The sequence below is a fragment of the Miniopterus schreibersii genome, assembly GCF_964146895.1.
Source record: "Miniopterus schreibersii genome assembly, chromosome: X".
NCBI classification, from domain to species: domain Eukaryota; kingdom Metazoa; phylum Chordata; class Mammalia; order Chiroptera; family Miniopteridae; genus Miniopterus; species Miniopterus schreibersii.
This window is the reverse complement of record NC_138104.1, coordinates 27,987,990-28,060,078: the sequence shown is the minus strand read 5'-3', so window position 1 is coordinate 28,060,078 and position 72,089 is coordinate 27,987,990. Positions and strand designations below refer to the sequence as shown.

General features: G+C 41.5%; 2 protein-coding genes and 1 pseudogene across 10 annotated transcripts; 2 read left to right on the top strand and 1 right to left on the bottom strand.

The window, feature by feature from the left end:
* Positions 1-35,216: 35,216 nt before the first annotated feature.
* Positions 35,217-36,896, bottom strand: LOC308551747 (tubulin alpha-1C chain pseudogene; annotated as a pseudogene). The gene is made up of 2 exons: positions 36,724-36,896; positions 35,217-36,306 (listed from the first exon to the last, which is right to left on the bottom strand). The product of its transcript is annotated as a tubulin alpha-1C chain pseudogene (transcript).
* A 10,836-nt stretch (positions 36,897-47,732) lies between these two features.
* TCEAL4 (transcription elongation factor A like 4) lies at positions 47,733-49,739 on the top strand. 3 transcript variants are annotated; one of them, XM_081126780.1, is made up of 3 exons: positions 47,743-47,832; positions 48,429-48,495; positions 48,852-49,739. In XM_081126780.1, exon 3 carries the CDS (start codon positions 48,874-48,876, stop codon positions 49,555-49,557), a length of 684 nt encoding a protein of 227 aa, XP_080982906.1. In that variant the 5' UTR covers positions 47,743-47,832; positions 48,429-48,495; positions 48,852-48,873; the 3' UTR covers positions 49,558-49,739. The 3 variants fall into 3 exon arrangements, with proteins under 3 accessions (XP_080982907.1, XP_080982906.1, XP_080982905.1); XM_081126779.1 differs by having other exon boundaries at positions 48,847-49,739; XM_081126781.1 differs by lacking the exon at positions 48,429-48,495 and having other exon boundaries at positions 47,733-47,832; positions 48,847-49,739.
* A 9,830-nt stretch (positions 49,740-59,569) lies between these two features.
* Positions 59,570-61,594, top strand: TCEAL3 (transcription elongation factor A like 3). Of its 6 annotated transcripts, none has more exons than XM_081126784.1 (3): positions 59,570-59,719; positions 60,270-60,336; positions 60,671-61,594. In XM_081126784.1, exon 3 carries the CDS (start codon positions 60,697-60,699, stop codon positions 61,333-61,335), a length of 639 nt encoding a protein of 212 aa, XP_080982910.1. In that variant the 5' UTR covers positions 59,570-59,719; positions 60,270-60,336; positions 60,671-60,696; the 3' UTR covers positions 61,336-61,594. The 6 variants fall into 6 exon arrangements, with proteins under 6 accessions (XP_080982910.1, XP_080982911.1, XP_080982908.1 ...); XM_081126785.1 differs by having other exon boundaries at positions 59,570-59,793; XM_081126782.1 differs by having other exon boundaries at positions 59,571-59,719; positions 60,675-61,594.
* The last annotated feature ends 10,495 nt before the right edge of the window (positions 61,595-72,089 follow it).

The window sequence follows — 72,089 nt, the reverse complement described above, 5'->3', positions numbered from 1 at the left end:
GTAATGGGAATATCAGGAAAAGAAAAAAAGGAACAGAAGAAATATTTGAAACGATGACTAAGAATTTCCCCATCTTAATGTCAGACAGCAGACCACAGATCCAGGAAGCTTAGACAACATCAAGCTGGTTATATGCCAAGAAAAAAATTACAGCTTGGCACATGGTTTTCAAACTACAAAATATCAAAGATAAAGAAAAAAACCTGAAAGAAGTCAGAGGAAAATAACGCCTTACCAATACAGGAGTAAAGATTAGAATTACATCTCATTTCTCTTCAGAAATAATGCAAGCCAGAATAGTATTGAAACAAAAAACAACGAAAGAACACTCCAAAATCTACAAATCTGTACCCTGCAAAATTATTCTTCAAAATTAAAGAAAAATAAAAATTGAAGACATTTGTTGTCAGTGGCTGTGCCATGCAAGAAATGTTAGACATTTTTTAGAGAGAAGGGAGATGATATATATCAGAAACCTGGATCTACATATAGAAAGAAAGAGCACTGAAGAAGGAATAAGAGAAAATAAAATAAAACTTTAATTTTTACTATTCTTAATTGATCTAACAGATAACAATCTGTTCAAAATTATAACAGCAACAATGCATTCAATTATATGTGCTTTTCATATAAATATATATGCTTACATATGCTTCTGTATAGGTGAAATGAATGACAGCAATGATATAAGGAATGGGGGGCAGAATTAGGATTATTTAATTATAAGGTACTTGTTATACCTGTGAAGCAATACAGAATTTTTGAAAGTGGAATTGGATTAGTTATAAATATAAATTGCAAACTCTAAGGAAGCCATTAAAAAGAAAAAAAAGAAGTATAATTAATATGCTAAGAAGAGAAAATGGAATTCTATAAAATCCTCAATTAAGCACAAATGGCAGGAAAAGAGTTGAAGACAAAAACAGAAATAGGAAACAATGGCAATAAATAGAAAACAATAACAAATATGGTAGCTATTTATCCCACTATGTCAACAATCACTTTAATATCAATGGTCTGATTACACTAATTAAAAGACAGACATGCCAGAGTGCATCAAAAAACAAGACCCAATATGTTGTTTTCAAGAAACCCACTTTAAATATGAAGATAAATGCAGATTAAAAGTGAAGGTATGGAGAAAGATAAACTATGCTCACAGTAATCAAAAGAAAGAGGGAGTAGGTATATTCATTTCAAACAGAGCGGACTTCAGCTTAAGGAAAATTCTCAGGGTTAAAGAGGGACATTCCATAATGATACAGGTGTCAATTCTCTAAGACGACACAATAACCCTTAATGTGTATGTGCCTAACAAAAGAGCATCAAATTACATGAGGCAAAAACTGATAGAACTACAAAGAGAAATAGATTAAACCACGAAGCTATAGATTGAATGTTTGCATTCATCCAAAATTCATATGTTGAAACTAATCCTAAATGTGATGGTATTTGAAGGGAAGGCCTTTGGGGGGTGATTAGATGATGAGGGTAGAGCCTCATGAATGGGATTAAGTACATTTATAAAATATTCCTCTATACCATCAGTCCTCAATGTATATGGAAGAAGGCAGGGTCCATCAATTGGCAACTGCTCAACTGTCTTGGAGATTAACCCATTGGAGATGCAACCCATCAGTGGGTTGTAACATCAGTTTAGGAGACTTCACCAGCATTTTTTAAAAGCAAACGAGAGTTTAAAGATGAATAGGCCGAAATATATATTGCGTCACAGGTATTATTTTTTGGTTTCAGCTATAAACATATGTATGTCTCTACTAATGTAAAATATATTTTTGTGAATTTTGGTCCAAAAAAAGACCTAAATAAAATACCTTACAATAGCTAGTAAAAGCCTCTGCAACAGACAATTTAACATTGTTACATAGGTATAAGACAATCTATTTATTAATTTTTTCAGTCTGTAGGGTAAATTTTATATATTTATTAGTCCATATACATGCCAGAAATTATAAATAAATAATGTTACATGAAATACTTATAAAATTCTGTAATTAAAAATATTCATGTAATTATTATTTTCCTACTAACTTTCCCATTCTTGGAGTTAAATATTTAAGTAGGAAACAAGAATAACCTTTTCTATGCTTTGGTTTTGATCATCATCAAAGCAAAACACTTTGCTTTACAACTGGAAAAAAATACTAATATTTTTATTGTACCTTCTTGGGAGAATGTAATAACTCTTACTCAATAGATTAATTTATAAATATTTACTAAAATTGTAAATCTGAAGATAATTCCATGGTTTTTTACACTTCAGTGTATATTAAATGGATAATTTGGTTATTCATAATAGAAGTGGTAATCAACATGTTTGCCAAACACAAGTCTTCTTCTAATGCGTATTGGTATCAAATATTTTTAAAAGTGTTTACCATGTGTTCATAAATAATGTTTCATAGATTCATTTCAGTAGAAGATAATTTGAAAACTATAAGTAAGTAAATACATGGCTGAATGAAATAAGCTAGATGAAAATAAAATACAACCTATATGATTTTATTTCCATAATATTATAGAAAACCAAAATTAATGCATTGACAGAAGATCAGTGGTTGCTTGCGGACAGGACATGATGAGGAAGAGGGTGTTTTGTGATTAGAGAATTGACAATGTGATGTCTTGGGAATATAATCATAATGATATTTAAGAATATCTGGTTATTATAAGAAACATGGCTGGGTATCATTATAATAGAACAAACAGATAGGTAATTATTATTTCATAAAATTCTAAATTCTTATAACTGACATTTTTAACTAATATTTGGAAAGTTTCAGGCTCTGTTCAACCCCCACCGCGGGCACCCACAACCTCAGCTGAGTCCCAAACACCTGTAGAAAGGGCCCAGATCTCAAACTGCCAGGTTTGTCTCTACTAAAAAGCCGTCATGGTAGCCATAGTGATGGTAGGCTTCTATGGCACCCGCGGGGCTCAGGCAGGTCCTAAAATTTCTAACCGCCTCCCATGTCGAAGCCATCAGTTGCAGAGTCCTGAAAAGCTGCATCCTCTTAGCCACCCAACACCAACGGTCTGGTTATCTGCATGCAGATCTCTGCTATTCAACATAAAAATCTGTGAATTTCCAGGACATGTTTGACATTTCCTTCATCCATCCATGCATCCATGCATCCATGCATTAGTTAACAGGCAGACAAAACTACACCATCCCTTCCACTGAAATTATACTTGCCAACTCAACAACCACCTTTTGTCAGACTTCTAGATCGGGAATGTTGAAATGATTTTTCAAAGGGAGACAAACAGGTATTTCTTCAAGAGAAAATGATTTCCTTACCCCAGGACAGGATTCAATTGCTTGGGTACAGACAAGGAATATATTGCAGTGCGATCAATTACAGTACAATTACAGTAGGCTAAATGCACATTGTAAAATGCCTTCCACAGCCCCAGCCGGTTGCTCAATGGCTAGAGCATACGCCAGTGGACTGAAGGGTCCCGGTTTCCATTCTGCTAAAGGGCACATACCTCGTTCGCAGGCTTGATCCTGAGCCCTGGTCCGGGTGCATGCCAGAAGCAACCAGGTGCATACCAGAGGCAACCAACCGATGTGGATCTCTCACGTGGGTGTTTCTCCTGTCTCTCCCCTTCCCTTCCACTCTCTCTGAAGAAATAAAGGAGATCAATGGAAAAAATATCCTCATGTGAGGATTACCACACACACAAATGCCTTCCACAGGCCAAGTCACATAATGGTAAGACTGTGCTTTAGATAATGAGCATTCAAATGAAGCCCATTTTTCTTTGACATAGCTCATACTTTTGCCTCACTGAAAAAGATTTTGCAAATATGTTTAGTGCATGTTAGAAATAAACTATATGGTCGCTTTGATAACCTTGGTTTTACCTGTTTTTCATTTCATTTAAAGGGATTACTAAGCATGCAATAAAATCACCTTAAATTATAATGTTGTTCCAAACTCTGCCATGATTAAATATGTTGTGTAAAAACATTGTCTACTGTACTATATTTAGATAGTATAATGGTGGTGATAGAAAACTGTTTCACGTTTTCATGAGTCTTAAGGCTGTGAACCGTGACACGGAAGATGCCTACTAAGAAGTGCTCCTGGCAGCTAACCAAACTCAAATGTGCAGCCATTTCTACACCAGGTGCCTCTAAGGCAAACTGCTTCAGGGAGAAGCCTGCACTAAATGGCTTGCTTCCAGCACTAAACTGCCTGCCTGCCTGCGCTGAGCTCCTGCCATCTGAGCCAGCCTTATAAAGGGGTTCCTGGAATTGTATTTCAACTAAAAGAATTGAGGTTTTCCCTTGACAATCCGAGCTGCATAGCTCTATCACCGTCAGTATTTTCAATGACCAATCAGAGTGGCTCTGTTCTGACCAATCAGGATGGTGCTTTTTAAACCAATCAAACTGTGAGGATTTGGAGTCCTCATTTGCGTGAGAACTGGCCAATCATGGCTCAGGGGCGGAGACTTCTGTCTATATAACTGAGCTCCCTGGCTTTTTGGAGAGCGCTGTTTGCCTTTCCACTGAAGACTTTTGGAAGCTGTAGGTGAACCACTGAGGCCGTCCCTCTGGCGTAGACTGCAGCGAAGCCACTGAAGCCATCCTCCTGGCGATGAGTGGGGCTAAGCAGCTGAAGCCGTCTCACTGGCGTGGAGTGCAGCCGAGCAGCAGAAGCCGTCTCACTGGCGTGGAGTGCAGCCGAGCCGCTGAAGTGTCACTGCCGTGGAGTGCGGCGGAGCCGCCAGCGGAGCCGCCAGCGGAGCCGCCAGCGGAGCCGCCAGCGGAGCCGCCAGCGGAGCCGCCAGCGGAGCCGCCAGCGGAGCCGCCAGCGGAGCCGCCAGCGGAGCCGCGGACCAGTCCTTCCTCAGCCCACGCCAACCTTATTTTGGTGCCTTCTCCGTCTGTTGGAAGCTCTGCTGCTGCTTAATTAAGCTCTCCCACTCTTGCTCTGTTTCCACAACCATGGTGTTCTCATAGTCGTGTTGTATCACATTTATGCTGTATGTACTGAATAAAGCTGCTTTCACTGCACCCCCAAACTGGGGACTGACTTTCCGCTAACGACCATTGGTTGACAAGTCAAAATTATTTTACTGCACATTAGTAATCTCCATGCTTGAGTTGCCATTGTGTTGGAAGAAGAGCTACACAATGTTGTCCAAAAGCATTGCCTAACTGTGGTGATTGCAGGTGGGGTGGCGGTTGAAGAGGGCATAGGGGGCATAGAGGAAATAAATGGTAAGAGAAAAAAAAAAAACACACTACAGGAGAAATTATAATTAAGTAAAAATATAAAAAATGTAAAACAAATTTAAAAAAGTTCTCCAGCGTGTACTATATTTACATAGTATAATGGTGACAGAAAACTGTTTAACATTTTCATGACTTTTAAGTTTCTGAACCCTGAGAAAGAAGATGCCTACTAAGAAGGGGTCCTGGCAGCAAACTAGGCTCAAATATAAAAGCAGAACCTAGCTGCCATTTTTACACAAAAATGCAAACCGCTTCAGGAGAAAGTCTGCACTAAACTGCTTTCCTGCACTGAGTTCCTGCTATCTGAGCCAGCCTTATAAAGGGGTTCCTGGAATTGTATTTCAACTAAAAGAATTGAGGTTTTCTTTTGACAATCTGAGCTGCATAGCTCTAGCAGTCAGTATTTCCAATGACCAATCAGAGTGGCTCTGTTCTCACCAATCAGGATAGTGCTTTTTAAACCAATCAAACTGTGATGATTTGGAGTCCTCATTTGCATGAGAACTGGCCAATCATGGCTCAGGGGCGGAGACTTCTGTCTATATAACTGAGCTCCCTGGCTTTTTGGGGGGCACCCTTTGCTTCCCCCCCCCCCCCCCCCCCCCCGGAAACTTTTGCGTGCTGTAGGTGAACCGCTGAAGCCGTTCCTCTGGCGTAGACTGCAGCGAAGCCACTGAAGTCGTTCCTCTGGTGTAGATTGCGGCAAAGCCACTGAAGCCGTCCCTCTGGCGTGGATGCAGCGGAGCAGTTGGAGCCGTCTCACTACCTTGGAGTGCGATGGAGCAGCTGAAGCCGTGTCACTGCCGTGGAGTGCGGCGGAGCCGCCAGCGGAGCCGCCAGCGGAGCCGCCAGCGGAGCCGCCAGCGGAGCCGCCAGCGGAGCCGCCAGCGGAGCCGCCAGCGGAGCCGCCAGCGGAGCCGCCAGCGGAGCCGCCAGCGGAGCCGCCAGCGGAGCCGCGGACCAGTCCTTCCTCAGCCCACGCCAACCTTATTTTGGTGCCTTCTCCGTCTGTTGGAAGCTCTGCTGCTGCTTAATTAAGCTCTCCCACTCTTGCTTTGTTTCCACAACCATGGTGTTCTCATAGTCGTGTTGTATCACATTTATGCTGTATGCACTGAATAAAGCTGCTTTCACTGCACCCCCAAACTAGGGATTGACTTACCGCTAATGATCGTTGGTTGACAAGTCAAAATTAATTTACTGCACATTAGTAATCTCCATGCCTGAGTTGCCATTGTGTTGGGAAAAAAAGAGCTACATAATATGTTGTCCAAAAGCATTGCCTTAACAGTGTGGTGATTGCAAGTGGGGTGGCGGTTGAAGAGGGCATAGGGGGCATAGAGGAAATAAATGGTAAGAGGAAAAAAATACCAATCATTGTACAGGAAAAGTTATAATTAAGTAAAAATACAAAAGTAAAAAAAAAAAAGTCCTCCAGCGTGTACTATATTTAGATAGTATAATGGTGACAGAAAACTGTGTCACATTTTCCTGACTTTTAAGTCTCTGAACCCTGAGAAAGAAGATGTCTACTAAGAAAGGCTCCTGGCAGCAAACTAGGCTCAAATATAAAAACAGAACCTAGCTGCCATTTTTACACAAAAATGCAAACCGCTTCAGGAGAAAGTCTGCACTAAACTGCTTTCCTGCACTGAGTTCGTGCCATCTGAGCCAGCCTTATAAAGGGGTTTCTGGAATTGTATTTTAACCAATAGAACTGGGGTTTTTCCCTGTACAATCCATGCTGCATTGCTTTATCCCTCAGCTATTTCAATGACAAATCAGAGTGGGTCTGTTCTGACCAATCAGGACAGTGCTTTTTGGGCCAATCAAACTGTGAGGATTTGGAGTCCTCATTTGCATGAGAACTGGCCAATCATATAGCTCAGGGGCAGGGACTTTTGTCAATATAGATGAGCTCTGCTGCGTTGGGGAGCATATTTTCCCTTTCCACTGAGCCTTTTCCCCTGCTGGAGCTGAAACACTGAAGCACTCTTCCTGGAGCAGAGTGGAGCTGCAGCAGGAGCACTAGCATTTAAGCAGGAGCTGTGGAGCTTCAGCTAGGGAGCTGGAACTGCCCCTCCTCACTCCAGGGTCACCTTGTTTTGAGGCCTTCTCACAGACATGCTGTTTCAAGCTAGGCTGCTTCATAATTAAGCTATCACACTATTGAGCTGGTCCAGAGGCATGCTGTTCTCATAGGCATTACATTTAGATAACAGATTAGTTTGTACTGAATAAAGTTTCTTTCTTTACTGCGCCCCCAAATCGGGGTTGAATTGGTGCCAAGGACCATGGGTTGGTGTCAAAATTATTTTATTGCACATTAGTAACCTTCGTGGTGGACTTCCCATTGAGAAAAAACAGCAACACAGTAAGTATACGTGAGTCTGTAATCATATAATAAATGTTTGAATAAATAAATGTCAACTGAAGGTCATTGGCACCAATTGAACAGCGACAGGAATGTCAAATTTGGGGTGAAGGGAGACTATTTAGAGCAAGCAGCTCAATTGTGATATAGTACAGCTTGGAGGCAGCCTTCAGGCAAAGAGGCGCACAGTCCAGTGTTACAGCTTAGACCCTCTCCAGCTAGACCAGGCTGCTCTGCTCAGTTCTGCTCCAGTCTGCTCTGCTTTTGCCAAGATGGCTTTGCTTGGGCCTGCCGAGACAAAATATCTCCACTCTGCTCTGGGGAGTATCTTTGGTGTTTTAACTGCAGCCGCAAAAATATAGTCTTAGGTGGGAAGGGAAAGTACGCTGTGCCAGCCAGAGGGAGCCGACTGTAGAGAAGTCCCTCCCCCTCATCCCTGATTGGTCTGTTCACATGCAAATAAGGACTCCAAATCTTCCTAGTTTGGTTGGTCCAATAAGGATTGTCCTGACCGGTTGGAAAGGAGCTGCTCCAATTGGTCAGTGAAAATGCTAATGGAGATATAGCTGCTCAGCTCTGATTAGATGTGGGAAGACTCAGTCCTATTAGTGGAAATACAATTCCAGGAGCTCTTTATGAGATTTGGCTCAGCCAGTAGGAACACAAGCAGTTTAGTGCTGGAGGCAAGCAGTTTAATGCAGGCTTCTCCCTGAAGCCTGGCTTTTGTGACAGGCCCCTCTTTAGCAATGACTGCTAGGCTCTGCTTTATTTTTCTTAAATTTTAAGCCCACTTAGCCACCAAGGGCCGCTCTTGGTAGGTATTTTGTTCTTGGGTTTGACATAAAAAAGTGGTGACTAGAGAAAAACTGCCTTTTTAAAATTATTCCAAATAATATATGTAGATACCCTGCTTCCATGAAATGAACCTAAATTCCAACTCACGCTTGAGAGCAGGGCCCAGTAAGACTCAGTTCTAAAGAATAGTGTAGATGAATGGAAAACAGTTACTCTACACCGAATAAACTGGGCAAACACCACCTTAACCTAGTGATGAAGTTCAACATGGTCAGTGACCCGTGTGATGGCACATGGGTATCATATCCTCCCAGATAGAACGTGACAAAAAGGGCACTTCAACTCTGCGGTATTCTTTCTCAAAACCCATACATCTAATCATGAGAAAAATAACAAACTACCTGACTCCCTCAAGACTGTCAGAGTCATGAAAACAACCTGACAGTTCCTTAAAGGTTAAACTGAAACTTAACATAGGACCCAGCAATTCTAGGTACACAGTGCAGAGAACTGAAAACACATGTCTAAATAGAAACTAGTATACAAATGTACATAGCATCAAAACTCATCATAACCAAATGGGACACCAATCAAATGCTCAGGAATTAATGAATAAACAAAATGTGTACATCATTTGGCAATTAAAAGAAATGAAATACTGCCACATGCTACAATAGGATGAACCTTGAAAGCATGGTGCTAGTGAAAGAAGCTAATATTCCAAAGACGAGATATTGTATGATTCTACTTATATGACATGTCCAGAAACAGGCCATCAGTATAGCCGTACCCAAGGAATGCCCCTCTTCCACCCAGATTTTCAGAAATCTCCGCTGGGGTGCTTGGGCCACAGACCCTCCCTCCCTCCCTCCTTCCCTCCTTCAGGCTTTGATGTTCAAGCTGCAGTTAAGGCTTCAGTCAGGAGGTGGCACCAAGGTACCGCCATTTTCAAATTCCTCTACAAAGTTTATTCCAGGAGCAAATTATAATACCCTCCCTTAAAATCCAGCCTACGAACCTACGCAGAGAATGATTCTAATTCTATCTGAAAATAAGGTAGGTGTAAAAGAATACTATAAAGACATATGATCTAGGACTTGCACCCGATGAAACACCAGGTAGCAGTAATGCGTCCTAGCAGTCCCTGACGTGGGGACTGGGGAGGGGAGGGATGACTGAGGGAGCATGGGGCAGAAGAGCAGGGTCTGGGCAGCTATGCCCATAGTGTCCTGGACGGGGATGACAGAAAGAGTGTGTGAAGGACTCGGCAGCCTGTACGGGGCGGGGTAATAATGGAGGGTGAAAGCCCTGCTCTCTGTAAGGACGGTCTTGTACATCAACAGACACTGATGAGAGAGGAGATAAATCAATGAATGCGAAGTAGATTTGGGGTCATTAGCAGAGGGAACTGCTTTAATATACATATGAATCTTTCAAAGAGAATTGACATCTTAGTAAACAAACCGTTTCATGATATTCTTACTCTTTTCAAATTGTACTCCTCTTCAGTTAAAAAGAAAAAATGATGTGATGCCACCTGGAGGCCAGGTCCAGGATTGCAGCTCAGAGAGTCTCAGACCAGGGGCCTGAGCAAGGGGGCGAGGGTGGGATGGAGGTTTGGAGGTTGGGAGCTTGACTTTGTGGGTACAGCCAGCGTTTCTTGATTTTCACTTTACTGGAGCAATCCTTCTGTATCCATCACTGTTCTAGGATAGAAAAGCACATTTTCTGGGATATCTAACCTTAAGAGTGGAAGTCCAGCACCGGTACAAAGTGAGGGTAAAGTTGCAACTGTGAATGTGTTTTTCAGCCAATAGAGGTAGAGGGAATGTAGAAACACAGACACACACACAGAGTCAGTTCAGTTTTTAAAAATCTACTTAATTTCCCCATGAAAATGAACAAAATGAATACTTTTCCAAAGTAATGAAAATATGTGTTCATTATCTTTGTTGATCTGTTCACAAATATTTTCTCTTTTCAAAGTTTTATCCAAGTTCCATTCTTCCTGAATACAAGATTGTAAACAATATACAAAAGCATATGTATAAACTAAAAATTTCCTGCATCTCTCTCTAGTGCTGCTTTTACCCCCTGACCCAAAGAGGTCTGTCTGTTGGATATGGAGATTGGGACATTCAGAGCCCTGGAAGCATAAAGACAAAATGGAAAAATGTTACAACAATTCCAGAGTGAGCTGCTCATCAGGAGACAACAAAAAGTGTTGCTTTGAGTTACACATACTCCTCTAATGTCAGTGCCCTGCTATGAGTATTGTTCATAATAATGGGTTATGTAAATAGCTGTTAGGATGGAAGGAGATGAAATATAAAGTACATTTTCTTTTTTAAAAAATATATCTTTATTGATTTCAGAGAGAGGAAGGAAGAGGGAGACAGAGAAAGAGAGGGAGAGAGAGAGAGAGAGAGAGAGAGAAACATCAATGATGAGAGGGTCATTGATCGGCTGCCTCCTGCACACCCCTGACTGGGGATCGAGCCCGCAACCCGGCATGTGCCCTGACCGGGAATCGAACCATGATCTCCTGGATCCCAGGTCGACACTCAACTGCTGAGCCACGCCTGGCCGGACTAAAGTACATTTTATTTTCTTTTTTTTTTTTTCTTTTTTAAAAATATATCTTTATTGATTTCAGAGAAAGGGAAGGAGAAGGAAAGAGAGAGATAGAAACATCAATGATGAGAGAGAATTATTGATCAAGCCCGCAACCCAGGCATGTGCCCTGACCGGGAATCGAACCCCAATCGCCTGGATCCTAGGTCGACGCTCAACCGCTGAGCCACGCTCGGCTGGGCAAAAGTACATTTTCTTAAAGCAGGTCCATACATATCAGTTCCCTTCCTCTTATCACCTGTCCCAGGGCAACACCTGAGCTTCTGTTCGAGCCCAATTTCCCCCTTCCAGGAGCAGCACATGGATGCTTCTTGACACAAGGGCAGCATTTCATCTCTGTCATCTTTGTCATCCAGAGGGGTTGTGGAGGGCCATCCCCTTGGGACCACAATACCAGGGAATGTGATCTGATAATTTCTCCTGTCATGGAAGCTCATCTTCCAAAAGAGAGGCTGCTCTGTGTCCTCTAGAAAGGGCAGGGATGGATTCCCGTTCCCATCCTGTCACTTATCTGGAGAGTGGCATAGGCTCTGTCAACCCAAAGTTCGTCATCTGTGAGGTGGGACTCAGGCTAACTTTGGGATAGAGCTGTCCTGAGGAGTAAATGAGAAAACCTGCCTGAGTATATGGCGTGTGGTGAGACTTCAAAGGACTTTAAGTGCTGGGACACAGCAGTGGAGACTGGCTGAGCCAGGGGGCCAAGGCAGACATTGTGAAAAGTCATTTCTCATTGTTTCTCCTATTGAGAAGCTAGAAGTCTTTTATGAAGGAAGAAAAATATCTTTCTGACATGCAATGAGTTCAAATTTTTGGAGACACAAGATGCTCTGCTTTCAGGGGTGACTCTGAAACTCTTAAGAGCTGCTCCACATCTGCCTCTAAGCAGACCCTAATCCAGTTCCCAGGTTGGGAAGACAATTCTCTGACTTACCTGGTGAGCTCAGTGAGAGATCACACCAGGCAGTGAAGTGTGGTGACCGCCTTACTGCTGCTCCTGGCAGGCTCCCTACATTAATATATTTGTAGGGAAATTCTGGACCTGTCCTGCTGCCATCAGTGCCGGGGTGCTCAGATCATGCATTATCCAGCCACATCACACCAGGATTTCAGCCATCTGCTACCTCCCTGAGTGGTAAAAATCCAAGAACTATTACCATCTCATTGATACACAATTATCCATTTTTTCATGTCCTCACCAATATATAAATGTATATTGAACTTGCAAAATCCATACTGTTCCACTGGAGGCATCCTATTAACCCTATTGTGCAAGTAAGAGAAAAATATGGGCAAATTCAAGAGTTAAATCTGATGAGATAGCTTCTGTATATAAACTTTTTTTCTATTTTTATTGATTTTTAGACAGAGAAAGAGAAACATCAATTGGCTGCCTCCTGCATGCCCTCTACCAAGAATCAAGCCTGAAACCCTGGCCTGTGCCCTGACTGGGAATCAAACTTGCAACCTTCTGGTACACAGGGTGATGCCCAACCAACTGAGCCACACCACCAGGGCTCCTGTATATGAACTTTAAAACTTGCTCAAGTTTCAAGAAATTGAAAAAGAAAAAAAATTTTTAACCCTCCTTAGTCCCATCACCTCCATTCAGCTACAAAATCAGTATTTCTGTCTTTCACCCTTTAAATCAAAGTTCCAGAAAGAGATTTCTACGTTTTCTGTTAACATTCTTTACTTCCCACTAACTCCTTATCTCACAGTACTGTAGCTTTTGTACCCATGACTGCAATGAACATAACCTCACCAAGGTCACAAGTCACCTTTTTGTCACTAGGTCTAGCTATTTTGTACAAATATATTAACATACTTAGTGTTATTAACGACTATCTAAAATATGCATCCTTGTGCAGACTGCTCCAGTCAATTAACAACAAATCTTTGACAGGCTCCCAGGCCCTGGAGCATGACATGCTGGGTACAAACCCAACCTGTCCTGCTCCATAGTGGTGCAGCCCTTAGGTCTCTGTCCCTCAGTTTATCATCTATAAAATTGGGATAAGCAGCAGTGTCTACCTCATAGAGATGAACTGAGCACTGGAATGACTCACACATAAAAAGCACTTAGTACATAACATGTTTTAGCCAATTTTTTATTTTTCTCTATCTTTATTGGTATTACTAGCCCTGCAGCCATGAAATAATAAGATTTAGACTGATGTTTATTCACAGTCAGTGCATTGAAGGGATGCTGTTGCTGCCCGGCCGGGCGTGGCTCAGTGGTTAAGTGTCGACCTAGGATCCAGGCAATCAGGGTTCGATTCCCGGTCAGGGCACATGCTTGGGTTGTGGGCTCGATCTCCAGTCAGGGGCTTGCAGGAGGCAGCTGATCAATGACTCTCTCATCATTGGTGTTTCTAACTCTCTCTCTCCCTCTCCTTTCCTCTCTCTGAAATCAATAAAGATATTTTTTTTTTTTAAAAAAAAGGGGGATGCTATTGCTGAGTGTGTTAGTTTCCTACAGTTGCCATAACAAATTACCATAAACTTTCATAGCTTGAAACAGAATTTTTTCCTCTCACATCTCTGGAGACTAGAAGTCCAAAATCAGGATATTGGTGAAAACATGCTTCAGCAGCACAACGCCAGTCTCTTCCTCCATCTTACAGGGTCTTCTTCTGTGTGTGTGTGTGTGTGTGTGTGTGTGTGTGTGTGTGAATCCCCTCTCCTTTCTCTAATGAGGACAAGTCACTGGTTTTAGGGCCCACCCTAAATCCAATAATATCTCAACATCACTTACATCTTCTAAGACCACATTTCCAAATTATGTCACATTCAGAGGTATAGGTGTTTGAGGCTTGGGCCTATCTTGTTGGGGACATAATTCAACCTACTACGGTGATATAAGCAGGTTAAAAAAACTGAAATGCGATCTTATCTTTTATACATAAGTATATGAATATATCTATACATGCATAAATATAAAAATTCCTGCCTAAGAAAACTTCTGGTAGAATATAATGCAGATGAAAACGTTAGCAGGACTTACCTTAGGGTGTCATGTTTGGGGTATTATCATCTCCTTATCTATGTTCTGTATTGTTGTTACCTATAATAAACAGCTATTGCTCTTGTAAATATACAAAATAATAAAATCACTGAGAAAGATACGCAATCTCCACTCCACCCACAGGAGAGCTGTTACTTTATTTTTTTATATATATTTTTTATTGTTGACAGTATTACAGATGTCCCCCAATTGCCCCCCTGCCTTTGTCCCCTGCTCCCAGCCTCTGCCCCACACCGGGCCGGGGCTCTAGATGGGGGCGGTGGGAGGGGGAGTGCGGGGCGGTAGGGGGCGCCTGGTCGCCACTCTGGGTGGGGAGGGGGTCCAGGAGGCTTAGGGTCCTGGAATGTGGCAGAAGGTCACTATGTGGCAGGAAGAAGCGAGGCTGGGGAGAGGGGGAGGGAGGCAGGGGTCCCTCTTTAACCTCGTCCTGAGCAGGATTTTGTAGATCCTCCAAAATCCAAAAGCTGTCACTTTAGACTGGGAGCACCCCTGAGGCACAGGGAGACAAGGTGTTGGGGAGCCTTATCTCTTCCACAGGACTCAGTAGAACAGGGCTCAGTTCCCCAAATTCCAACCACATTGCTTACTATCAATATTTTAAATTCCTGCCTATTTAACTGGGAAAAAAGATGTACCTCAGTTCGTTTTATTTTGCTGTGCCCTGACAAACAGTAAGGGTGAGGGTCTTACCAACTGAGAAGCAGTAAGGTAACTGGTTAGATGGGGAGCTCGGCAGCCACACAGAATCTGCTGGCATCTTAGTCTGGTGACAGGCTACCCTGCCCTCACTGTCTCAGTTGCCTGATGTTTCACGTTGGGCTACAAGAGCACATCCTCAGGCTATCATGAGGGTTAAATGACTAAGGGTATGTCAGCACCTACAACAGCCTGGGCATTGAGGAGTCAGCAGTTAATTCACCATTATTATCATAGCAGAATGGATCACTAGAGATTCTCATTGGATTGGATTAGATGCCTACTGAGTGCCGGGCACTGTCAGTGCAATTGGATTTTCATTATTATACAGACTTATATTGATTGGATTCACAGTGTGGTGCTTAACATAAAAAAGTAGTTTACAAAACTATAACTAGGATATCATGTCATTGCTATTGTCAAAAATGAATAGTTATATTAGCATAGTAGAATTTCTGGGGGGGAAATATATATATGATCAAATTATGACGGTGCTTCTCTGTGAGAGATAAATTTTTAAAGGTTTTCAATAATTTTTTTCCTTTTGTGCATTAGCCATTGGTTGTAGAAGGGAATAAAATAATAAGAATAAGTATATGTCTCCAGCCCTTCACACAGGAAAGTGGTTCAGGGTCAGAATGGGAAGCACCCCCAAGCTCAGAGAACTAGGTACAAAGATGTCCCAGAAGTAATTTATGAATCTACTCCGTGACAGTCCCAGTTGGACAGGTTCAGGGACATTACAGATGCGTAGGGGCAGGGCAAGCATGTCTCTCAAGTAAACCTTACATTCCACGGTCAGATGTCACCACATGCCGGGAATTAGTAAAGGTCACGCTATGAAAGCAGTTTCACAACATGCTTCTTTCTGATCTTTCCCAAGTAAAATGCACTGAACTGAAAGCAGGCTCATAGGTTTAACCACCCAGTTAGCCAAACAGTCAATGCTGCAGGGGAGGAAAAGGGGGAGGGTCTATAGGAGATTGTTCAGAGCTCAGCCCCCCAGGTTCCAGAGGGGAGAAAGCTCCAGTAGCTGGATTCAGGGGACATGTCCAGTGAGGAGGGGCTCATTCAACCAGGACAATAGGAGCAATCCATACATGGGAATGAAAACACCTTTGAGCGCCTTCCTTGTGCATTCAAACTAATAAAAGGAAAGGAAATATACACATGCCCTGCCACTGTAATACAAAATCAGCAAGTTTGAATTGGGAGCATTCCTAAACCAACCTAGAGATGTGGGTGTTAGTCTGCACATAGGAAAACTGCCTTCAGTCACTGTCTTCTTTCACCAGGATGGCCCAGATTAGGCTCCGGATGTACAGGCCTAGGGGAGTAACTGTGTGGATGAGACACAGAACATTAGGCCTCGCAAAGGGGAAGATGTTTCATGTTCAGGAGACACTGAGACATTGTGTAGGGCTAGCTGCTGCCTGGGAACTCTAAGACTTTGTACATAACAGATTTTAAAAGTCTCAAAATAAACTGATGAATAAAATAGATCCAGAGACATAGAAGCATGGAACAGACTGAGGAATCTGAGGGGGAGGCTGGGGTGGGGGAGTGGGTGGGTAGAGATTAATTGAAGAACTTATATGCATAAATGCATAACCCATGGACACAGACAATAGTGTGGGGAAGGCCTGGGTGTGGGGCAGAGGCAGGGTGAAAGGAGTCAATGGTGGAGGGGATCAATGGGGGGAGAGGGGGGACATCTGTAATACTTTCAACAATAAAGATAAATTTAAAAATAATAGTAATAAGAATAATAAATTAAAAGTCCCTGAAAATAATATCTGCTGATTCTGTTCATGCTCCCTACCACAGATTAAGAAAGTGTGTGTGCCTACTGGGGGTGCTCTGACAGAATATACATGGCATGACATTCATAACATATATTTCCTTTCTTGCTCCTTCAAATCCCAACGATCTCTATGACTTGGTCATGTTTAAGTCATCTCTTTTGTTGGGGGGAGAACACAAGGGAGACCAGACATGTATTTGTTAGAGTTGTACAGTATTCCATGTTGGATACTTTCTATTGGTTTGTTCACTTCTCCTCACATCTCTGTGAGATATCAATGTACCCATTTTATAGATGACTCAGTACAGAGTCACACACATCTACTTAAGGGTATCTTTCTTCATTTTCTACAGGCTATTTTTTCCCAATGAACAGACTTAATTTTTAGAAACAGGAACAAAAAGTTTTCCTCAAAGCAGATTATGAAAAATAACTCTTTTGTAATCCCAATGCTCTTTGAAAAAAATTGTATGCAGAGAAAAAAAAATGAAAGGACACATAGGTGGTGTCATTTCCTACTTGCTCCTACATCTACATCTGATTTACTAAATGTGAATTAGATGTCTACTGTGTGACAGGCACTGTCAGTCCAATTCCACATCTGCATTCCATGCCTTCTCTATCTTGATCTCTACACCTAGAGCAAGAGATGTTAGTGCCCACCCAGGGAGTCGTGAGGTGTGACCCCAAACACACTCCATTCCAAGCAAGTGTAGTTCAAGCTTGATCTTGAGTCCTGAAACCCAGCATCTAAACAGGAAATAATGGGGTTGAGTGGGGAGAGGTTATATCTGAGAAAGTGAGGCAACATGTAACCCGCACCTCTGTCCCCTTGCACAGCTCTAAAAGGCTACTCTCTTTCCTGATGACAGCTCATTCCCAGATAGAGAGTGAAGAACGAGGTCACGCTGGTGTGGTTTCAGTCTGGTTCTCTCATGGGTGCAGACTAGAGATTTTACTTTCTCTTACGTCCTTGCCTATGTTATGTGGTAGATTTCAGTATGGATATTGCATCTCTCTACCCCTAGGAGAGTGGTCCCTCCCATTTAGTTGACTGAGGGGTCCACCCGAGGTGACATGGCATTTCTGCTTCATTTAAGACCTTGTTGCCCAGTTGTGGGGGCCTGGGCCCAGATCCACAGGAGACAGAAAGGGTAGAGGCCAAGTTCCCAAAGACAAGCACAGACTAGGACCCTGACCTCAAGATCTAATTCTCCTGATTTACTGGGATGGTTTTCACAGATTTCTCACCTCAGGGTTCCATCTCCTCTCAGGGTTCCTTTTATTGCTGACACCCTGTATAATGCACCTCTCTCTCCTGTCCACAGGAGTACACCACAATGAAATACCATTATAATCTTTTGGTGCAGAAAACTTTACCAACTATGACTAATTAGGGAAATTTTACCAACTATGAGCAATTAGGGAAAACAATAATGTATTCCATTTCATTTAAAAATTACATGGCAAAAGCAAAAAACATAAGCAAGTTAAATGAAAAATTTTAATTGGGGAAAATATTTACATCTTACACAAAAACAAAGGGTTATAGCCCTAATTCGTAGAAAGCTCATAAAAAAATGAGGGCAACAAACAATCAAAACAAAACACCATGAAAGAAAAAAGGGCAAGAAACCAAACAGGTATTTCACCAACACAAGGTCCTTAAACATATAAAAATTGTTCAACCTAACTTATGACAAGAGTTACAAAGAAAAAAAAAACTACCTCTTCTCAGTGATTGTGAGGAAACAGGCATGTCCATGCATTGTTGGAGGTAATGTGAGATGGTGCAACTCCTTTGGAGGGGATTTGATACTATCTAGTAAAATTACGCAGGACCAGTAATCTCTCTTCTAAGAATCTAACCCGAAGAAAGAATGCAAAACACAAAACGGTATATTCACAAGGTCATTCCTTACAGAAATTTTCATAGCAGCAGAAAACGAGACATAAGACAGATGTCCACCAATAGGGTCCATCTACATCCTAGAGAACCTTGCAGGTAGGAAAGCAAAGAGGAGTCCTTCTTTGTACTGCTGTGGGGTAATTTCCAGGATACACTGATCAGTGAAAAAAGCCAGGTGCAGAAAAGTGTGTTTTGCTGCTACTGCTAAATACAGTATCCACGAGGCACACGTGACTATTTAAATGTAGATGAGTTAAACTAAAAATTCAGTTTCTTAGTTGCAGTAGCCACATTTCAGGTATTCAACACCCATAGGTAGCTAGCTAGTGGTTACCATCTTGGACAGCACAGAAGCAGGACATTTCATTTCTGCAGAAATTTTTATTGCACTGGTGTAGGATATTGCCACCTATTATCTATGAACCAGGGAGAACACTAATTACATACTATAATAGATTACATTTTTCCAGACTGGAAGAATAAAACAAAAACTGATAAAAATGATGACCTATAAAGTGATAGAAGGGCCCAGGATGGAAGCAGATGATGCATATTATCTTAGAAATATAATACAGATTTACAGGCCCCGTTCTATGAAAAGGGCGAGGACACAATGACCGCCCCAGCAGCAATGAGCAACTCTAGTCCCCGGATTGAATCCTCTAAACACATTTCCCACTGAAAGCAACCAGGCTTCCTTGGAGAAATGGTTGATTCCCGGTCTGGGTAGAGATTGTACCAGATGAGTGTGGATCAAACTCTCATACCAGAAAGCATGTCAAAGACACAAAAGTTAACATGAAGAGGCCCCCACAGGCCAAAGATGGAACAATTTAAACATCAAAAACATTAATGTCTGCTCTGGATTAAAACATCAAATATATAAACACCTAGAGCTTATGATGACTCTAAAATTAAGCAAAACACCAAAACCAACTCATTGTTCCCCTTTAGAGGATTCCAAGAAAACAACTCATTATTTTGAAAACTAGAAATACTGCAAAAGAATTTAGTTATTTATCCTTCCCTTCTGTGTGGACCATACCACAGGGCAACCTTTTAGTTGATGACAGGAAGTTTGTTTCATAGAACTCCAGCTAATAAATGCAGAAGAAAGTATAGAAGTAAAACATTACCCTTTTAAAACCTTTAATAAAATGTAGATCCAGACAACAATCTTTAAAATACTACAAAAAGCCTGAGTTAAAAGGTAGACTGGAACTTTCATAAGGGATGGATCTGGGTGACAACATCTGAACCCAGTGATCAATCTCAATGACTCAGGAGGAGAGACAAGTGGCCCGTGCAGAGTTTTCTAATGCATGCAGCACTAAAGTACAACACAGCTAAGGTACTCTTTCCTAAAGACTGAATCTGAGCAAGATCTATATGTAATGATCAATTTAAACCAGAGGGGCAGAGTAAACAACACAGAGATACAATCCCGGAATCTAAACTGCAAATTCCACAGAACAAAGACCCATTTTGTTAAGCAAATAAATGGGAGATTAAAAAAGAGCTGAGGCCATTCAGATAAAAAGAGACTTAAGATTTCAGAGAAATTAAAAGCCACATTGAGATACCCCCCACCATAAGCCTACAATCAAATACAAAAGAGAAAATGACAAATTGTCTAATGCATAGTAACTGTGATGATTATTACCTTTTTGTTTTTTATACTTATGATCATCCCCTTTTTCTTAAGTAAATACACTCTGTACGTGGAAAAATACCTAATGAGGTATACTTCCCACCAAAATGATATGGTCCTGAACTAACATCACCCACCATGGGCTAACAAAGCTCAAGAAATGTCTCTTTCTTCTTCCTAACAGTACTGGTTAGGAGCGTGGGCTCTGGAGACAGACCAGGTTCAAACCCAAGTTCTGTCACTAATCGCAAATACAGTGTACTGACTAGAAGAAAACAAGTGTGTGTTTTAAAAAAAAAAAAGCATTGGCTTGTTTTGGGTTTTTTAAGTGTAGACGAAAATGGGGCTGTGTGGAAAGTAACCTCACAGGGTTATCTGATCAAAAACTCCTAACTGGGAACCTCATGGTGGGTAGTCACACCTCAGGCATCTAACCTCTTTAGAAAAAGGCTTATCTTTGTCTTAAGCAAGCCCTGTCCATTGTTTCTACACATCTAGGTTATTGTACCTTTGAAATGCCCCCTTTCAGATCTCTCCTTCTAAAGCCTGCAACAGAGCACATGTTAACTATCCTGTTATATCATCAGTCTTGCAAAATCTCCCACTAGATGTAATCTTCTTTCCATTCCCTCCTTAATCTCAAATGCATAAAGAAACTACAAACTCTTATTCTCCTAAGCATTTATCTCAGTCTGTTGAGATCTTGCTTCCAGGTATATCCTCTGTTTAGCTCAAAAACTTTTGTGAAGATTCTCTGTAGGTTTGGATGTTTTTACATTGACACAAGGAAAATGATCAGGAATTACATCACTTTAAAAAATCTACTGTAGAGAGCCCGGCCAGGTGTGGCCCAGCGGTTGAGCATCGACCTAGAATCCAGGAGACCGGCCAGGGCACATGGCCGGGTTGCGGGCTCCGTCCCCAGTGAGGGGACGTTCAGGATGCAGCCGATCAATGACAATTCTCTCATCATTGATGTTTCTATCTCTCTCCCTTCCTCTCTGAAATCAATAAAGATCTATTTAAAAAATAAATAAAATAAAAAATAAAAACTCTACTGTAGAGACATTGGGAACCCTGGAATAGTGAGGAAAAAAACCCTCTCTGTGCTTCAGTTTACTCTTCTGTAAGTGGGGAAAACAATCATTCTTACCTCATTAAAAAAAATTATATAAATGAAGCCACTTCAAAATGGAGCCAGAGCTGCCATCCCAAAGGAACTGCCTTGCAAGTTTTATTCCTCAAATGTTTGGAATGTTCAACCTGGGCAAAATAACCTTTGGACTGAGCCTAAAGTAGCACTGTATTCCAAGCAACTGTATGCAAAGATAACAGGAAAGCAGACATTATGACTCTGGGAATGAAAATTAAAGACATTCTTTAGAATTAGCGTCACTATGTTCATTTATCTGCATCAGTAGAAATTCTTCCTTAGTACATTACCACCAACAGAAATTCCTTGCTTTTATTATGTGTGGAAGAAAAGGGAGTGCTGTAATAAATCATAAATTCCAAACTGGGCAGGTCATGGTGAGTAGTCATGTCCCAGGCCTGTAATTTCTTTTATTTCTTTTTTCTTTTAATCCTCACCTGAGGATATTTTTTCCATTGCTTTTCAGAAAAAGTGGAGGGGGGGGAGAGAGAGAGAGAGAGAAACACATCCATTGGCTGCCTCCTGCACAGGCCCTAACTGGGGGTGGAGATTGAGCCTGCAACCGAGGTACATGCCCTCGGCTGGAATCAAACCCGGGACCCTTCAGTCTGCAGGGCCGATGCTCTAACCATTGAGCAAAACTGGCTAGGGCTATAACTTCTTTCTTTTAAAAAAATATGTTTTTATTGATTTTTGAGAGACGTGAGAGGGAACGAGAGAGAAACATTGATCGGCTGCCTCCTGCAGACCCCTTCCTGGGGATCAAGCCTGCAAACTAGGCATGTGTCCTGATCAGGAATTGAATCAGTGACCTCTCAGTGAATGGAATGACACTCAAGCAACTGAGCCACACCGGCTAGGGATAGGTCTATAATTTCTTTAGTGAAAGGTTTTTAAGCCAGCCCTGTCCATTGTTCTGTGCATCTAGATTAACACACCTTTGAAATGCCAGAAGTAATACCCTTCCCTAAATGCATGAGCACCCTTAAATACTCAGAAACCTAAGCATATACGTTCTTTTTTACAGGCAAAAGAAAAGAAACCATTATTTGTACAGTTGATCCTGGAAAATATATGGAGTTTGTATGATGCTGCCTTTTAAATGCCGTCTTTTAATTAAGAGAGCACATAATCCACCTGGCCAGTGTGGCTCCGTGGTTAGAGTGTCAGATGCTCACAGAAGGGTCTTGGGTTTGATTCCCAGTCAGGTGCACGTGCCTGGGTTGCAGGTTTAATTCGAGGTCGGGTGCATGCAGGAGACTACCAATTGGTTTCTCTCTCCGCTTTCCTCTCTCTAAAAATGAATGGAAAAAATATCCTCGGTGAGGACTACAAAAGAGGGAGAGGGAGAGAACACATAATCTTGTTAACTATCCTGTAATTCAATCCCATCTTGCTCTCTCCCACCTTCATAAAATCTATCTTATGTTCCCTCCTTAATTTCAAATGCATAAAAGAAAGTACAAAACTGTCCTTCTCCATTGCGTTTTACATTTTGCTTCCCGGCATATATCCTCAGTTTGGCTCAGATATACTCCTATAAAAATTCTCTAAAGGTTTGCACATTTTTTTACACTGACACATGTAATTCTTGCCCTTCCCTTTCTCATAAAATACCCCTTGCCTTCACCTCCTAATCAGAACACGATTTGGGTTTCTGCCTAATCAGTGCTACCTTAAGAGTGTGGGGAGGAACACAATTTCTTCTACCCCCAAGGTTCTTCTGGCTGGTCTAACAGTCAAACAGTCATGAGACAGATTAGCAAGAGAAAATAACCAAATTTAATACATACATATGTGTGGGAACCCCACATAGATAAGCGAGTCAGAGGCCCTACCTGCAGGACAGGTTCAGAGCTAGAGAGGGGGATTGAGGTGTATAAGGCATCCTGAGCTAAGAGTGAGGTAATGAACCCCCGGGCTTCAAAGGGTTATTGCAAGATGATAAGAAGAAGAGATGTTTAGCAAATAGAAGTTTTCCCTGCCATACAGGTGGGTCAAAAACGTCATGGCTGATAATCTCTTATTATGAGCTAGGCCTCTAATTCAAGTTCTTCTAGATAGTTGAAGGAACAGGCAGAAGTTTCTCTTGAGCCTGAAGCCTTTATTGCCTTTAGTTGAAAACAATCTGCATACCACTGAGGCACATCTTCGGGTGAGTCATTCTGGACTCCCACAATAGCTATTCTATTGGATCTCAATTAAAAGTTTTTTACCTCTCACTTTGGCCTTTCATCTTTGGGTTAACAGGTTTTTGTTTTGAGAATTAATTGAACTAATACATGAAAACACTTAGAACAGTGTGAGGTACACAGGAACAGATCAATAAATGCTGCAATTTTTATTAATATATGGAAGTTCAGATTCTTACAGTTTTGATAGTTTTACAAAAAGTTTTCCTGTGGCCCAGCCAGGCCTGGCTCAGTGGTTGAGCATCGACCTAGGATCCAGGAGATCGCGGTTCAATTCCTGGTCAGGGCACATGCCCAGGTTGCGGGCTCGATCCCTAGTCAGGGGCGTGCAGGAGGCAGCCGATCAATGACTCTCTCATCACTGATGTTTCCATCTCTCTCTCTCTTTCCCTCTCCCTTCCTCTCTTTAAAACCAATAAAAATATATTAAAAAAAAAAAAAAAAAAGAATAGAGACCTGAGTACTTCTCCATATCAATGCTTGGGTGGCTCCATGATGGTTCACTGAGGCTGGGCATCCAATCAGAACAGATTTTCTAGCCTCAGTCGGTTTACTCAGTGGTTAGAGCATCAGCCCGCAGACTGAAGGGTCCCGGGTTCAATCCCGGCCCCGGGCACATATCTGGGTTGCAGGCTCAATCCTGGCCCCAGTCGGGGCTGGTTTGGGAGGCAACCAATTCATGTGTCTCTCTCGCTTTGGTGTTTCTCCCTCTCTCTATGTCTCCCTTCCACTCTCTCTGAAAAGCAATGGAAAAAATATCCTGGAGTGAGGATTTAAAAAAATAATAAACAGATAAATAAATAAATAAATAAATAAATAAATAAATAAATAAATAAATATTTTTAAAAAGAACAGATTTTCTAGTGTGGATCCAGGGATAGATGGAGCAGGAATGGGATTCCAGCTTTTGCCCTAATCACAATATACCATGCATTCTCAACAGAGCTGATATTGCCCCAAAGGGGCTGAAATTTGGTTCTTGGGGGAGGATTTTCATAGATATTACAATGGTCTGTGAACTTCCAAAGGGCCACAGTATATAAACAGGTAAACTACATCTGTGGTATTCAAAATTTCACATTCCACTGGGGAATGGGGGTTGGAGGGTGATTAGGCAAAAAATGTCTGAAAAGGCTCCTGGGAGGTGATAATGAAAGAAGTTTAACCAACACTTTATATACACAGTGACCTCTTAAGTAGATGATGGGTGATGGTGATAATAGAAATGAAATCCTGCCCCCCCTGCAGACTCACCCCCCAGAGGTCAAGAGAATTTGGTATAGGGATTATGTGAATTCACTGGTTTTTAAGATAGTAGCTAGAAAGGGATCTGTCAGAACAGGTGTTTCTTCTGAGAAAGATGATACAGAGGGTAGAAAATTAATGTTTACCAAATTAATGTACACAACTGCTACCCTAACTTGTATCTTCCTTAATCTTAACACTTATTCAAGTTACCTATCCTATAATTCAGACCAGGGTAGGATGTGAGGCAAAGTTAAGAAAATCAGGGAAACTGCTTTCAATGTCTACTCAGTAGTGGGACCTGAAATTGATCTAAAGCTTTTCCCATTGTGTCCTGAAGCCACCAGGGATCTGAATGCTCTAATCTTTCTGGGCACTGCCATTTGATGCTCCCCAGGGTATTGTTTAATTATTAATAATGACCTATATTACTTTTAAAGTAGAATGTTATTGCAAATTTTAAGACACTATGAATGGCAAATTTTTCATTCCCACTGCCTCCTACTTCAATTTGGGACTCATGGAGATCTAGGAAGTAAATAAGAAGATACAGCTAAATGGGTTTCTAAAAGCATGGCAAATATTGGAAAATCATAGCAAAATATAACACTGACTGATGGAGCTTTCAATAATGTAGGTGTAGTAGATATCTATGTAGATTTTAATTAAGATATTAATACATAAGGCAAATATAGATTAAGGGGGGAGGGTAAGAAGACTTATTAAAGTGAGGTGTCTACATATCCACTGAAGTAGTCAAGTACTGATTCTAAATACATAGATTATGAAAGTTAAGCAGATAGTTTGTGATCCATAGAGCAACTACAAAAATGTTATACAAAAAGAGATATATTCAAAATCACAATAGAAAAATTAAAATGGAGTACTAAAAAGCATTCAAAAATGCCAAAGGAAGGCAAGAAAGGGGAAAGAGAATAATAAAAAACAGAGGAGACAAACAAAAAATAAATAATAAAGTGGTAGATCAAAATCAAAACATATCGATAATTACATTAATTATCAGTGGTCTTAAATACATAACCAAATGACTGAGATGGTCAGAATAGATATAAAAAAAACCCCAAAAAACACAACAAAAAAAAACAAAAAATGGCCCAACTACATATTGTCTTCAAGAAACTCACTTCAAATATAGTTATATGAATAGCTAAAAAGTAAAAGGATGGATGAAAATGTACCATGCAAGCAATGATCAAATGAATGTAAGAGTGCCTATATTATCACACAATGTAGACTCAAATACAATTATCAGAGATAAAAAGGGTCAGTTGATTCACCAACCTTAACAAACCTTAACAAATTTAAAGAACTGAAATCAAACAGGATGTGTTATCTGACAATAGTGGAATAAAACTAGAAATCAGTAATAGAAAGATAACAGAAAAATCTCCAAGAACTTGGAAACTACATACATATCTAATTAATTCATGGGTCAAAGAGGAATTCTCAAGGGAAATTAAAAATACATAGAACAAAATGAAAATACCAATGAAAACCAACAGCTATCAAAATTTGGGGGTCAGAAAAGAAATAGGCCATTGTCAGGGTTGGGGTGGAGAGAATGGGTTGACTACAACAGAACACAAAATAATTTTTTGGCATGATATCTCAATTGTGGTGATGATTACCCACTCTATGCATTTCCCCAAACTCATGAACTGTATACTAAAAGAAATGAATTTTATTTTGTCTAAATCACGCTTTAATGAAAATAATTTTAAAAGCATGCACCTTGTTAAGTGAAAAACATAAGTACTAGATAATTGTTATTCTGTGATTCCAAATTTGTATATAAAAAGAAATAAATAAACCAGCTCATGAATAGACCAATGTACTTATGTATTTGTATTTCAATATGCATAGAAAAATGTATGCCAACTACAGATCAAATGGCGGCAGTTGTTCCCTCTGAGGCATGGGATGGGGGAATATTGGTTAGGAAAGAGCCTTTTACTTTGTCTGGCTGTGAGGCATTTTAAACCACAGATGAATTATTTATATTTACAATCCATTATGAAACAGCATATATGGAAGGTATTCTGATAAGCAGTAAGGGTACTGAGGGGAACAAATCATATTCAATATACACTTAAAACACATTTGTCTAACTCTTTGTTCCACTAATATCAATGTAGAAATGATAACTAGCTCCATGAGGTTTATGATCTAAAAATGCAATAAATAAAATCATGTTGAGTGGATACAGTTAAAAATCAAAATAAATGTAGTATGTGTTTTTTCTGAATTACAGCTCATTAAGGAAAAATGTTATGCCAAGTAAATAATAATAGTATCTTTTAAAGAATTTCAAATGTTCAGGAACTGTGGCTGGGTGTGATTATAATAGGAAAAATATCAGGGGGGAATATGGGCCTCTTGTCATGAACAGAAGAATTCCTAGGTGTTTCAGATCCAGACAAGACAAGTAGGGCTGTGTGTCTCAGTGACCTCTATCCTCTCTTAGTAGGACCAATAGATTGGCCTGAACCCCATGAAGGATCAGCTGCCCCCCAACTCTTTGCTTTGTGCAATATATTCACTGGGGTAGGAGAATAGGAGAGTCTCACTGGCCAGCCCAAGTCCTGTCACATGTCCTCATAACCACTGTCACCATAGTAACAAGGACACATTTCTGTGACCTCAGCAGCAGAGGCTCCATCCACAAGACTGCTCTTCATGGTTGCTCTGCTCTGTTTACAGGAAGAGTGATATTTCTACTCTCAGAAGTCAACACCTTCCTGGCTGCCAAAAGCAAGTGGGTCCTCACCTGTTTTAAACTCTCCAGTGTCTTGTCAGAACTCAGCAGGTAAAATATAAATTCCTGACAACTGTCTAGAGGGCCCTGCTAGCTCTAACCCCTGCCTTCCTCACTACCTCTATCTGGGACCACTCGCCTTTCACACTCACTCTGCCACACTGTCCTCACTCTATTCCAAAAAGGCCAAGCTACTTCCAACCCCAGGTCCTTTATACATGCTGCTCCCCTTGCTTGGCAATCTCCCACCCTAGCTCTCTCCTTTTCACACTTCAGGTTACCTTTCATTTTATTTTTTAATTTAATTAATTAATTAATTTACTTATTTTATTTTTTTAATTAGTCCTCACCTGAGGATAGTTTCTCCATTGCTTTTTTCAGAGAGAGTAGAAGGGAGAGAGAAATATCGATGTGAGAGAGACACATCGATTGGTTGCTTACTACATGAGCCCTGACGGGAATTAAGCCTGCAACCAAGGTACGTGCCCTTAGCCAGAATCGAACCTGGGACCCTTCAGGAGAGAGAAAATGACTCACTCGAGGTCCTATCAACAGCGAAGACTCAGGCACTGAGACTCAGGCAATATTTCTGACTCTTGCTCCAGTGTCTCTCCCTGCCGATCATGGCTCATCTTTCTGGACCTCCAAGAAGGGCCCAGACTCTTAGCTCATCTGGTATCGGCCTGAATTGAACCTACTGGAACCGAGGAAGTCAGAGCAAAGGCATAACCATTCAACAGAAAAGACTATCTGTTTTTCTCCCACCTCACTCCAACAGACAACTCATTCTTGTGATAGTATTCCTTATTACAGAAATAGCCCTGAAATCTGTTACATAATATACACGAGTGTGTTTGTTCTCCTTTGTTCTTTTAACATCCCCCAAATGTTCTCTAAGACATAGTGATAATCTTAAAGTTAAAACAAAACCTCTTTTAAAGAGAGGAAAAAATGGAATGGGAAGGGAACAAACATTTGTTGCTAGTCTATATGTTCTATATATTCTGTTTGTTACCAGGATAGCCTTTACAGACTATAAGAGTAAGGCTCGGAGAGGTTAAGTACATATTCCAGGGTCACACAGCTAAGAGGAAGAGCTGCTATCATAATCTTCATGTGCTTGACTCAAATGCCTGTGTATGGAACCAGGCATTCAGCCTCCTTTTTAGATGGACAACGTAGAGCAATGGGAACCTCCATACACTAGTTGGACTGTGACCTAGTACATCAACTTTGCAGAGCAATTTGGTCATATGTAGCAGATTGTACCTATCTGATGACACCTCAAATGGACCCACAATTATATACCCAGACCCCTGGCACATGTGCTCAAAAAGATCTGTACAAGAAAGATCTCTGCACTACTCTTTTTTAAAAAAATATGTTTTTCCCAGCCGGGCATGGCTCAGTGGTTGAGCATTGACCTAGGATACAGGCCATCGGGGTTTGATTCCTGATCAGGGCACGTGCCTGGGTTGTGGGCTCGATCCCCAGTCAGGGGCATGCAGGAGGCAGCCAATCGATGACTCGCTCTCATCATTGATGTTTCTCTCTCTCTCTCTCCCTCTCCTTTCCTCTTTCTGAAATCAATAAAAACAGGGAAGGGAGAGGAAGAGAGATAGAAACATCAATGATGAGAGCGAGTCATCGATTGGCTGCCTCCTGCATGCCCCCTACTGGGGATCAAACCAGCAACCTGGGCATGTGCTCTGACGGGGAACCGAACAGTGACCTCCTGGTTCATAGGCTGACTCGCAACCACTGAGCGATGCCGGCCGGGCTGCACTATTATTTTTAAAAGCACAAATCTAAAAACAACACAAACATCCACCAACAGATTGTTCTGGATAAATAAATCATGGTACAATCATACAGCAAAATACAATAAACCAGTCAAAATGTATGAACTAGGGCTATAGCAACTAGAATGTAGATGAAGCTCTGAAACAAAATGTGTGGTGAAAATTGCAAGTTACACAATGACAAATCCATGTGTATAGGCTGGCAAAGACTTTCCTATAAAATTTTATTAGAATACAGATGTTTAGGACCTACTCCAGACTTAATAAATCTCTTTGACTTTCTCTTGGTATATATTTTTACCACATGCCACAGAAAACAAGATTTCTTTGTCAACTGCATTATTCTGGTTTAAGCATATCAGCTCTTTCACTTTAGAAAATTACCATCAATAAATTAACCACTGCCGTTTTAAGCCCATGTCATCTACTCCAATTCTGACACCAATTCTGAAGTATTTTTTTCCCTACCACCCAGCAACTCTCCACCAGCTGGATAACCTACAATTCGACTCAATTATGACACTATCTATCTGGAGACAGTGTCAGATATCACAGATTAAGCACTCAGTCCTACAATATTCTCCTCGCCAATTGAAAGTCCTGTCCTTCTGACCGATCAGCTATAGATTTAGAGTTTCCAACGACCCTCTACTTGGGTTCAATTAATTTGCTATAGACAGAATTCAGAGGAATATTTTACTTACTAGCTTCTGGTTTATTATAAAAAGATATAACTCACGAACAGCCAGATGGAAGTGATGTATAGTGCAAGGTATGTGGGAAGGGGCACGGAGCTTCCTTGTCCTTTTCAGGTGCATCACTCTTCCCAAATCTCCACGTGTTCATCAACCTGGAAGCTCTCAGGCCCCATCCTTTTGGGGTTTTATAGAGGCTTCTCTCTCTCTCTCTCTCTCTCTCTCTCTCACACACACACACACACACACACACACACACACGCACACAATTGATTAATTTGTTGGCTACTGGTGATTGAATTAAATCACTAGCCCCTCTCCCTTCCCGGAAGGTGGGGGAAAGGACGGAACTGAAAGTTCCAACCCTCTAATCACTGGTTCCCGTGGCAACCAGCCCCATTCCCAGTTACCTAGGGGCATCCCAATTCACCTCATTAACATAACAAAAGATACATATTTTTCCCTTTTTGCTGTCTTCACTTAGGAAATTTCAAGGGTTTTTAGGAGCTCTGTGCCAGGAACAGGGATCAAAACCAAATATATATTTCTAATTATAAATCACAACATCGCATCTACAGATTACTGTAATCACATCTACAAATTACTCTAATACTTGCCTGAAGACTCGGAAATCATCCACAGGCCACAGATGTGTTTTCAAGAAAGAACTATCTCAGAGGCCGTCGGAAATGAATGTCAACACAAAGACAAGATGACTGATTTGGTTAGTAAAGAAAACAATGAGCCCTTTTTAGATTTGGACAATGCATTACTTACATAGACCTTAAAAGGATGGGTAGCCAAAGGTAATAGTTCCCCTTGTCCCTCGAGGTGGGAAAAACCAAAGGTGCCAAATGACTGTAACATGGATAATTGGACATCCTGTTTCTGAGAAGTCAATGCTGTCCTGCAGCTGAAGTTGTATATAGCCTACAGCTGCGCCCTGAAGGAAAGAGGTAGAAAGACACATCCCATTAGAATCCAGGAGGCAACAAATAAGAAAGTTTCTGGATAACCTCCCACTAGATAGTGGGGCAGGGAGTGAGTGTGAAACGGTGTGGTGGTAACAGCTGCTCAGAAGCCTTGCTTACTCTTATGCTCTGGGAAGACCAAAAAGCATTCTTTCATGACTTAGATGAGCAATGGTTCAACCCTTGCCTGTATGGCCAATGTGAATACATGTCAAGCTGTTGGGGTTCTGGAAATAAGCTGATGTTAGTGAGCAAAGGCCCACTGTTTGAGGGCCAAAGGAACCAAGACATGGGCCTTTGAGGGAAAAAAAAGTTATTTATTGCTGAGTCGACCCACAGGAGACAGGAGACACCGCTCAAATCTGTCTTCCCAATCTGGGGTCTGGACAAGTTGTAAGGGTTAGGGAGAACAGGGTGGCAGGGGGTAATGCTGGTGGGTCAGATTTTGATGGGAGGGTTTCTGAAGTTGGCCAGTTATGGTATAGGGGCAAGAGAAGGCACAAAGGAATTCCAATCTGTCAGGGTTTGACTGGTCAGTTCTGCATTTGTCCATATTTAGTCTAGGCACCAGATCTCTTTTTTTTTCCACTTAAGACAGGGAATACTTTATTTAAACCCATCAGAGAAATGGACTGGTTGGGTCTGTAACCAAGTGTCATGTTTTAAAGCATAGACCGGTAATTGTATAAGAGAGTATACACTGCTACATACAAATTAACTGACCAGGCCACAACTTTTCAATGTTTAAAACAGAATAAGCTTCTCTGTAAAAGCAGTACCGTTGTGACATTTTAACTTTAGTATTCCTCTCCTTCCTCACCCTCTCCTTCAACAGAATCCACACCAACCTCCTTGAAAGGTTAAGGTCGATAGTGCTCGGGCAGGCTAAATAGCCATCTCAGACGGTGAGTAAAGAAAAAGTAAATTTATTTAAGGAAAAGGGGATGGGGGATGGGAATATCCAAAGGGAAGGGCTACACAGCACTGAGTCAAAGGGTAATGGGTCCATGATGGCAGCAAAAATATACTTAGGACAGTGAGACAAGGAAGGTGCATAGAAGAAGCAACAAGAGAGACTATGCTTGTTAGGGGCAGAAATATTAATCATGCTCTGTTAACCATGATTTTTAGCTATAATTATAAAAAATATTAATCATGCTGTTAACCGTGATTTTTCTGTTCTAATTAGAGAAAGTATTTTCTAACCTGGTTGGGAGTTGTACACCCAGGGATGTGGGAGTTGACTTTGGAGTGCCATCCATTCTCCTTTATCATAGAAAGATAGCAACCTTGTTCCAGAAACAATGGAGTCCTCAGTAGCTGCGCTTTGCAAACCTCCAGCCCGTATTTCCTATAACCTGTAGCCATAATGCCCATTCTTATTCCTCTTTGTCCATTTCCTCATGTAATCTTTGTCTTTCTGCCCATATATTGGTTTATGGGGGGGGGGAGGGTAGAACAGATTTTATGTGGCTGAATCTGTGGTAGGCAGTTAGACAGACATGAGCTGACCAAGAACAATGGGCCAGGTACAGAAGGTCATCAGGGTGGAAAGCCCCAGGTGCCTAGCATTGGACAAGTGTAAGGTGGGACCTCACCCCCGGATGGCCTTTCCTCCCCTAGCATATTTCTAGTCTTGTGTTTTGGACCCCCTGACCTTTCCTCCCTAGAGACAATACCTAGGCCTCAGTTGTATTTCAGCTCTAGGCCCAGAAAAGCAACAAAACCAGCCACAGCTGACCTCAGGACCAGCTGCATTGGATAATGGCCCCTGCCCTGGCTCAGGCCAATCAATCAATGGAGACCATAACTCTGGAAGGACACACCTAGAAAACTTCTGAATATTATAATGAGATCTTTCCCTGGGACCTCCCCTAAGATCTTGATGCTTAAAACCCTTAGGCAAGGACGCCTCGAGCTCTCCCTCCTGGGAGCAGGCCCCGACTTTCACTCTGCCTTTCACTTCCCTTCCCCCCACCCCCAGGCATGTCAGTATTAGCATTAGCTTCCTCACTCCCAAGCTCCAAGGGCCCTTTCTTTGCCTTTATAACTTGTCTCCTAAGCCCATTTCTTCTAGGAATTACTTTTTCTACCTCTGTGATTAACGAAATAAATGTTCTCTTGCAGTTTGGGCCGTGGCTCTGAATTCTTTCCCAGCCAGAACCAAAGTACTGAGGTGGTTGAATTCAAGTCCAGCCTGACCCCACCAGTCAGTGATTTGGTGCCGTTTCCGCCGCCTACAACAGAAGGAGATGGCGCTGGTGCTCAGAAGGGTGTGCTGGGTTCTTTGTCCTGAACATATTTATCTGTTTCTTGCAGGTGGAAATCTTAAGGGAAATCTCAGGGGAGTGTCTCAATAGAATATTTATCAGCTTCCCAGGTGTGCTCTTTCAGGATCATGGTCTTCACTGATTGGTGGGTGCGGGGGCAGGCAGGGAATCATTAGTCAATGTTACTGGTCCTGAGGCAGCCACGAAGCCACTTGTCTGGTTTTACTGCTTTTCTGGGCCTGGAGGTGAAATACAACTGAGGCCTAGATGTTATCTTTCGGGAGAAAACAGCTCAGGGAGTCTAACACCCGCCCTCCCACAGGACCAGCTATATGCTAGGGGAGGATAGGTTACCTTGGGGACAAGGTTCTTGTTTTCCCAGTTTTGCCCCTTGCTAGTGTTAACCTAAGAAATATTCAAATCTTTGAAGAATTTTTGTGAGTTCTTTTGAGCCATACTGTCGACAATTTCTGGGAAGCAAAATCTCAAAGGATTGAGATAACGCTCAGGAAAATAGCAGTTTTTAACCTTGCTTTATACATTACATTCAAAAGAGGAGATGTAAGTGGGTTGCATGAAATCTATTAGTGATAGATTAGGGAGGTGGGAGAAAGCAAACCAGGGAAATCTCTGAGATTGGATAAAATGTAAAATGATAGGCATATACTTCTTTTACATTGGTGGGTACAGCATAGTTAAGTCAACATTTAACAAGATCACAATAACAATGAGAGGATTCCTGGTCTTGACCCTGGTGCCCGGGGGGGGGGGGGGGGGGGGGGGGGGGGCGGCAGGATTGCTTTGTTTTGCAAAGGCATGTTCATCAGATATGTTATTTCAGATGCAAAAAGACAGGCTTAGTTAAGGTGAAAATTAACCTTTGTTATCAAAAAATACCAGCCTAGGACAGAACTACCTGCCATATATTGCTTTTAGTTAGAAAGTTTTAATTTAAGACCATCCTATTTGGTTACTTTTAGGTCTCCGAGTTTGCAAGGCCGCCATGCCGGCCTCCCCTGAGCTTGTCAGGTTTAGTATGTGGCCCCTTTTTGTCCACACTAGGCATCGGAGCTTTCTGCCCTGGTGAGTTTCTGTGCCTGGCCCATCGTCCTTGTTCTGCCCGTGTCGGTCAAACACTCCTCATAACCTTCTCAAGAGCAGCCATATCCTCACAGTCCTCAGAAAACTCTCCTTCCTCCATGCCCTTGTTACCGTAAAGGGGACCTGGCCCTTGGTGGGTCTGCGTAGGGCCAGCAGTAGTGTGTAGGTTCTTGACTTCGTGCAGTAAAAATTTCACAACAGGAATCTAGATGACTATGAGGAAACATTTATTAAAGCTGGGGATGTAAAACAAGAAAGGGCTGAGTATAAAAAGCAACAGGAGAGCCTAGTCTGGGCTGCCCAAGCTCTCTGGGAAGTCAGAGAAAAGGGGGCCTTGGGATCAGGTTCAGGGGTTAACCTGGGACGAACTGCTGGTGCCCATTGTTCCCCTGGTTGCAAGTCTTGTGGTGCCCCTTAGAGTTTAGGAGATGCATGCCTGTGGGGGAAGAAGTGGGGAAAGAAGAGGGGAAAGGGAATGGTGGGGACTGCTCCCCAGGGGAAGAGCACCTGCAGGGTCCTTTGTCTTGAGGTTTTATCTCCTTCTTACAGGTGAGAATCTTAGGAGAGGTCTCAGGGGAGGGTTTTAGCAGAATATGCATCAGTTTTCTAGGTGTGCTCCTCCAGGGCCGTGTTCTCCACCTATTGGTCAGTGTCAGGGCAGGGGGTGGTCAGTAATCACAGCTGGTCCTGGTGCCACCCACCTGGTTTTGCTGCTTTTCTGGGTCTGGAGTTCAAGTACAATTCAGGCCTAGATGTTACTTCTAAGAAGGTGACCTTCTGTATCTGCTCTAAATTGCTGTGTCACTTTGTTGAGCCATCTATCTCAGTTTCCCTATTTCACTTGTCCTGGCTTACTGGCCTGTCTCACCCTCACCTATGTACCAGTGAACAAAGCCACATTGGCATACATCAGGTCAAACTTGTGGTCCAGGAGAGCTGAGGCCTCAGCAATAGCTGAAGTGTTGCTCAGCATGCACACAGCCCACTGTACTCTAGTCACATCTCCACCAGGTACCACAGTGGGAGGCTGGTAATTAATGCCAACATTGAAGCCAGGGGGGCATCAGTCCACAAACTGGATGATGTGCTTGGTTTTGATGGTGGCAGTGGCAGCATTGACATCTTTAGGAACCACATCACCACAGTACAACAGGCAGCAAGCCATGTATTTACTGTGCTGAGGGTTACATTTTACCATCTAGTGGGTTGGCTCAAAGCACACATTGGCACGCTCTGCTATTGAAGGCTTTCTCAGCAGACATGACAGGGGCATATGTGGCCAGAGGGAAGTGGATGCGGGGATAGGTACCAGGTTGGTCTGGAATTCGGTCAGATCAACAATCAGGGCTCCATCCAATCTGAGGGAAGCAGTGATGGAGGAAACAACTTGATCTATCAACCTATTCAGGTTAGTATAGGTTGGGTGCTCAATATCTAGGTTTTTATGACAGATGTCATATATGATCTTGTCAACTGTGAAGGCACAGAGTGCTCCAGGTGGTGTGGGTGGTGACGATGGAGTTGTAGGGCTCACTACAGCTGTGGAAACCTGGGTGGCTGGGTAAATGGAGAATTCCAGCTGACTTCTTGCCATAATCAACAGGGAGATGATCCATCAGCAGTGAAATGAATCCAGAACTAGTTCCCCCCAAAGACGTGGAAAAACAAGAAGCCCTGAAGACCTGTGCACTGGTCAGCCAGTTTCTGAATTCAGTTCAAGACAAGCTCAATGATCTCCTTGCCAATGGTGTAGTGACCTCGGGCATAATTATTGGCAGCATCTTCCTTGCCTGTGATGAGCTGCTCAGGTGGAAGAGCTCACGGTAGGTACCAGTTTGAACTTTATCAATGAATGTGGGTTCCAGGGCTACAAACACTGCCCTGAACACATGCTTGCCAGCACCTGTCTCACTGAAGATGTTAAAGGCGTCATCTCCAGCCCTGGCCAGTGTGGCTCAGTGGTTAGAATGTTGGCCCACATACTGAAGGGTCGTGGGTTAGATTCCTAGTCAAGGGCATGTACCTAGGTTGCAGGTTTGATCCCCAGCCCCGTCGGGGTATGTGCAGGAGCAACCAATTGATGTGTCTCTCTCACATCAATGTTTCTCTCTCTCTCTCTCTCTCTCTCTCTCTTTCCCCCTCCCTCCTATTCTCTCTAAAAAGCAATGGAAAAAATATCCTCAGATGAGGATTAAAACAAAATAAAAAAGGAGTCATCTCTGCCTCCCCCCGCCCCCATGGTCTTGACACTTGGCATCTGGCCATCAGGCTAGATGTCATATTCCAGGCAGCAGAGCTCCCAGAAGGCATTGCCAATCTGGACATCAGCCTGGCCAATGTGGATGGAGATTCACTCACGCATGGTTACTGCTTAGCAGCTGCAGAACAGATGGTGGAGAGGAAGAGAAGAGGTTGTTGCTTCTTACACTTATCTTTCTTACTGAAGGACCTTGCACTTCGTAAAGAGCTCCAGTGGCTACACTTCCATTACTTGAGTTCCGTAGACTGAAGATTCTTAGTTCCAGGGTCATCTTGCAACAGGGGTGGCATATGCACAGTGCTGTCTCTGTAAAATATCTCAAGGATTGCATTAATCACCAATCTGGCCCGGCCGGCGTGGCTCAGTGATTGAGCATCAACCTATGATCCAGGAGATTGTGGTTCAATTCCTAGTCAGGGCACGTGCCCGGGTTGGGGACTCGATCCCCAGCAGCAGACGTGCAGGAGGGAAAAGATCAATGACTCTCATCATTGATGTTTCTATCTCTCTTTCCCTCTCCCTTCCTCTGTCTGAAATATATATATGTATATATATTCTCACCAATCAGCTTTAAGGGTGCAGAACTAGTGTGCTGTTACAATGATTCTCCAAAAAGGGCTATGCTAGGTATTTCAGCCTATTGGCACTTGAAAGAGTGAATTTGTGGATACTGGCTTCTAAAGTCATTGCTTCAACAACTTTAAAATACCAATGGACTATGTCACGATTTTCAGAATGCTTTTTAGTTGAGAAGCAGATGGGTTCATGAAATTACTAACCCAAGATCCAGCAGAACAAGAGTTAATTATTTAGGACTGAATGACCTGATGAAGGATGATTATAGTTTTCATTTGGAATATTGCTTATAAAACTGAGGGCCCTTATGACTTTGCTTAAGTTTAGCTTTAAATCCTAGTTCTAGAAATCATATCTTTCTCTATACAGTATATATGCCCCTCAGATAATCAGCAACCTCCAAGGCAACAGAAGACAGTAGCCCAGACATGACTAATGATCACAAGGTCCTGACCTCTGGCAGACTAAAGATAACATCTTGACCTATGTTATGTTTTAGTTCCTAAGCCCTAAAGTGGAACAACCCCCTGGTTACTTTCCCATGAGACCAGACAGAGGGACCCCAAAACAGACTTCAGGACTGTCCTGAAGACCTGAAGAAATGATTCATTACCCTTAAATCACCTCTGACCAATCAGCTCCCAGCACAACCAGGAACTCCCTAACCCACCGTGCCTTGTGATTTTGCCCCATATAATCTGTAACCTATAGGCCACTGGGTAGTTCAGACTTTGGGGCATTAGCTTCCCATGCTCCTGGGTGGTGCCATTCATAATAAATGAACCAATCTTTCTCCACTGAAATTCTTGGCATTTAGTGCTTAGCTCTATTAGCGCTGAGTAGATGAACTCTTTCTGTTCAGTAACACTGATGCTGTTTTAATCTTCTGTGCTCTGGATATATAATGTGGCCCTATGTCTTTCTTACACTATCTATAACCCATAACAATTTACTTGATACTGCATTTGTAAACTGAAATGAAACATTTGTAAATGACTTTCTTTTATTCTCACTAATTCCCAGCCCTCCGGAGAATTTACAAACTCTAACTGGGTCTTCTTACTTTTCATGGCAATATTATAATTTTTACATGTTAAATAGGAATCTGTTCTCCTTTTTACCAGGATATAATTGGAAACATTGGTTATACAACTAAGGCCTTACCTGAAATGTCATATTTGAGAATGATGTTCATTTAATCAGGTACAACCAGCTACAGTTAGAGAATTAAGGTTGATTATAGGGAGCCCACTGAAAAAAAACTGGCTTGATGCTGTTGGCTTATAGGGTCTTAAGCCATATAGGCAAGAAAGGAAAGTCACTTACTGGCAGGCCAGGAACTCTGAGATAGTTTTATAACCATGGGGGGAAAAAGAATTCACCCAATTTATACATACCACAGGTGAAATCTGGTAGAGAGAGTTTCTTGGTTTTCCTTTCTAGCCTCAGGATAAGCAAATAATGAGAGACTTTAAAAAATCCAATGTGAAAAAGCCACAGCTAACACCATACTCAATGATGAAAGACTAAAAGCTTTTCCTCTAAGATCAAGAATGAGACAAGGATGTCCATGTTGGCCACTTCCATTCAACATAGCAGTAGATGTTGTATCCAGATCAATTAGGTAAGAAAAATAATTTAAAAATATATATATATATCTTTATTGATTTCAGAGAGAGGAAAGGAGAGGGAGAGAGAGAGAGACAGAAACATCAATGATGAGAGAGTCATCGATCAAGCCCACAACCCGGGCATGTGCCCTGACCGGGAATTGAACCCCGATCACCTGGATCCTAGGTCGACGCTCAACTGCTGAGCCACGCCCAGCCGGGCAAGAAAAATAAATTAAAAGCATCCAAATTGGAAAGGAAGAAGTAAAATTATCTGTTCACAGATGATATGATCATGATAAAATATGTAGAAAAACCTAAAGATTCCACAAAAGAACTGTTAGAACTAATAAATGAATTCAGCCAAGCTGTAGTATACAAAACCAACACACAAAATTCAATTGCATTCACACTAACAATGAACAATTCAAAGAGGAAATTAGGAAAATAATTCCAGCCCTGGCTCATGTGGCTCAGTTTGTTGAGTGCTGTCCCATGCATGGAGAGGTCGCTGGTTTAATTCTAGGTTAGGGCACATGCCTGGGTTTCGGGCTCTATCACCAGTAAGGGGCATGCAAGGGGCAGCTGATCACTGTTTCTCTCTCCCTCACCCTCCTTCTCTCTCTAAAATCAATAAAAACATATTAAAAAAAGAAAACAATTCCATTTACAATAGCATCAGAAAGAATAATATATTTAGGAATAAGCTTAACCAAAACAGCAAAAGACTTATACACTAAAACTATAAAATGTTGCTGAAAGAAATTACAGAAGACAGCTATAAATGCAAAAACATTCTGTGTCCATGAATTGGAAGACATAATATTGTTAAGATGTCAATACTACCCAAAGTGATCTATGGATTCAATACAATCCCTATCAAAATTTCAATGGCATTTTTGCAAAAATATAAAAATCCATCCTAATTAATATGGAATTTCAAGTGACCTTGAAGAACCAAAACAATTTTGAAAAAAAAAAATAAAGTTGGAGGTCTCATACTTTATTTCAAAACTTACTACAAAGCTTCAACGATCAAAACTGTGTGATGCTGGCATAAAGACAGTCATGTACACCAATGGAATAGAATAGAGAACCAAGAAATAAATGCTCAGACATATGATTAATTGATTTTCAACAAGGGTGCCAAGACCATTCAATGAGAAAAGAATAGTCTTTTCAACAAGTAATGCTGGGAAAACTGGATATTCATATGCAAAAGAATGCCCCTACATACACCATATATAAAAATTAACTCAAAATTTATCTAAGACCTAAATGTAAGACCTGAAATTATAAAACCCCTAGAAGAAAACATAGGAAAATATCTTGATGTCATTGGATTTATCAATGATTTCTTAGATATGATACAAAAAGCAAAAATAGACAAAGGGGACTACATCAGACTTAAAAACTTCTGTGCAGCAAAGGAAAGAATCAACAGAGTGAAAAACAACCAACTAATTGGAAGAAAATATTTGTAAATCATATATGTAATAAGGGGCTAGTATCCAGAATATAAAAACAATTCCTGCAACTCAACAACAACAACAACAACAAATAAATGATTAAAAAATTGGCAAAGGACCTACGCATCCATCAACGGATAACTGGATAACCTAGAGGGTATTATGTTCAGTGAAATAAATCAGACAGAGAAAGCAAATATCATATGATTTCACTTATATGGGGAATCTAATGAACAAAATAAACAAAATAGAAACAGACTCATTGACACAAGAAACAAGCTGACAGTGGTCAGAGAGGCAGGTTGGGAGGCTGGGTGAATAAGGTGAAAGGATTAAGCAGTACAAATTGGTAGCTACTGAACAGTCACAAAGATGTAGATTACAAGTTGGGGAATGTAGTCAATACTGATGTGATAACTATGTATGGGGCCAGGCAGGTGCTTGGGGCATTGGGGAAACCACTCTGTAAGGTGCATGGTTTTCTGGCTATTTTGCTATACATTTGAAGCTGGTACAGAACAATACTGAATGTAAACTCTGATTGAAAAATAAAAAACAAAGACTGAATAGTAAGAGATTAAAGATGGTGGCAGACTGAGTGGAAGCTACACTGACACTCTCCCGGGACCAAACAGGAATTACAACTAAAATATAGAAAAATCATCCCGAATAATCAACTGCAACTGAAGATGAGCTAGAGAGCACCCTCATAACCAAGGAGGAAAAGTGGAGACTGCATAGAGACTGGTAGGAAGTGCGGAGGCATGTGAGGGATGCCTGGACTCCCAAAGACAGCAGCTGAAGGTCCAGAGGGATATCTCAGCTGTGGGGGGTTCCCACTGAAGGCTCTGGGGCCTAAACCCCAGGCTGGGCTTCCCAGCCAAGAGCACCAGAACTGACATAACATCTGGCTGTGAAAAGCAGTAGGGTTTCTGTCTACCAGGGAGAGACAGCTGGAAATGCAGGCACCCTCATAAAGAGCCAACACACAAAGTTTTGTGCAGCCACTCACCTTGGGCTCCAGCAGAGGGAGGGCAGAGTAGACTGGAGCTGTGGTCTCTGGAGACAGAGCTCAGAGGACACCCATCTGGATTCCTGTGCCAAGTCATTCCCCCATACAGAAGAGGCAGGCGTTTACCTTCCAAGCATCTTTTGCCTGAGAGGGAAGTAATTGCCCCACCTTGTTGGAAAACCTCTGGCCCTACCTGGAGGAGTTTCTACAGTCTGAGGCTCATTAAGAGACTGATAACAACCAGCTGCCCTATCCTGTGGAGTTTCTACAGCTTGAGGCTCATTAAGAGAATCAGATTAATCAGTCTTCAGGCAGAGGCAGACCTCAGGGTGCTTTGAGTCATTGCCTGATCTGCTTCTGGACCCGGGCCTTGGAAAAGCAGGCTTTGGTGTGTATCTTGGTCCTGTCCAAATGCACCCAACCCCAAGAGAGAGGACCTCAAGCTGTGGGTTGTTGATAGCTCCAAACAGGGTACTCAAGAACAGTCACAAACTACACCTGACATTAGCCTGCACCAGAGATCTTCCAAAAAGACTGAGAGTCCTAGCAGGCCTACCTAGTACATAGAAACAAACCCAAATAGGCAGCCAAAATGGGGATACAAAAAAACAAGCCCCAAATGAAAAAACAAGAGATGTCTCCACAAAAAGAGCTAAATGAAATGGAGATAAGCAATCTATAAGATATAGGGTTCAGAATACTGATTGTAAAGATGCTCAACACCATGAAAAAAGATGTGGAAACTATGAAGGAAATGAAGAATGACGGCAGAAATAAAGAATACAGTGGAAGATATAAACAGCAGATTAGAGGAAGCTGAGAATTGGATCAGTGAAATAGAAGACAGGGTAGAAAAAAAGCACTTATTCAGAGACCCAAAAAGAAAAAACAATTAAGAAACATGAGGACAGTCTAAGGGAGCTGTGGGACAACATGAAACATAAAAATATTTCCATTATAGGAGTACCAGAGGAGGTGTAAAGTAAGCAAGGGTTAGAGAACCTGCTTGATGAAATAATGGTAGAAAACTTCCCTAACCTGGTGAAGGAAAAAGTCACACAAATTCAGGAGGCACAGAGAGTCCCAAGCAACAAGAATTCAAAAAGGCCCACTCCCAAACACATCATAATTAAAATGCCAAGAATTCAAGACAAAGAGAGAATCTTAAAATAAGCTAGAGAAAAGCAATCTGTTACCTACAAAGGAGCCCACATAAGGCTGTCATCTGACTTCTCATCGGAAACTCTACAGGTGAGAAGGGAATGGCATGAAGTATTCAAGGTAATGCAAAACAAGGATCTGAAACCAAGACTACTCCATCCAGCAAGATTATCATTCTAGACAGATGGTGAAATAAAGAGCTTTCCAAACAAAAAAAGGCTAAAGGACTCTATCACCACAAAACCAGCATTACAAATGTTAAAGGGACTGCTATAATTAGAAGTAGAAAGAGAGAATGAGAAACATGGGCATAAAGAAATAAAATGGCAGTAGATAAGTATCTTTCAATAATAACCTTAAATGTAAATGGATTAGATGCCCCAATAAAAAGATATAGGTGGCCGAATGGATAAGAAAACATGACCCAAATATATGCTGTCTACAAGAGACCCGCCTCAGAACAAAAGATGCACACAGGATGAGAGTGAAGGGATGGAAAAAAATTTTCCATGCAAATAGAAATGAAAAAAAATCTGGAGTAGCAATACCCATATCGTACAAAATGGACTTCAAAATGAAGACCATAATGAGAGACAAGATAAGTCATTACATAGTACTAAAGGGATCAACCCAACAAGAGGATATGACCCTGATAAACATGTATGCACCCAATATAGGAGCACCTAAATTTATAAAAAAACTTCTAGAGTACTTAAAGGGAGAGGTCGACAGTAATATAGTCATACTAAGGGAATTTACCACCCCTCTGATCTCACTGGATAGGTCCTCCAGACAAAAAAATCAACAAGGAAACAGTCACCCTAAATGACACACTAGATCAGATGGATTTAATTGACATTTACAGAACATTCTACCCCAAAGTTACAGAATACATATTCTTCTCAAGTGCACATGGGACATTCTCAAAGATAGACCACATTTTAGGACACAAAACAAGTCTCTACAAGTTCAAGAAGATTGAAATCATATCAAGTATCTTCTTGGACCACAATGGCATGAAATTAGAAATCAACCACAATAAAAACACTAAAAAACGTTCAAACACATGGAGGCTAAATAGCATGTTTTTAAACAATGAATGGGTTACCAAAGAGATCAAGAAAGAAATAAAAAACTTCCTGGAAACAAATGAAAATGAACACACAACAACTCCAAATCTATGGGACACAATGATAGCAGTCCTGAGAGGGAAGTTTATACCACTATAAGCCTACCTCAAAAAACAAGAAAAACTCTAATAGACTCTCTAACCCTACAACTTAAAAACCTAGAAAGAGAACAACAAGAAAAGCCCAGAATAAGTAGAAGGAAGGAAATGATAAAGATCAGAGCAGAAATAAATGACAAAAAGACTAAAAAAAAATACAAAAGATCAATGACAAAAAGAGCTGGTTCTTTGAAAAGATAAACAAGATTGATGAATTTTTAGCCAGGCTCATCACCCGAGGATATTTTTTCCATTGTTTTTTCAGAGAGCGGAAGGGAGAGAGAGAGAGAGAGAGAGAGAGAAGAGAAACACTGATGTGAGAGAGACACATTGAATTGGTTGCTGCCCGCATGAGCCCTGACCAGGGCTGGGGACATGTCTGCAACGAGGCACACGCCCTTGGCTGAAATCGAACCCAGGACCCTTCAGTCTGCAGGCCCACACTCTAATTGCTGAGCCAAAGCAGCCAGGGCTAATGTAATATTATTGAACAAAACTCACTATTTTATCTTGAACAAATTAGACCATAGATATACTAAAAAAAAATCGGTAATAGTTCATTGTAAAAAAGATGTTTAAAAAAAATTTTTTTTATTGATTTCAGAGAGAGAGAAAGGGAGAGGGAGAGATAGAAACATCAATGATGAGAGAATCATTGATCAGTTGCCTCCTGCAAGCCACCTACTGGGAATGGAGCCCTCATCACAGGCATGTGCCCTAACAGGGAATTGAGCAGCGACCTCCCGGTTTATAGGTCAACACTCAACCACTGAGTCACTGGCTGTGCAAAAAGATTAATATTAATATTAGTAGAATGCCACACTTCAAGAAATAAAGTAGATCAGACCTTACTGGAATACAGTTATTATTATGAAAACTGGGGTGGCTTTGAATAGAGCCTTTGGGTTGCTATGCTCAGGCAGTCAGAGGCAGCTCATTTGCAGCTGGTGTACCTGAAGGCGGTCTTGGTGGCCTGGGACACGGTGTGCTTGCTAATCTCCCCAGGGGCAAGTGCATGGACCACAGTCTGGATCTCTCTGGAGGTGTCAGTGGAGCGCTGAGTGGAGAGGGCCCAAGAGGGGGGCATAGTATGAAACGCATCTCTAGGGCTAATGATATTGTCACGAAAATGATTCACGGTGCGTCTGATGTTTAATGAGTTACCAATCTTGGGGTGAACCTGCTTCAAAACATTGTAGACATAGATGGAATAACTGACTTAGGGGAAACTCTAACACATCTTCCCCTTCTCTGTATTGGAAGTGGCTTTCCTGACGCTTTTCTTGGAAAAGATAGATTTAGAAGGCTGTTCAGCCATGACGGACATTGTTTTCCGATACCCTGGAATGAAAGAGAAAAGTGGTTGGTAAGCCAGCAGTGTCTATTTCTATACACCCTGTATGCAAATGAGATCTTACATACATACCTTTGATTGGATGAAATATAAGACCCAAAACCTTGTCAGTAGGCCTACAGCCCGGCCAGGGGTGGCTCAGCGGTTGAGCTTTGACCTAGGATCTAGGCGATCGCGGTTTGATTCCCGGTCAGGGCACATGCCCGGGTTGCGGGCTTGATCTTGAATGACTCTCTCATCATTGATGTTTCTGTCTGTCTGTCTCTCTCCTTTCCTCTCTCTGAAATCAATAAAGATATATTTTTAAAAAATAATAATAAGCGTACAGATATTAAACATGATTGGATAGTTCTACCTGGCAAGAGCCAATTCAAAGGCATGGAATAATCAGATGATCTAAAAGCTTTCTGTAGTCTTCATGGAGAGTACTATGAAGATGCTATTGCCCTGGCCAGTGTTGCTCAGTGGTTAGAGCATCCAACCCCGTAACTGAAGGGTTGGGGGTTCGGAATATCCTCAGGTAAGGATTAACAACAACAAAAATGTACAAATGTCAGCTCCAGTCCTTGAGAGTTCTAACTTCCCGTAATCCTGGTCTGTGATGCTAGAAGAATGACATTGCCTAATCCAAGGTCATGAAGAATTACACCTATATTTTCTTCTTACATTTAAGACTTTTATTTATTTTGAGTTAGGTCTTATATATGGTGTGATGTGGAGGTCCAAATAAATTTTTTGCATGTGGATAGCTAGCAGTCTCCACATCATTTGTTGAAAGGACTATTCTTACACCACTGAATTTTCTTGGCACTCTGGTTGAAAATCAATCGATTGTAACTGTAAGAGTTTATTTCTAGACTCTCAATTCTATTCCATCGGTCTATATGTCCTTATGCCATTACTACACTGTCTAGATTCCTGTAGCTTTATAGTATGTTTTGAAATCTAGAAGTGCAAGGCCTCTAACTTTGTTCTTCTTTTTCAAGATTGTCTATTCTGAGTTCCTTGACTTTCCATATAAATTTTGGGATCAGTTTATCAATTTCTGCAAAGAAGCCAGCTGAGATTTTCATAGAGATTGTGTTGAGTCTGTTGATCAATTTGGGAAATATTGCCCATCTTAACAATATTAAGTCTTCTAATCTATGAACATAGGCTGTCTTTCCACTTATTTAGGTATTCTTTAATTTCTTTCAAAAATATTTTTATAGTTATTCTACCACATTGCTGAACTCATTAGTTCTCATAGTTCTTTGGTGGATTCCTTGAGATTTTCTATATATAAAGTCATGTCATCTGCAAGTAGAGATAGTTTTACGCTTTCTTTTCAATCTGGATGCCTTTTATTTTATTTTTCTTGTCTACTCTGAAAAGAATTTTGAGGGTATATCAGAAAATAAGGTCCTTTATTTTCCTTTAACTATTTAACTCATTATGCAAATATAATTTCTGTGATAACCTACTTTTTACAACTGATCAGAAATGCTTCTTTATCGCATACTGAACACTTTTATACTTTGGGATGTTAGTGGGCTCTCTCTGTTTTATTCCTCTTACTATGCTTCTTCTAGCACTAAACTGAATTAAGATTGTTGCCTTATAAATATTATATTTTAACACATTATTAATGATCTCCCTGGGAAAATTTTGGAAGTGGAATTACTGAATCAAAATGTCAAATATTTTTATTTTTAAACAACATACAAAATTGCCCTTCAGAAAAATTTTACCAGCACACTCAACAAGGGCAGGGACGAGTACATGTGTTACCCAATCCCTTAAGAAATCTAGTACACGGTTTCATGTAATCAAACCTATCACTATTTTCCTTAAGTGTTCATCTCTTTGTTATTATATTTTAAAAAGCCTTCCACACAAAAAGCTTATGTGGAAACGAAGGCTGCTTATTCAGAGCTTGTTATAATAAGAAAGTCAGCCACTATCACTTGTGTTTGGCAGAGACTTAAAGGCAGGCAGGGGAATGGGAAAGCTTTAGAGTGAAAACAGGGAAGACTTCAGGTATTCTGATTGGCGGTTGTTGGCATGGGGGAACCTGAACCTGAAGGAATGCTAACTAGAAGCAAGGCATTTTATATGACTGGGTTAGCCGCAGTCATTGATCAAGTCCTGAAGTTTGAAGCAGAAGCTGAGTTTGGCTTCCTGGGCTGCTGGCTGCAGAGGGTGCAGGTCACAGTCCTATTGTCATATATGGTCTGGTCATTGTCTGTGTTATATTCAATCATTCTTTTACTCTGCTTCAAATATAACTTCATTTAGATTTAAATACTAATTCATTAGAAAATTTATGTTTGTGCATGTAGGGAAAAAAGGGAACATTTCATTTTGAGGGGGATATTGTTCCTATTTTTTTCTAAATGCAACATCCTACTCTTTGTACAATATTAAAGTTGACATTCTTACCATTTTATGGGGGCGGGTCTACGTTGTTTCAACGGAATTGAAGAGCAACATTGTTTAGAGTCTTTCCCCGGGCCGCCCAACTCACTGAAGAAAAAAAGTCTTTGCGGTTTTTACTAAAATTCTTTCTTTGACAAACTTCTGAAGAAGAGGTAAAGAACAAAAGGGCCCAGCGACATAAAGGGGGACCTGCGAGAGAGGCGGCGTGTGGCCGGCAGACCCCGGCTAGTGGGCGGGGATGGGCGGGACTCCGGTGACGCACGGTCACGTGACCTACCGGGCGCAGCCGCGAGCACCAGTCCCGGTGCCTGCTTTCCTTGGCTGCGGTCGGACCCTGAGCTGTCTGCGAACTCCTGATTGCCGCTCCAGGTTCTTTCAGGTCAGTGCCAGGGCCTTCGCCGCCGCCTGCGGAACAGTGGGATGGGCGAGAACGGAATGGGCACGGAAAGGCAAAAGGTTGCGGGTGGGGTCGGGGTCGGGGTCGGGGCGGGGGTGGAGGGAGGCTGGCCCGAGTGTGGATTGAGATGGCGGTGGGGAAACGACTGAGAGGGAGCGAGCGGCCGATGGGCGGAGGGTGGGGAAGGCGGACACCCCCAGGTACCCGTGCCCCCTTTCTCTGCACCTCCTTCTTGCTGCCCTCCGTCCATTTTGGAGCCGGAGATGGTAAACTGGGGGGCACCCCAACAGTGAGACAGTGGAGATTAACCCCCTCGCCTACTCGGTGCGTAGAGAAAAAAGTTGACCTCGAGGGTGGGAAGGCGAGTTGCCTCTGGGGGAGAAGGACGCAGAGATCCAAAATTAGGGTGGAAAACATCCTGATCTGACGCCCGAGGCATGAAAAGAAATGACAAGAAATGGCGTCTGGGGGGCGGGGGGCGGAAAACGTTGGGTGAGTAGGGCCAGGAATCAGGGAAAGGGACTGGAGTCCCTGTGCACCCACCCAACGCCCAGTTCCTGTCTCCTGTCTGTCTGCAGGTTTCCGTGTCTGTTCTCAGCACTCGGCTAGGCTAGAAAAGGAGGAACCTATCCAGAATTCCCGCAGGTCAGTTAAAGGAGGAATGTCGCTGAACAGGAACCCAAAGGGGTGGGGAGTGTGGGCGGCATGTCCCAGGCAGAATCTGGGGCCCCATTGCCCACCTCCCAACACATTTACACACACTCCATTACACCGATCAAATGTAGAGAAAATGGCAGGGCCTGCCAGAAAAAAATGGTTGGCTCACGTTTGTGGGAGGAATGGTGGGGAAAAGGTGGCCGAAGGAGGGCTGGGCCAGGTCAGGGGAACCCCTGACAAGGGGCAAGATGCCAGTACTCTGCAGACCTGCGTCCCCGCTGAAGTCCTCAGTCTCCATTGTCTCCTCTGTGTCTCCTCTTTCCCCCACCCCACCCCCAGGACAGGAAAAGGAGGGGACATCTCAACATGGAAAAACTCTGCAGTGTAAATGAAGGAATGCCTGAGAATCAAGGAAAGATGGAAAACAAACAGCCTCAGAATGCTGCAAAGCCAGAAGTAGCTCATACTTTGGAAGACAAGGGAAAGTTAGAAAATGAGGGAAAGACAGAAGATGAGGAAATACTGGAGGATAAGGAAAACCCAGAGAAGGAGGGAAAGCCAGTGATAGACGGAAAGTCAGAGAGTCAGGGAAAACTAGACAGTGAGGGAAAGCCAAAAGAAAGAAAGCCAGTGGGTGAGGGAAAGCCAGAGAGCCAGGGAAAACCAAAAGAAGAAGGAAAACCAGAGAGTGAGGGAAAGCCAAAAGAAGAAGGAAAACCAGCCATCGAACCCAGGGCTGCAGGGAAGCGCCCAGCTGGGGATGATGTACCCAGGAAAGCCAAAAGAAAAACCAACAAGGGGCTGGCTCAGTGCCTCAAGGAATACAAGGAGGCCATACACGATATGCATTTGAGCAATGAGGAGATGATCAGAGAATTCGACGAGATGGCTAGGGTAGAGGATGAGGTGAAGAAAACCAGACAGAAATTGGGGGGGTTTATGTGGATGCAAAAAAGTTTACAGGACCCCTTCCACCCAAGGGGCCCTAGGGAACTCAGGGGTGGCTGTAGGGCCCCACAAAGGGGCTTTGAAGACATCCCTTTTGTGTAGTGCCCCTGGTAGACATTTGCCAGGCCCAGGGCTTTAACCTTATGCTAATACTTTGTTTTAGTTGTCACTCTCGTTATCCAACTGCAGCCCTCTATGTTTCAGTAGCAAATTTTCGTCCATTGCATGGAATAATGTTTATGATGCATTGTAAAATTAAAAAGAAAACAGTTTCCTGAACCATATATATGGCATCAGTCCATTTTTGTAAAACTGCAAAGAGATTTACCTAGTGATCTATGTACAGAAAAAACAAACAAACTCTGAAAGCCGTGTCTAACAGTGGTTATCTGTGGGTAATTTTTTGTGTGCATATTACATAAAAAATAGGAAAACAATACTAAGCAATCAAAAGAATGGTTCAGTGAGCTTATGAAGGCCATGGAGACACTTAAAAATTCTTGTCAGGATGTGAAATGATGAGTAAAACATTATTTCTGGGACTCAAAGTTGTGGGGGAATCAACCTTGCAGTTACAGTCTTGTCATCTGTGAATTGGGGATAAAACTTGCCTTCCAAGACTGTGGAGAAGATCAGATGGGATACTGAGACTGAGCTGTGTTGGGCCAGCTACTACCCTCTGTGCTGCACTAGCAGAACCAGAACCCCTGAATTTTCCTTATTTTTGATGTTTGGGAGACGACTGAGGGAGGTTCCACTTGTGTCCAGGAATAAGTCCAGATAGCTGAGAGGTGGGTGCCACTCTCTCCTGGGTTTTGCCATTTTTCAGGCACTGTGCCTCATCTCATGGGTCCTGTACCCTCCTAAGGCCCCTATTTCTGGGGGGCTGGAGATCATGATGGACTAACACAGCACAGTATCTCAACAGAAGGGTGGAGAATTCTCTGCCTACAGTAGAGTTAACCCTAAATCAGGTTGGTAGTACCCAATTGTCACTTGGACCTTAATATTTTATAAAGTTCTTAGAAAACACTCCTTTCCAAGTTTTTGTTGGTGTGTGTGTGTTTGCATATAGCCATTTCTACTGTATTTAGATACTGGAGATTGAGCCAGGAGAAAAGTCCGAGTGACCACATGCCATGCTATTCTCACCTGTTAATCTCTTGTCTGCTGACTCTTTTTTCTTAGAAGGAATTGTCTCCCAGGAAATTCCTGTTAAGTCCCATCCTAGCATTTCAACAGGCCCATGTGATCCTCCCCCCTCCCCACCATCTTTGTTAGCCTTTTATTGGTTTATATTGTTTTTAAAATAAACTTATTTTAGGACAGTTATAGATTTTTACAGAATTATTGCCAAAATGGTAGAGTTCTGTGTACCCCATACTCAATATCCCCTATTTTTTTAAAAAATATATCTTTATTGACTTAAGAGAAAGGAAAGGAGAGGGAGAGAGAAAGATAGAAACATCAATGATGAGAGAGTCATTGCCCCGCACCCGGGCATGTGCCCTGACTGGGAATCGAACTCCAATTGCCTGGATCCTAGGTCGATGCTCAACCGCTGAGCCACGCCTGGCTAGGCTATATCCCCTATTTTTAAATAGATTTTTGGAGAGAGAGGGAGGGAGGAAGAGGGAGAGAGAAAAACATTGATGTGAGAGGGAAACATCAATCGGCTGCCTTCTGCACGCCCCCTACTGGGCATCGAGTCTGCAACCTGGGCATGTGCCCTGACCAAGAATCGAACCTTTTGGTGCATGGGACAACGCCCAACCAACTGAGCCACACTGGCCAGGGCTCCACATTCCCTATTTACTCATCATGTCTCCTTAGACTCTTTTTGGCTGTGACAGTTTCTCAGATTTTCCCTGTTTTTGATGCCCTTGACACCCTTGAATGGTGCTGGTTGGGTATTTTGTATAATGTCCCACAATTTTGGTTTGCTTGATTTTTTTCTTGTGATTACAGAGGGGTTAAGTGCTTTTAGGAAGAGGACCACAGAGGTAAAGTACCATTCCTCATCACATCATATAAAGGGTAGATACTATCAGTATTATCACTGTTGATGTGAACTTTGGTCACCTGACTGACATAGTCTTTGCCAGGATTCTCCATGTTAAATTTACTCTTTTCAATCTACCTTTCCATACTGTACATACTCTTTGGAAGAAAGTTACTGTGCATGGTTAACACTTAAGGAGTGGAGTGTTCCACCTACTTGAGAGCAGAGTATCTACAAAATTTATTTGGAATTCTGCGTGGGGTATTTGACTTATCCTCCTTTTAGTAATTTATATCACCATGGACTTGTTAATATTCATTAATATTTATACTTTAGATTATAATCTAATACTACTTTTTATGTTTTCATTGCACCAGTTGTTTCAACTTTGGCCATTGGGAACTCTTTCAGTTGGCTTTTGTATGTATTGGATGTGTGTGTGTGTGTGTGTGTGTGTGTGTATTTAACATTTTCTTTCTGGCACTACAAGATACTCTAGTCTTGCATATTTCCTGCCCAAGTTCTAGAATCAGCCATTTCTCCAAGGAACCCTGGTACCTTTGGTTGGAGAATTGTATTAAAAACCAGGGATCTGGGTGCTAGGTGTACTCATTACTGTTGGGATGTCATTGCTTCTAGGCCTTCTGACTTGACAGAGTAAGGAGATGTATAGGTGTATAATTTGTATATATATAGTTAATCTTCACCCCAGGATATTTTTTCCATTGATTTTATTTTTTAGAGAGAGTAGAAGGGAGGGGGAGAGACAGAAACATCGATGTGAGAGACACATTGATTGGTGACCTCCCGCATGTCCCCCGCCCCGGGGCCAGGGATCAAGCCTGCAACCGAGGTATGTGCCCTTGACCAGGAATCGAACCCAACACTCTTCAGTCTGTGGGCTGACGCTCTAACCACTGAGCCAAGTCAGAAAGGGCTCGTTTATATTTTCTTAATATTATATACAGAGAAAATCTGCCTTTAGTCTTACAGACTCCACTCATTTCCAAACTTATGTATGTCAGCAGCACCTTATTTCCCCATCCCTCTCAGTAAGGTCGTTTCATATTTGTCATAGACATATTCTTTTGTCATATTCTGCATTTTAGGAGTGCTGCTATAAACAGTATTTTATTTTTTATTTTTTAAAATCCTCATTCGAGGATACCTTTTCCACTGCTTTTCAGAGAGAGTGGAAGGGGGAGAGAGAGCGAGAAACATCAATGTGAGAAAGACATTAATTGGTTGCTTCTGCATGCCCCTGACCAGGGCCGGGGATTGAGCCTGTAACCGAGGTACATGCCCTTGGCCGGGATGGAACCTGGGACCCTTCAGTCCGCAGGCCGATGCTCTAACCATTGAGCCAAACCAGCTAGTGCTCCACTGCTTTACTTTTAACCACTGAGAGTCTTTATATTTAAAGTGGGTCTCTTGTACAAAATATATAGTTATTTTTTAATCTACTCTGACAATTTTTGTCCTTAGTAGGGCTGTTTAGATCATACACATTTAAAATGATTCTTGAGCCTGGCTGGTGTGGCTCAGTGGCTGAGCGTCAACCTATGAACCAGGAGGTCATGGTTCGATTCCTGGTTAGGCCACATGCCTGGGTTGTGGGCTTGATCCCCGATAGGGGGTGTGCAGGAGGTAGCCGATCAATGACTCTCATCATTGATGTTTCTATGCTTCCTTCTCCTTTCCTCTGAGATAAATAAAAACATTTAAAAATAATAAAATGATTCTTTATATATTTGGATTAATATCAACCATGTTTACACTGTTTTCTATTTGATGCCAGAGACTTCTTTTCTCTGCCTTTTCTAGTTTTAATTCTTTTATAAGACTCCATATTTCTCCCTTAGCTTATCAACTATATTTCTTTTAAGTTTTTTAAGTGATTTCCCTCGAGTTTACAATATACATTTTTAACTAAGCCCACTTTCAAATAACACTCTTCTGCTTCACTTATATATAGTGAAGTTACCTTATTACAAAGTATTTGTCATTCATTTCACTTATCCTTATGCTAAAATCAATCAATACATTACTATTATTACTTTAGACAAACCAACCAATGACAAGTAAGAAAACGAAAACATTTTATTTTACTTTGATTTATTCCATTTCAGTGCTCTTCCTTTATACAGATCTGAGTTATTGACCCATTTTAACATCTTTTTTTTTTTTTTTTTTTTTAATTTTAGGGAGAGAGAGAGAGAGAAAAACATCAATGTAAGAGAGAAACATTGATTGGTTGCCTCCCGCACCCCCCCCCCCAACGGGATCGAACCTGTAACCTGGGTATGTGCTGTCTGCGAATTGAACCCGTCACCTTTCGGTGTATGGGACTATGCTCCAACCAACTGAGCCACACCTGCCAGGGCTTAATATTTCTTGAAGGGAAGACTTTCTGGTGCTGAATTCCATCAGTTTTTGTTCTTTTGAGAAGGTCTTTGTTATTTTTATTTCACTTTTGAAGCATCGTTTCACTGGATATAGAAATTTAGGTTGGTGGGGGGTTTTTCTTTCTTTCAACACTTTAAATATTTCATTTTAAATATTTTCACAGTTACAGAGATAGAAGTTTTAACACTGAAATGGAGGGTCTATTTCTCCTTGTTCTGTCAAATTTTTAAAATTTATTTTGAGGTCCAGTTAATAAGTGCATACAAATTTTATTTAATTTATTTATCTTCAAATATCTCTCTATTGATTTCAGAAAGAGGAAGGGAGAAGTAGAGAGAGAGATAGAAACTTCAATGATGAGTGGTCATTGATTGGCTGCCTCCTGCACGCCCCGGACTGGGGAATTGAGCCCGCAACCTGGGCATGTGCTCCAACCAGGAATCGAACTGTGATCTCCTGGATCCTAGGTCGATGCTCAACCACTAAGCCACGCCTGGCCGGGCCACAAATTTTAAAATATAAAATGACACTCCTTATGTCTTATAGTGCTTTCTGCTTTAAAGTCTATTTTATTTAACTGTAAGGACTTTTTTTGGTTAGTGTTTTCATGTTATAATTTTCCTATATGTTTACTTTCAGTCTTTATGTATCTTTACATTTTAGATATATCTTTTGTAAACAGTATATAGTTACATTTTTTCCAGTCTGAAATATTTATCTATTAATTGCTTCATGTAAAACCATTTACATTTTAAAAAAATTTTTTTATTGATTTTTTTTTTTTAGCGAGGAAGGGAGAGGGAGAGAGGAAAAAAGCCATCGATGTGAGAGAAATATCGATATCGATCCGTTGCCTCCTGCACACACCCCAATCAGGGATTGAACCTGCAACCTGGGCATGTACCCTGACCAGGAATTGAACCAGTGACCTTTCAGTGCACAAAACCATTTACATTTAATGTACTTATTGATATAAATAGATATAAATTAACCATTGTAACAAGTTCCTTCTATATGTGCCACCTGAGCTGTTAGATTTTTCTTCTTTAGGATTTATACTCTTTACTGTTCCTTAATGGTTATCTGGCAATTATAGCATATAGTCTTGACTTATCAAAGGCTAATATTAATTTATTGTTCTACACACTCCCCAGATAATGCAGAAACTTTAGTTTTACTCCAGCCCCCTTGACTTGTTATTTTTCAACATGAATTAACAAGATAATATTATTGTTTTATATAGCATTTATTTAAGTTTGCATAGATATTTATCCCTTCCTCCATCTTCATTCTTCCATCTGGAATCATTTTCCTGTTATCTGAAAAACGCCTTTTAGCATTTAGTATTTCCTTTGGTTCATGCCTGTGGCTGGCAAACTCTGTTTCTATTTATTTGTATATGTATTTATTTCACATTCATTTTTGTATGGTATTTTTGCTGGTTATCAATTTTTTGGTTGGCATTTATTTTCTTTTAAGACACTAAAGATATTTCACCATCTTCATGCTTTCATTGTTGCTGTTGAGAAGCCAAAAGTCAGCCTAACTTTTGTTCCTTTCAAGGCATCCTCTTATTTTTTCTGGCTACTTTTATGATTTTCTTTGTCTTTGGTTCTGTGCAAGTTCAGTATTATACATCTATGCATGAGGTTTTTTTATATATCACTATCGATTTCAGAGAGAGGAAGGGAGAGGGAGAGAGATAGAAACATCAATGATGAGAGAGTCATTGATTGGCTGCCTCCTGCATGCCCCCTACTGGAGATTGAGCCCGCAACCTGGGTATGTGCCCTCACCTGGAACTGAACCGAAATCTCCTGGATCATAGGTCAATGCACAACCGTTGAGCCACACTGGCTGGGGATGAGCTGCTTTTTATTTATTCTGTTGGGATATGTTGGACTTCTTGGATCTATGGATCAATGTCTTTCATCAGTTCTGAAAATCCTCAGCCATTATATCTTCAAATATTGCCTCTGAACAATTCCATTTCTTTTTTCCTTTCAGAACTGCAATTAAACATATGTTAGACCTTGGGTGGTGAATACACATTACAATATACAGATGATGTATTATAGAATTGTACACCTGAAACCTATGTAATTTTTATTAACCAATGTCATTCCAATAAATTCAATAAAACAAAACAAAACAAAACATGGTAGATGTTATTGTACCCTCCCATCTATATTTTCCACCTTTTTTAAAAAAATATATCTTTATTGATTTCAGAGAGAGGGAGGGAGAGGGAGAGAGAGAGAGAAACATCAATGATGAGAGAGTCATTGATCGGCTGCAGTCTGCAATCTGGGCATGTGCCCTGACCAGGAATCGAACCCCGATCGCCTGGATCCTAGGTCGACTCTCAACCGCTGAGCCACGCCCGGCCGGGCTATTTTCCACCTTTTTAAACTACGTGTTCAGCCTTATAGTTTCTCCTGAATATAATTTCAAGTCCTTTTTAATCCTTCCTTTTTTTGTTAATTCTCACTCGAGGATATTTTTCCCATTGGTATTTTAGAGAGTGTGAGGGCGGGAGAGGGAGAGGGATAAAGAGAGAGAAACATCAGTGTGAGAGACACATTGATTTGCTTGCTTCCTGCACTAGGCCCTGGCAGGGCCCGTGGATTGAACCTGCAACCCAGGTATGTGCCCTTGACCAGGAATCAAACCCAAGACCCTTTGGTGTGGCGGGCCGATGCTGTAACCACTGAGACACACTGGCAAGGGCTAATTATTTGAGCTGTATCTAATCTGTTAAAGCCATCCATTGAGCTTCTAATTTTAGCTAAGTTATTTTTTAGTTTTAGAATTTCTCTTTTTTTGTTTCTAGCTCTCTGTTGAAATTCGAAGATTGGATTTTATTTATCTGAATACACAAAGCATTGTGGTTTTTTAAAATTTATTTTTATTGAATTTATTGGGGTGACTGGTTGATAGGATCATATAGGTTTCAGGTGTGGATTTCTATGTTACAAGATCTGTATGTTGCACTGAGCATTGCGGTTTAATAATCTGTATCTGATAATTCAAAGGTAATGGATCTTTTTGTTACCTGTTATCTCTGCTGCTTCTTCCTTAATGATGTCTTTTTTCTTTGTGTTTCTGGTTATTTTTGTGTGTCAGCATTGTACATGAACAAGTGTTTATTGAAATAATTTGAGGACTAGGATAATGGTACGTTACTCGAGAGGTTTTCTTTGCCAAGCCAATAAAGGTGCTTCCTGTCTGGAACCACCATAATCTATGTTCAAAGCCCACCTAGATATTGCAAAGCTAAGCTTAAAGACTTTGTGAGGGCTAGCTTTTTTTCAGTTTTTAATTACACTTAAACTGAAACATTTGTGGTTCCCAGCATCCTATGGTGATGGTTTGTTAGGAAACACCTCCCCTTTCAATGAGCCCTGGGTGTTGATTTTTGTTACTCTAGTTACAGGGGTGGGGAACCTTTTTTCTGCCGGGGGCCATTTGGATAACATTCACAGCCCATACAAAATTATCAGCTTAAAAATTAGCTATGAAAAAAGCTCCTAGATTTATTGAATTTCTAGTCTTGCCTGCAGTTTCCTTGGCAGGGCCAGACCAAATGATTTCGTGGGCCATATTATAGCCCGAAGGCTGGACATTCCCCACCCCTGCTCTAGTACCTTGAGTCAATTTTAGGTTCAATTCAGTTTGGTGCTGGTTTATTCTTTAACAGATGCCCTCAAAACAAATAAAAGAAAACATGGGTAAATTCCTCTTTGACCTCATGTAGAAAAATAAGTTCTTAACTATGAATCAAAATCTAGATGCAATGAAAGTATGATAAATTTGACTATATATTAAAATGTATGGCAGATGATAGACACATGAAAAAATGCTCAAAGTCACTAATCATCAGAGAGATGCAAATTAAAACTACAATGAGGTATCACTTCACACTTACCAGAGTGGCTACCATCAACAAATCAACAAGTGCCGGTAAGGTTGTGGAGAAAAGGGAACACTAGTATACTGCTGGTGGGAATGCAGACTGGTACAGCCACTATAGAAAATAGTATGGAGTTTCCTCAATAAATTAAAAATGGATCTGATGTTTGACCCAGCAATCCCACTTCTGGGAATATATCATAAGAATCCCAAAACACCAATCAGAAAGAATATATGCACCCCTATGTTCATAGCAGTGTTATTTACAGAAGCTAAGATCTGGAAACGGCCCAAATGCCCATCAGAAGATGAGTGGGTAAAAAAGCTGTGGTACATTTACACCATGGAATATTATGCAGCTGTAAAAAAGGATCTCTTACCCTTTGGGACAGCATGGATGGAACTGGAGAGTATTATGCTAAGCGAAAGAAGCCAGGCAGAGAAAGACACATATCACATGATCTCATGCATATGTGGAATCTAAAGAACAAAAACTGACCAACAAAGTAGGTCCAGAGGTATGGATGCATGGAACAGAATAACTCAGTGAGGGATGGGAGGGAGGGGACTGTAGGAGATGAACCTAAGTATATATATACATATATGCATAACCCATGGACAAAGACAATAGCATGGGGAAGGCCTGGGGTGGGGTGGAGGTTGGGTGGAGGGGGGCAAAGGGGGGAAATGGGAGACGTCTGTAATACTGTCAACAATAAAATAAAATTTTAAAAAATGTATGGCAGAAATACACCATAAAGCCAAAAAGCAACTAACAAAGATATTTGCAGCACATATAATAGATAAAGGCCTAATGTAGTTAATGTATAAAGAACACTTGAAAAATGAGGGAGAAAGAACAACCCAATAGAAAAATGTGGAAAGACATGAACATACAATTTATAATGATATTAAAATTGTCATTAAACATAGAAAAATGCAAAATAAAATGCCATTTAGAAACTTCTCACCTATCATATTAGTGGAAATTAAAAAGTGTGTTGCACATCATGTCAGAAAGGGTGTGGGGAAACGCCTGTATTGCTGGTGGGAAAGCAAAAAACAGGTCTGAGCCTCAGGGGAGGGATTACCCTGGAGATGTAATTTGGGCATTATCTGTGCTTGGAGGAAAATGAACAGAGATCACTTAGGGAGAGAGAACATGTGGACTAAGAGAGGAGGCCCAGGAACACTACTTAAGGTGGCAGCACAGTTTCCTCGCGGGCACAACCACCAGGGCTCTGGAGAGTCAGAAAGAGCTGGTCTTGAAAGTGAGCTGTGGCCTGGCTGGGCGTGGCTCAGCGGCTGAGCCTCGACCTAGGATCCAGACGATCCCGGTCAGGGCACTTGCCCGGGTTGCGGGCTGCAGGAGGCAGCAGATCAATGACTCTCTCATCATTGATATTTCTCTCTCTCTCTCTCTCTCTCTCTCCCTCTCCTTTCTGAAATCAATAAAGATATATTTAAAAAAAAAAAAAAAGCGTCTGTGGGGCTCAGTTGCTGAGCACTCTTAGGGAAGTCAGGTGCCCTCCGCGGTATCAGCTATTAGACCTGTTGATAATGGGCTTCTCAAGGGATGAGCGAGGACCTGAAACGCACCAGGTAAATAAAGAACCTGCGGGCAGAAAGCCCCCTCCGGCTGCTGTTTCAGTGACTCACCCATTGCCATCACCCCTCTCCCCCGCCGTGGTCTGCAGCTGCCAGGTCCCTCCGCATCTGGGTGAGGGGGGCTCAGTGCGGCTGATGAGCTCACGTGACCGGCCAGGAGCCCACGTGGGCAGCAGTAGTCCGCCCCCTCCAGCAGCACCCGCCTCCAGTCAGGTTCTGGCGCCATCTGCTCCAGTTGCTCCTGCGGTGCCAGCTCCCTGAGCTGCCCTGGCAGCCGTGAGGGGCGAGCGGGCTTCCACGAGCCGGAGGAGGCGCAGGCCTGGCCCGGGCCCGCAGGTCAGTGGGCTGGTGGGCACTGCCTGCGGCCCTGGCAGGGGTGGAGGTGGATTCCAGAAGGATGCGGAGCAGCGGTGGGTGTGGGGGAATCCAAGGAGTCTCGGGGATGGGGGAGGAAGGGAACGCGGAGCTGGCGCCAGGTGCGGAGGGAGGACCCCGTTACAGACCCTGCCACCCCCTCGCCACCCCATCTCTGCGCCTCCATCCATTTTCAAGCTTTAAATGGGGGGTTGCCCCCGCAGTGCGACAGCGAAACGTAGGCATATTCTGGAAATAACCCCCCTCTTATACTGCGCCTGTGAGAAAATACGGGCCTCCACGAAAATGGAATGAGAGTGGGGCAGATTAACTTCAGGGGAGGGGGACACAGAGGCACAAACAGTTTGGAAAGCTTTCTGGTCTAGTGCCTGAGGCCTGAAAAGAGATACGGCCACTTGGGTGCGGGGCAGGTAGGGGAGGGCAACATTGGATGTGCAGCACCCAGATTCAGGAAAGGGACCTCAGTCCACTGAGCACGCAGCACCTGCCCCTGTCTCCTGCCTGTCTGCAGGTCTGCGTCTCTGACCCCAGCACTCTTCAAGGCTAGAAAAGGAAGGACCTGTCCAGAATCCCTGCAGGTCAGTGAAAGGGGGGGCCCTGGAGGTGGGGTGTGTATGGAGGGCACAGCTTGGGCAAAATCTGAGAGCCCACCTGCACATATATAAACACACCCCACCCAGGCTAAAGCATGGTACAGAAGATGGCAGGGCCTGCCAAAGAAATGGTTGGCTGTGTGTGTGTGTGTGTGTGTGTGTGTGTGTGTGTGTGTGTGTAACAGTGGAGGGAAGTGTGGCAGAAGGCCAGCTCAGGGAACCCTGACCACAGGCCAGATGCCAGTGCTATCTGAGCCAGTCCTCAATCTTCCTGGTCTCCCCTTTCTCTTCTCTCCTCCCATCTCACCCCCCCCCCCAGACAGGAAAAGGAGGGGACATCTCAACATGGAAAAACTTGACAATGAAAATGAAGAAAAGCTGGGAAGTGAGGGAAAGCCAGATGATGAAATAGATACAGAAGATGAAGTAGATACAGAAGATGAAGTAGATACAGAAGATGAAATAGATACAGAAGATGAAGGAAAGTCAGATGAGGAAGAAAAGCCAGAAGTGGAGGGGAAGCCAGGGCAGGAGGAAAAGTGCCAGGACAAAGGACAGCCAGATGATCATGGGAAACAAGAAAAGCAGAGCAAGTCTGAAGGTGAGGGAAAAACACGCGGTGAGGACAAGCCAGAGCCCCAGTCCAAGCCAGAGAGCCAGCTGCGGGCTGCCGAAAAGCGCCCGGCTGAAGATTATGTGCCCCGGAAAGCAAAGCGAAAAACGGACAGGGGGACAGAAGATTCCCCCAAGGACTATCAGGAGGACTTACAGGAAAGGCATTTGGGCAGTGAGGAGATGATGAGAGAATGTGGAGATGTGTCAAGGGCTCAGGAAGAGCTAAGGAAAAAACAGAAAACGGGTGGTTTTCATTGGATGCAAAGAGATGTACAGGATCCATTCTTCCCAAGGGGCCAACGGGGTGTCAGGGGAATGAGGGGTGGAGGTAGGGGCCACAGGGGCTTACATGATATCCCATATCTTTAAAGTCCTTGGACTTCAATTCTGATTTCTCTGATAAGAATACTCCAACCCTGCTTTCCTTGGGGGGGGGGGTGTCATTTGCCAGGCAATGTGCTTCAACCTTAAGCTGATACTTTGCTATAAGTGTCTGTCATTCTTGTTACCAGCAGCCTTTTGATCCAACTATACAGTGCTCTCTGTTTCAGTAGGGGATTTTCACCCACGTGCATGGAAGAGATGGTCATGGTACTTTGTAAAACAATAAAAAAGTTTTCAGAACCACATATACAGTGTCAGCCCAATTTTGTAAAAATGTGAATATGTTTGCATAATGCACTTATGCAGAGAAGACTCCGAAAATGTATACACTAAAAAGCTGGTGATGGTTTTTCCTGCATGGTAGCCAAAAATAGGTCTTATAAGTGCAGTCACCTGATGGTTAGGTACATCCATGCCATTCCTCTGTGGGCATGCCCACCCCCATGTTGTCCCCTAGTTGTGACCATGTCAGTGGGCACTGATGTCCCTTTTCCTGGGTCCTCTACTGTCCTATGTCTCTATCTGTGATTCTTTTTCTTTGCTTTGCTTACTAATCTCCACTTTTTCCTAAAGGATATGGGTTATGTTTGTCATAATAAAAAAAAAAAGAAATCCAGAAATCAATACACGGTAAACCATTGAAATGTTCAGTGAGCTTATGAGGGCAATGAAGACACTGAAAATTCTTGTCAGAATGTAAAACGATAAGTAAAACACATTATCTCTATGGTTCACAGCTAGAGGAATCAACCTGGTGGTTATAACAAGAGATCCGATGCTATAATGGCCAGTCTTGTCATCTGTGAAATGAGAATAAGACTTGCCTCACAGACTTCTGAGTGGATCAGATGAGGTACTAAGTATGTGAGCTGTGTTGGTTTGGCTCATTTGCAGTAGTAGGATCCAGGACCCTGTCAGACACTCGGGAGAGCTGAAAAAAGAAAGGTAGGTCTCACCTGTGCCCAGGAACAAGTCCAAGCAGCTGAGAAGAGGTACCACCTTTCTTTGGATATTACCATATCTATTAGGCTGTGTCCTGTACCTTCTGCTGACAGCTATTGATATGATGGAGTCTTCATGGTGACAAAGGCACTCTGATTCCCTATAGTCTTTGAAGGGCCAAAGCCCCTACTTGACTCCAACAGGAGTGTGGATAACACCTGTCCCCCAACTTTAGAGTTGTACCTACCCAGGTGGTACTGCCCAAGGGCTGCTTGGGCCCCACTGTATTACATAGTTCTTAGCAAAGTAGTCATTAATATTTTTAGTTCATTTTATATTTGCTTATAGTTTCTTTTCTCTTCATAAGACTCAGATATTTTGAGTCCACTGGAGGCTGTGTCCTGAGACTAATCTATGGACCAGACAATGGATTCTAAAAGTTATATGGAAGAGCAAAGGACATAGGATAACCAAAATATTTTGAAAATGAAGAACAAAGTTAGAGGACTCATTGGCTGATTTCAAGGCTAATTATAGCCTGGCTGGTATGGATCAGTGGTTGAGCATCGACTCATGAACCAAGAGGTCACTGGTTCAATTCCCAGTCAGGGCACAAGCCTGGGTTGCTAGCTCCATCCCCAGTAGGGGGTGTGCAGGAGGCAGCCGATAGATGATGCTTCTCTCTCATTGATGCTTCTATCTCTCTATTCCTCTCCCTCTCTAAAAATCAATAAAAACATATTTTAAAAAAGACTATAAAGCTATAGTAAGTAATCAAGTCTGTGTAATACTGGCATAAGGATAGGCATATATAAATCAATGGAATAAAACAGTCCAGAAACAGGCCCACATGTATATAGTCATTGACTATGCTTTTGGTGTCATCTCTAAGAAACCATTGCCTAACCTCTGGTAAATATTTACTCCCATGTTAACTTCTAAGAGTTTTATAGGCTTAGCTCTTACACTCAGAGCTATGAGTCACTTGGAGTTTTTATATCATGAGAAGGGTCCAAATTCATTCTTTTGCATGCAGACATCCAGTTGGCCTAGCACCATTTCTTTAAAAACTAATTCTTTTCCCATTGAATTGTCTTGGTACGTTTGTCAAATATGCATTGAACTGCCATGGCTGGGTGGCTAAATTGGTTGGAGTGTTGGCCTGTACACCAAAAAGGTTGCAGGTGTGATTCATGGTCAGGGCACATACCTAGTTGCGGGTTCCATCCCTGGACGGGGTACGTGCAGAAGGCTACTGGTTGATGTTTCTTGCTCACATTGACATTTCTTTCTCTTTCTCAAATCAATAGACATATCCTTGAGTGAGGATAAAATAAATGAATGCACTGACCATAAATGTAAGGGTTTAGTTCTAGATCCTCAATTATGTTTTATTGATCTATATGTCTACCCTTATGCAAGCACCACACTGTCCTGATTACTGTAGCTTTGTAATAAATTTGGAAATAGAGAACTGTGAGGCCTCCAACTTTCTAATTCTTTTTCAAGATCATTTTGGCTATTCTGGGTTACTTTGGATGTCCATGTGAATTTTGGTATCAGCTTGTCAAGTTCTGAAAATATGTCAACTGGAGTTTTGATAGGGATTGCAATGACTCTGAAGGTCAATTTGGGAAGTATTGCCAATTTAACAATATTAAGTCCTCTAATCCATGAACACAGCATATCTTTACATTTATTTATGTCTTCTTTAATTTCTTTAAACAATGTTTTTTTATTTTTCAGCATACAAATTTTGTACTTCTTTGGTTAAATTTATTCTCAAGTGTTTTATTCTTTTTGATGCTTTGAAAATTGAATCACTTTCTTAATTTTCATTTTTTAGATAGTTCATTGCTAGTATATAGAAATATAACTCATTTTGTATATTGATACTGTATTCTGCTACCTTTCTGAATACACTTATTTGTTCTAAAAGCTTTTTTCAGTGTGGATACCTTAGGAATATTATATACACGATTATGCCTATGAATAGAGATACAATTGCTTTTTCCTTCCAGTCTGGATGCCTTTTATCTCTTTTTCTTGCCTAACTGCCCTAGTTAGACCTGTAGTACAATACTGAATAAAAGTATGGGGATTAGACATTCTTGTCTTGTTCCTAATCTTAAGGGAAAAGCATTAAATCTTTAACCATGAAGTATAATGTAAGCTAGAGTTACATTTGGGTATATCCTTACCAGGCTGAGGAAGCTCCCATTTTTGTCAAATGCTTTTTCTGTGTCTAGTGATATGATCATGAGTTTTTCCTTTACTGTGTTAATATGGCATTTTATACTGATTGACTGATTTTCAGATGTCAAACCAGCCTTGCATTCCTGGAGTGAATTCCACTTGATAATGGTATCCTTTATATATGATGCTGGATTATTTTGGTAGGATTCTGTAGAGAAATTTTGTGTTTATATCCATAAGAGATATTCTATAGCTTTCTTTTTTGTAATTTTTTTCTGTTTGTATATTGGGACAATGCTCACATCATAGAATATATTGAGAAGTGTTCTCTCTTCTATTTTTGGAAGAATATTAAAGGTTTGGTGTTAATTTTTCTTTAAAGTTTGGTAGAATGAATCGATGAAGCTGTCTGGACCTAGGCTTTTATTTTTGAGGTTTTTTTGATTACTTATCTCTTTACTTTATATAGGTCTAGTCCAATTTTCAAATTTTTCTTTAATCAGTTTCAGTACATTGTATCTTTTTAGAAAGTGTCCATTTCTTCTAGGTTATCTAATTTGTTAACATGTAGTTATTCACAGTATTCCTTTATAACCCTCTTTATTTCTGTAATGTCAGTATTTTTATGGTCAGATTGGCAAAAAATATATTTTTTGATGTGCTACAGAATTTTAGTAATTAGTTTATGTGTGCCATGAGATGAAAAAGGTTGAAAATCACTGCTATAAACAATTTTATGACAATGAATTAGATAACCTAGAAGAAATGAACATTCCTAGAAAGATACAAACTACCAAAACTGAGTCAAGAAAAAATACAAAGTCTAAATAGACCTATAACAAGAAAATGGATGAAATTAGTTATAAAAAAAAAAAAAAACTTTCTGCAAAGAAAAACCTAGAACCAGATAGCTGCACTGGTGAATTCTACTGTGATATTGTTTTTTTTATAATAAGAAATATACATTTGGTCTTCATCCTGTTCCTGGCACAGAACTCCTAAAACCCTCGGAATTTCCTAAGTGATGAGAGCAATAAAGGTACTGTCTTGTTATATAAAACAAGCCCTTTTCAACCACACCAGAGTTTATATTAATGAGGTGACCTTTACAAAGCCCCAAGTAACCTAAGGATGAGGACTGGTTGACAGGGGGAAAACCATAATTAGAGGGGTGGATCTTTCATTCCCTCCCTCCCTCCTCACTCCCCCCGCCACACCACCTGAGGGGAGGGGAGAGGGGCTGCAGGTTGAATTAATCATCAATGGCCGATGACTTAAATCAATCATGCCTATGTAATGAAGCCTCCATAAAAATCTCTGAACTGTAGGGTTCAGGGAGCTTCCCGGGTTGGTAAACACATGGAGGTGTTAGAAGATTCACTCTCCCAGAGAAGGCATGGGAGCTCCATGCCCCTTCCCACATACCTTGACCTATGCAACTATTCTATCTGGCTGTTCTTGAGTTATATCCTTTTATAATATACTGCTAATCTGGTAGGTAAAATGTTTTCCTGAATTCTGTGAGCTGCTTTAACAAATTAATCAAATCTGAGGAGGGGGTCATGACAACCTCCAATCAGAAGCACAGGTAACCTGGACTCGCAATTGGCATCTGAAGTGAGGGTGAGGGTGGTGTTGTAGGACTTAACACTCTACTTGTGGGATCTGATGTTATCTCTTGGTAGATAGTGTCAGAATTGAGTTAAAATAGGACACCTACCTGGTGTCACAGAATTGCTTGATTTGTGGAAAACCCACATATATGGTGTCATCAGTGAAGTAGTGTGGTAGTAGAGTATTGAGAGCAGAGAAGACACACAGGAATATGATTTTTCTTTCCACCTACCCATAGTTAAAGAAGAATAAATGCTACACTTTAAAATTTGCCAAAGTCTTGTTAAAAGAAAGGGGGGCCGGGAAGAGATTAACCAAATAATTTATATGCATATATGCATAGCCCATGGTCAAACAATAGTGCAGGAAGGCCTAGGGGGGAGGGGGAAGGGAGTCAATGGGGGGGAAAAAGGGGACATTTTTAATACTTTCAACAATAAAGATAAATTAAGAAAAAAAGATAAACTGAAGCATATTAAATTTTTAAAGAGTTTATTTGAGCAAACATCAATTCAAATTGGACAGTGCTGCCTGGCTGGCGTGGCTCAGTGATTGAACATCGACCCATGAACCTAGAAGTCACGGTTCGATTCGCAGTCAGGGCACATGCCCCGGTTTGGGGCTCTATTCCCAGTAGGGGGTGTGCAGGAGGCAGCTGATCAATGACTCTTTCTCATCATTGGTTTCTATCTCTCTCTCTCCCTCTCCCTTCCTCTCTCTGAAATCAATAAAAACATATTTTTAAAAAATTGGACAGTGCCAAATTGGACGAGGTTAGGAGAGCTCCACAGATAGGAACTACAGGCAAGATTTTTATAGAGAAGATGCAGAGGCAAAGAAAGGAAATTGAATTGGTCTGATTTATTTAATTGGATATATCTCAAGTGGTTGCATTATTTGGGAAGCCTAATTGGCTATTTGTGATTAACTGTTCTTCTTAACCTTGAGGCATTTACAGGAATTGAATGACTCTGGTTTAGGTTTCAGTTTGCTTACTTGGGCTGCCAGGTTGTTACAGCCACCCCAGTGTAATGGCCTCCCTCTTTGATTACTTTAAGAGTATAGAAGAGGAAGGAACACTTACCAATTAATTCTATGAGAGCAGAATCACCCCGATATCAAAACAAGACAAGGTACAAGAAAACTACAGACCAATATCTTATACAAATGTAGATGCAAAATCCTCAACAAATTACTAGAAAATTTAATCCAGCAATATGTAAAATAGATTATACCCAATGACCAAGTGGAATTTATCCCAGGAGTGCAAGTTTGGTATAACACAGAAAAATAAATCACCATATTAACAAATGGAAGCCAAAGAAACACATGATCATCTCAATAGAGTTAGAAAAAACGTTTTTAACAAAATCCAGCACCCTACCATGATAAAAATATTCAACAAAGTAGGAATGTAAGAGACTTCCTCAACTAGATAAAGAATATCTACCAAAAATACACAATTTGCATCATACTTAAAGGTGAAAGACTAAAAAATTTCCCTCTAAAAAAATAAACAAGATAAGGAAATCCTCCTGTCATTATTTTGTTGAGTGAAATAAGCCAGTAGAGAAAGACAAATACCATATGATCTCAGTTATATGTGGAATCTAATCAAAATAATTTTTGAAACTGGACACAATGGGTCCAGGCTGCCTATCACTACTTCAGCCAATGAAGCAGAGACAAGGTTGAATCATACATGAGTACTTATTCTAATAATGCCAGAAGTATGGGAGAGCAGCAGGATCCTTTCACCTAAAATCTGCTCTATACCTCCCCATAGGCCAGAAGCTTATATCGGGTAGAAGGACAAAAATTACACGGGGAAGTGGGCAAAAGGAACAAGAATGGGTATAAAAGTTTACAGGTTACAGGAAATTCGGGCTGGGGGTTGCAAAGAGCGGGCTCCATTGTTTTGGGAACAAGGTTATCTTTCCATGATAAAAGGAGAATGGACCACAGATCAAGGTCAACTCCCATGCCCCAGGGCGTATAACTCCCAGCCAGGTTAGAAAGTGCTTTTTCTAATCAGAACAGAATAATCATGCTTAACACAGCATGATTAATATTTCTTATAACTATAGCTAAAAATCATGGTTAATGGAACACGATTAATATTTCTGCCTCCAACAATTTAACAAACAAAATAGAAACAGAAGCATAGATACAGAGAACAGACTGACAGCTGTCAGAGGGGATAGGGTTTACGGGGCTGGGGGGAAAAGGTGAAGGGATTAAGCAAAATATATATACATGACACATAGACACGAACAACAGTATGGTGATTGCCAGAGGGAAAGGGAGGTGGGGGGAGGTGGAAGTGGGTAAAGGGGGGGGGGGGACGGGGACTTAAAGAGACTTGACTGGGTGGTGAGTGTGTGCTGTTTTATTGAGTTGTACATTTGAAATCTGTATGGTTTTATTAACCACTGCGACCCCAATAAGTTCAATAAAATAATAAAATAATAAAAATTTAAAAAGTAAAACACCATTGGATATCTTGTCGTTCTTAGTTTCAAAACATTATTAATCAAGACAGTGTGGTACTGCCATAAAGGTAGATATATAGATTAATGGAAAAGAGAGTCCAGAAGTAAACTGTCACATTTAGGGTCAATGGATTTTTGACAAATGTGCCAAGACAATTCAGAGGGAAAAGAATAGTTTTAAAACAGTGATGGAACAACTGGATATCCACATGTCAAAGATTGAATTTAGAGCACTGCATCATACCATACAACAAAATTAATTCAACGTGGGTCAGACTGAGACAGGCTGAGCCTCTCCTAGATAAGATTGGAATTTCTGCAGGTTGCCCCTCAAACCCTGTACCTAATGAGCCCTGGGCTGTAGTTAAGCCCCAGAATGATCACTACATGACTTTACCCTCATTATAATAGTAAAAAACACATCCCTGGGTGGAGATTTAACATGCTAATGAGACATCTGAGGAATGAAGAAGTATGTAGTTCCATTTCGCAGGCACCAGAGTCCCCACCTCTATGTACTTAGATGTCACACTTAGATGTCATCCTTCCCACCTCAACTTCCTTAAAACAGCTTCGTGGCTTTTGTTTGGAAATCTACAAATCGGTAGTTTTTAGTTCAATTCTGGGTATTGACTCTCCCCCTCTGGTCCTTGTTATTGTTATTTTCATATTTATTTTTAGCAACTAGCTGGATTATTTTAGATAATTTAGATCATTTTAGATAATCCAGCTAGTCTCTAAACAAATAATATCTGTGCCCACACAGTATGACACCTCTTATTTTGCTCCTCAGTGGGCACAGCTTTAGGTATGCTCACTATCAGGTGGTTTGGGCAGGGCTCTCTTTGACTATTTCCCTGAACACATACAGCTTTTAAATGCCACTAATTGCCTGTTGATTGCACTATGCCCTGAGCCATAAATTGTTCTAGTGACTGAGATTAGTTCTGCTCCCATGTCTCCTCCTTGTTCTCTCTCCCAGGTTTTCTCAGGTAAATAAATAGCTGACCTAAGGTTTAGTCTGTATCTCCAAAGAATCTACCATTGTCCTCTCAATTGCTTTTCACTGTGTGTGGTGTTATCTGACACCACGTATAACACCAGAAGTGTTGTGTTCTTTAACACCAACCAATTCTCTAAACACCAATTGGGTGCCCTACAACTCAATTCAATTCTTTTTTTAAAAAAATTATTTATTCACTTGAGAGAGAGAGAAACATCAATTTTTGTTGTTCCACTTATTCATGCATTCATTGGTTGATTCTTGCAGTGTCCTGACCAGGGATCAAACCCACAACCCTGGTGTATCGAAAGGACACTCAAAACAACTGAGCTACCCGGGCAGGGTTCAATTCAATTCTGATACTAATTCATCAAATTAATGCAGATCCAACAGGTTAAGGGCTGAGTCCTACAAAAATGCCCCCACGTCAGACACCAGCCACAAATGGAGTGCCCAGGCTACCCACACTTTTGCCCAGCCAACTACAAATTTGGGGGTTCTCATGTTCCCCTCCTCAATTTTTAAGTTTAATAGAACTCACCAAACTCAAAGTGCTTTAGTTACCAGTACCAGTTTATTTTAAAGAATACAACTCAGGGACAGCTAAATGGAAGAGAGGCTCAGGGCAAGGCACTGGGGAAACAGTGGTACAGGGTTTTGTCACATAGGCATGATTGATTAAATCACTGGTCATTGGTGATTGAACTCAATATCCAGCCCCTCTTACCTCTCTAGAGGTTGGGGACGGGGGTGGGGTGAGACTGAAAGTTCACTCCTAATCATCTGCTTGGTCTTTATGGTGACCAGCCCCCATTCTGAAACTAGGGGGTCCTACCATGTATCACCTCGTTAATAATAAACTCAGATGTGGTCAAAAGGGGCTCACTGTGAATAAAAAAGACATTTCTATAATTTAGGAAATCCCAATGGTTTTAGGAGCTCTGTGCCAGGAACTGGAGACAAAGACTAAATATATATTTTTATTATACCACACACCACAACCTGCACTGTTTTCAAGAACAACTTTAGGGTTGATCTACTCCGTACTGTACAAATGAAGTCATTTCCTTTGGGAAGAGACTTACAGCTCTCTGTTTCATAGCCTGCTTCTCTCCCCAGGTAAAATATCCAAGCCATGGCTCTGGAGTTTACACTATTTATATTATCACAGTATACCTGCAAATAATATTATGTGACTTCGTGGATAATGGAAGAACTTTACAACTGTGTATTCCCCCCCTTTCTTTTTTCTATTGTTTTATATTTTACTTCTACATGTGTTATAATCCCACAACACATCATTTTATTGTATAATTATCTCTTTAACAGTGTTATTGAGATATAATTTATATGCCATATAATTCACCCAAATGAACTACCAGTGGTTTTTAGTTCATTCATAGGGTTGGGCAACCATCACACAATCTAATTTTAGAACATTTTCATTATCTCCAAAAGAAACCTGGTATCCATTACCAATAATTTCCTGTCCCTACCCTGCTGCCAGCCCCAAGCAACCACTAATCTACTTTCTGTCTCATATATTTTCTGATACGGCAATTTCTCATAAATTGAATATAGAGTCTTTTGTGACTTCTTTCACTTAGCATATTGTTTTAAAGGTTTATCCATTTGTAGCATGTTTCAGTACTTCTTTCTTTTTATTGCCAAATATATTCTATTATATGATATATACTGCATATTGTTTGTCTATTCCTCAGTTGAACATTCGGGTTTTTTTCCCATTGGCCATTATAAACAATGCTGCCATGAACATTTGTGTTTAAGTTTCGCGTGGCCATATCTTTTCATTTCTGTTGGGTGTATACCAAGGAATGAAACTGATGGGTCATACGATAAATCTATGTTTAACATTCTGAAGCACTGCCAATTTATTTTCAAATTGGGTGCGGCATTTTACATTCCCATCATCAATGTTAGAGGGCTTCAGTTTCTCATCACCCTTGCCAAAACTTATTTTCCATCCTTTTCATTTTAGCCATCATATTGTGTGTGAAATATTATCTCCCTTTGGTTCTGACTTGCATTTCCCTAATGACTAATGATGCTGAGCTTGTTTTCATGGGCCTTTTGGTTATCTGTATAGCTTTGGAGAAATGTCTATTGAAATCATTAGCCCATTTTTCAATTGGGTTGTCTTTTTATGGTTGAATTTCCAAAATTCTTTATGTATTCTGGAAATTAGTTTCTTATCAAATATATGATTTGCAAGTATTTTTCCCCATTCTTTGGGTTGACTTTTCACTTAAAAAAAAAAAAAAATCTTTATTGATTTCAGAGAGAGGAAAGGAGAGGGAGAGGGAGAGATAGAAACATCAGTGATGAGAGAGTCATTGATCGGCTGCCTCCTGCACGCCCCCAACTGGGGATAGAGCCCGCAACCCGGGCATGTGCCCTGACCGGGAATCGAACCCTGATCGCCTGGATCCTAGGTCGATGCTCAACTGCTGAGCCACGCCCAGCCGGGCCCC

Excerpts from the sequence above, each read along its gene's own strand:
- TCEAL4 (XM_081126781.1), top strand. The coding sequence starts at position 48,874 with ATGGAAAAACTCTGCAGTGTAAATGAAGGAATGCCTGAGAATCAAGGA.
- TCEAL3 (XM_081126784.1), top strand. The coding sequence starts at position 60,697 with ATGGAAAAACTTGACAATGAAAATGAAGAAAAGCTGGGAAGTGAGGGA.